This window comes from Mauremys reevesii, linkage group 18 (assembly GCF_016161935.1).
Source record: "Mauremys reevesii isolate NIE-2019 linkage group 18, ASM1616193v1, whole genome shotgun sequence".
Lineage (NCBI taxonomy): Eukaryota > Metazoa > Chordata > Testudines > Geoemydidae > Mauremys > Mauremys reevesii.
Genome location: NC_052640.1, coordinates 28,767,473 through 28,824,941, shown reverse-complemented (window position 1 = coordinate 28,824,941; position 57,469 = coordinate 28,767,473). Strand labels below are relative to the sequence as shown.

Sequence of the window (57,469 nt, the reverse complement as noted above, 5' to 3'; positions counted from 1 at the left end):
GTCAGACTAGATGATCATATTGGTCCCTTCTGACCTTAAAGTCTATGAGTCTATGAATGAAAATCCTCCCCACAGGCCATTTCTTATCCCTATTATTACATGTCACATAATGAAACAAGCCCCTTTACATTCACAAAGAAGGATACATTTTAAAGAATGCTAAAAATATGTTTGGGGTCACACATAAGAAAGTCATTTCATTGAACGATCCACCTGATATATTGCATGTACTACAGAATGGTTTAAACAAGTTGAGAGGTGTGTTTATAAATGAATGTGTTGGCCCTTTTACACAGAGAGAGAGACAGACAGACTAACCAGAATTATTTGAGCTGCCAACATTTCCATTTTCTCACATTATTTTAATTCTCAAGGTTTTTCATTTACTTATTTTCTCAGAACTCGCAATGGGGTGAGAGTTATCTGGAGTCAGTGGAATTACAGCCAGGAGGGAATAGGCTGTTAACACAGCGTTAAGGTTGCCCTGTGGGTATCTCTATATCATTCCAGAACACTGAGTTCAACAAAACTCAAACTCTGGAAAAGGAGGCAATACAGAGGGAAGGTACATGCCCACATAACCTTAACTCTGCCCTCTTGGAGCAGTTCCCTGATAGGATATGCCCACAAAGAAAGGTTTGGGGATAAATTACAGCTACTTCCTGAAAGTTTGTTTCTTTAGTCATTAATTGATCCTGCCCCCACTCCCTTAAGAACAGCTGATTTTATGCATGATTAGCTAGTTGGTACTACAGTAACCCTGCAATTAGTTAGATGCAGACACAACCAACTCTATAGTTGGTAAAGTTATATAGACTGATGGGTCATGAAAAAGAGATGCACGTTACCTTTAAACAGCTGCCCTTTCAATGCATCTGAAAGCTACAAAAATCCAGTGATCTGAGTTAAAGTAAGGCTGCCATTTATTAGAGCCCCAATTTCTAGTGTGCACAAAGAAAGGTTTGAATGGGTAACAAGTAGTTTGATAAAGCATTGTTATTTTATTTTTGTAACAGGCTTCTGCGCACCTCCCGTAAAGTTTTCTGCCACATACTATGACAAATTACTTCCCAAATGTAATACAAACTAGTCCATTTCTCTCCGTATTCAAGCCGTGACCAAAATGTTAGCATGAGGCAGAGTGTTGTGCAGTTATCACAATGGGAATAAATTAAAAATTGAGATTAATCAATATTTAGCTGCAGACCTGGCCTATGGTGCAGCTAAATATGGTGCATTGCCAGGGACCCAGGAGAATTCAAAGAGCTCATGTAGGTGCTATGAACCGCCCTTTCACTGCATCCACTCACCTGGAAGGGGATTCACAAAACACAGCTCTTCCCCTCCCCCTGCCTTGGGGCCCCTCCCCCCACCTTAGTTTCTGCAGGGCTCTTTGTCCTGAGGGACCTGGCGCTGTCTGGGAGGTTCAAGGTGAGTCTTAAAAGATTCTTTGGGGAGGCAGGAGTCTTTCCCAGGAAAATCTTTGCTTCATTCTCAGTGCCACCTTCTTAGCCCTGGCTGCTTCGGCTTTGCATGCTCTGGGGCTGATTTTAGCCTTGATCTCTCCTGTCTTGGTTTTAGGTGGGATCTAGACCATCTTCTGTAGGTTTGCAGCTTTGACCTTTTGGGACCTTCCTCTGCCTTTCAGGTCCCTGAAAGCCACCACTTTCTTAGGGCTGTTCTTGGCCTGGGGCACAGTGGCCTTTCTGAGGCTCCCAGCAGCTCTGTCTGGCTTCTAGGTGGCAAGTTTCTTGCTCAGAGCCACTGGCGTGTTCTTGTCCCATGTCTTGGGGTCCTGTTGCTGCTGCCTGAGTATGAAGGAACCAAAGTGCCAATGACCTTGTCCTGCACCAAGGTTCCTTTGCTCATCAGGGTCCTGAGCCTGAATAAGATGTGGTTCTTGTTCTTCAGCGCAGCACAGGAACAGGGCCCTGCAAATGGGCATCCAGATTTAAAAATGGTATTCAAGCAAATGTTTAAAATATGTATATATATAATACATAGGTTGAGAAAAGAGTGTCTGTACATCTGGGCCTAGTGCTTAGATTATCCACAAATACAAAGTTTGTTTTTAAAGTCATCTGATACATAGTGTACACAATCAGCAACAACCCAAATTAATGTGAATCGATTTAACAATCCAGTCTAGATATTAGTCTCTGAATACTCGGGTACATCACTCATGAAAAGTTGTACAGAGATTTGGTTGTGGAAAGCAAACTATATCAATGAGTGGGGATTGACCTCAGTAATTGAGAATTAGGTAGGTTGTCCATTTAGAAAATACAATCCATGAGGAAAGTATTTGTTACTTTCCTGACTGCGCTTCTCATCGGCACTTCAGCTCATCCCTCCTGGTATTGCAGATGTCCAGTGATGTGTTCTATGTAGATCTCCCTCGACCACCTGATGGCATCCGACACCATGAGTTGCCTCATCAGCCGAGTGTAGTGTTGACCAGTTCCTCATTCTCTCAGCACTTGCTTGTTACTGGGGTTCCATGCGCCCAGGGCTCCCATGCTCAGCGCATGTGTCTGGATCGGGTAACCCTTAGCTCCCTACCTTTCGAGCTCGGGCATTGTGGAAGGCCAGGGTCCTGTTCTTGAATGGCACTGTGATGTCCACCATGATCTAGTCCTCGTTGGTGATGACAATGTGTGGTTGCAGTTGGCTGTCGGTTCCAGGGATGGTGAAGTTTACGGCAACCTTCCCCATGGGTAATGGGATGACTCTGGCCAGGTGATCTTGGATGGCATTGTGCTGTAGCTGCCAAGCTCTCGCATGGGGCTTGTAGCTACACAGGACATGAGGTAGTGTCCCATTGGCATAGCCACACTTCCTGCATTGCTTGTCCCAATTCCCATGGTGGACAGCTCTTTTCAATGGGACGCAGTTGACCTGGGCCCTGTGGATGAACCTCCAGTCAGCAAATCAGGTGAAGGTGCCCCCCGGGGAGGAAGTGGTTGCTGGTGTCCCATTTGCACATCACCTTGAATGCCTTTCACGTGTTGGCAGCAGATGGCATCCTTCAGGGTCCTCTCCAGCATGGTTCTAGCTCTCGGAGTGATTATAATGTGATCTATACATATCTTTGTTTAAGGGACAAAAACATAATCTAGAGACTTGGAGGATTGGAATTGAGTTCAACTGATGGACAGGTGTGCTGGGTTTTTATACATTTACAGAGGAAAATGATGAGTGTTAAAATTCTTTTCAAGCTCCTCCATTCAGTGGAATTTCTGAACATGATGGAACATGGATATGAAAATGTATTTTCATTAGAAAAATCTTCCACGGGGGCATGTGGATTTCAACGTGATGTGCACTCACCTGCTTTCCCCCTGAACTTTTCACCTGCTTTCCCTCCTGTGATAATGATGTTTTGGAGTCTGTGATCTTAAGGACCTTGAAGGACAGACCCTGTTTCAAAGAGCTCCTTTACCATTTCCAGACCATGGGTGGTTTTACAAATGGGGATTGATTGAACTTCATAGACTATCATTTAAATCAGCTTCGGTACCAGATGACTGGAGGATAGCTAATGTGACACCAATTTTTAAAAAGGGCTCCAGAGGTGATCCCGGCAATTACAGGCCGGTAAGCCTGACTTCAGCACCGGCCAAACTGGTTGAAACTATAGTAAAGAACAAAATTGTCAGACACAGAGATGAACGTAATTTGTTGGGGAAGAGTCAACATGGTTTTTGTAAAGTGAAATCATGCCTCACCGATCTACTAGAATTCTTTGAGGGGGTCAATAAGCACATGGACAAAGGGGATCCAGTTGATATGTACTTAGATTTTCAGACAGTCTTTGACAAGGTCCTCACCAAAGGCTCTTAAGCGAAGTAAGCTGTCATGGGATAACAGGGAAGGTTCTCTCATGGATCAGTAACTGGTTAAAAGACAGGAAACAAAGGGTAGGAATAAATGATCAGTTTTCAGAATGGAGAGAGGTAAGTAGTGGTGTCCCCCGGGGGGTCTGTACTGGGCCCAGTCCTATTCAATATATTCATAAATGATCTGGAAAAAGGGGTAAATGGTGATGTGGCAAAATTTGCAGATGATACAAAGTTGCTCAAGATAGTTAAGTCCCAGGCAGACTGCGAAGAGCTACAAAAGGTTCTCTCAAAATTGGGTGACTGGGCAACAAAATGGCAGATGAAATTCCATGTTGATAAATGCAAAGTAATGCACATTGGGAAACATAATCCCAACTATACATATAAAACAATGGGGTCTAAATTGGCTGTTACCACTCAAGAAAGAGATCTTGGAGTCATTGTGGATAGTTCTCTGAAAACATCCACTCAGTGTGCAGTGCAGGGGCGGCTCTAGGCACCAGCAAAACAAGCTGGTGCCTAGGGCGGCCAAATCTAGGGGGCGGCAGGCTGGGCCGGCGGACCTGCCGCAGTCATGCCTGCGGGAGGTCCACTGGAGCCCCGGGACGACCGGACCTACCGCGGGTATGACTGCGGAGGGGGCGCTCGTCCCGCGGCTCGGCTGGACCTCCCGCAGGCATGACTGCGGTAGCTCAAGCGGAGCCGCCGGACCCGCGAGCCGTCCGCAGCCGCGGGAGGTCCAGCCGAGCCACGCGGGACCAGCGGTCCCTCTGCAGTCATGCCCGCGGGAGGTCCGCTCTTCCCGCGGCTCCGGGGTGCCTCCCGCGCATGACTGCTTGGGGCGGCCAAAACGCTAGAGCCGCCCCTGGTGCAGTGGCAGACAAAAAAACGAATAGAATGTTGGAATCATTAAGAAAGGGATAGATACTAGGACAGAAAATATCATGTTGCCTCTATATAAATCCATGGTACGCCCACATCTTGAATACTGCATGCAGACGTGGTTGCCCCTTCTCAAAAGAGATATATTGGAATTGGAAAAGGTTCAGAAAAGGGCAACAAGAATGATTAGGGGTATGGAACAGCTGCCATATGAGGAGAGATTAATAAAACCGGGAGTTTTCAGCTTAGAAAAGAAATGACTATGGTGGGGGAGATGATTGAGGTCTATAAAATCATGACTGGTGTGGAGAAAGTAAATAAGAAAGCGTTATTCACTCCTCATAACACAAGAACTAAGAGTCACCAAATGAAATGAACAGGCAGCAGGTTTAAAACAAACAAAAGGAAGTATTTTTTCACACAACGCACAGTCAACCTGTGGAACTCCTTGCCAGAGGATGTTGTGAAGGCCAAGACTATAACAGGCTTCAAAAAAGAACTAGATAAGTTCATGGAGGATAGATCCATCAATGGCTATTAGCCAGGATGGGCAGGGATGGTGTCCCTAGCCTCTGTTTGCCAGAAGCTGGGAATGGGCAACAGGGGATGGATCACTTGATGATTCCCTGTTCTGTTCATTCCCTCTGGGGCACCTGGCACTGGCCACTGTCAGAAGACAGGACACTGAGCTAGATGGATGTTTGGTCAGACCCAGTATGGTCATTCTTATTTTCTTATGCATGTAAAACCACAACTTGCATTTCCTCACACCTGCTCAGTCTCACCAGAGTACAACTACTTTTCTGGGACCACATCCTGCTCCCCTCCTCTGTGCCCTTTAGCCTCTCCAGCATTGCTCCAACCCTTAAAGAGTGCATGTAAACAGAACCCATTCATCTCTGTATCTTTATTTAATTAATACCCAAATAATTCCATTCTGTGCAGAACCATGGTGCTCCCCTGAGTGGCAGCCCTACCCCTGTGCGCTGCAGCAGAGGCGGGCAGTAGCAGCGAGCAGGGGCCCTAATGCAGCAGTCAGTTATATTTTGAACACATGCAGTTCAGTGGGCGAATTCCTGGCTCCCGTACAGCAGGCCTGCCTACGTGTAGTTTGACTCTTACCTTTGGGGAACCTGGGGCCGCAGGCCTGAGGCTTTTGGGGAGAGCCCTTTTCTGAGACATCAGAGTGTAATAAACTATGCGGTCGCCCCCTAAACCAGGGACCTGTTCCAGCCTGAGCTGAGCGGCCGGGATCCCTCCCGCAGATCAGGCTGCCTCAGATTACAGCCTGAAAATAGGCGTATAAAACTAACTCCTGTGTGCCCTGCATCAGAGCTGGGGGGTGAATCACCCCTCCATTGCCATAGGGAGTGTGGGCATTGTGCCATAGCACTGGGCAGCCATTTGTAGCATCAGCACGTCTACCAGCAGCGCTGGGCCAGGCCCAAACCCCCAAAGGGGCCATGCTGGCCCATTTACATCATTGATTGCAAATGTGCAGCATGGCCAGCTGCAGCAGGGAAAGCAGCCTTGGCGACCAGGCAGCTCAGGGGCTGTTCCATTCTGTGTCCACCCCAGGCCCTGGTGCTGTTTATACCAGCAAAAACTGCATTTGTGGCCAAATAAAATCAGTCCCAAAGGCCCCGTTCATCAGCCCTAGACATTCATCTGAACTCATGTTTGGCTCTTAGAGAAATAAACAAATTTGTCTGCGAACAGAGGAGGGGGGAGTTCAGCCATTTTCATAATCAAGGTGCCCACCAGGAGCCTGTTGCTTTTCATTCCTGATGTGGTGGCGCCATCATGTGACATTTGATTATTATTACTGTTAAAAATGGTGTTTTTCACTGAAACAATATTTTCCTCATGGAGATCCAGGAGTCGATTCATCTACAAAAGGAAGGTGATTCTGAGGCCGTTCTGGAGGGAGAAGGGAACATTTTCAGCATTACTGAATGAATGTGTTGTGCCTCACATGCACAGAGAGAAAATAAACAATTCTTTGAGCTACCCAACACATGTCACAGAATATGTAATGTTTAATCAGCTCCCATTTTTAAAGCCAACGGTGGACTGGGACTGGCAAAGGAGCTCTTTGAAGCAGCATCTGTCCCTATAGCCCCGTGGTAGAGATTTGACTGCACATCAAGTGGTTCAAATCCAGGTGCCCCTGTTGAAGCCTTTTTTTTTTTATTAAAACATATTTTCATATCCATTTCCATTATGTTCAGGAGTTCCACTGAATGGGGATGCTTGAAATGAATTGAAACACTCAACATTTTCCTGTGCAAATGCATAAAAGCCTAGCAAACCCGTCCATCAGCTGAAATTAATTCCAATCCTCTAAGTGTCTGGTTTATATTTTCACTGATTAAACAAAGATATCGTGTGAATGCACATTTGCAGGGCCCTGTTCTTCATGGGCCGTGTTGTGCTGTGCAGAAGAACAAGAATCACACCCTGTTGGGGCTCAGGAGCCTGATGAGCAAAGGCACCTCAGCCCAGGCTAAGGTCACCAGAACCTTGGTCCCTTCACATTCAGCTAGCAGTACCCGGCCGGGCCCCCAGGACAAGGCATGAGACAAAGCCAGTGACTCTGAGCAGGAAACTAGCAACCAAGAAGCTGGCTAGAGCTGCCAGGATCCCCAGAAAAGCCACCATCCCCATGTCTAGGAATGGCCGTAACAAAATGGCATCTGCAGCAGGGACAAAAAAGGCAGAGAAAAGCCCCCAAAAGGTCAAAGCTGCCAAGCCCCAGAAGGTCAAGATCCCACTTGAAATCAAGAGAGGAGAGGACAAGACTAAAGCCAAAGCCCCCCAAGCCAGGGCTAAGAAGGTGGCCTTGAGAAAGACGTGAAGAGATTTCCCTGGGGAAGACTCCAGCCCCCCCAATGGCTCTTTTAAGAATTGTCTTTGACATTCGCTTGCTCCCCTGGAGCGCTCACGGTCCCTCAGGACAGACAGCCCCATGGAGAGCAGAGGGAGGGGGCAGGAGTGTTTCTCTTCCAGAGGGAAAGGGCTGTGTTTTGTGAAACAGCTCCCAGGTGAGTGATGCACTGACAGGGCAGCTGCCCATAGCTCCTACATGAGCTGGTTCTCTTCCACCTGCTTCTACTGTTATTTTAGACCCAGCACTAGAGGAAGCATTGGCCTGCTAAACCCAGGGTTGTGAGTTCAATCCTTGAGGGGGCCATTTAGGGATCTGGGACAAAAATCTGTCTGGGGATTGGTCCTGCTTTGAGCAGAGAGTTGGCCTAGATGACCTCCTGAGGTCCCTTCCAACCCTGATATTCTATGATTCAAAGTGAATCCCTGTGGCCATGGCTACACTTGCAAATTTGCAGCGCTGCAGCAGGGTGTGAAAACACACCCTCTCCAGCGCTGCAAATTGCAGCGCTGCAAAGCGCCAGTGTGGTCAAAGCCCCAGCGCTGGGAGTGCGGCTCCCAGCGCTGTCCGTTATTCCCCACACGGAGGTGGAGTACGGACAGCGCTGGGAGAGCTCTCTCCCAGCGCTGGCGCTTTGACTACACCTAGCGCTTCAAAGCGCTGCCGCAGCAGCGCTTTGAACTGCAAGTGTAGCCATAGCCTGTGATTTCATCAGCTGCTGAATAGGTAGCGTTTGCATTTCAGCTTCAATTAAGCCCAGTTTTTAATTTATTCCAATTGTGACGCCATTTGGCCTTTGTCATCCTGAGCCTGTGAGAAGCCCTGACTAGACCGGGCTGGAGAGAAGGACCCAGGTGACATCAACACATGGCTAAATCCCAATCACCACCTGGGACATGAGACTTTGTCTTCTCCCTCTCCTACCCTCACCCCTATGTGTTTCTCTTTCCTAGCCCTCGCCTTTCTCCTTCCATCTGATACGGGCTTGGCCAGCTAAGCCAGACTCTTATTTTGCAACATAGCTGTGAGCCTGTGACCAGAAATAGGCAGCTAAAAACAATGTCCTAACTAAATAACTGGACACTAGTACATTTCTTTCAAAACTGTGAAATGACCACAATATCACTCACAAACGGTTCATTGGAAAAAGCAGGATCGGGCCCAGACAAGCAGGCAAGCAACAGATAAAGAAACTGAAAATCAGGTTGGAAGCCCTAAGGGCATAGTGTCAGGCGTAAGAAAAGCAGTAAGTGCAGGCATGAACCCCTGGAACAATACTGAAAATAGTTAAATTTGAGTTCATAAAGGTGTCATTTTGGGAAATAAACAAGTGATTTAAGGAAAGAGAGTAAAAAGTTAACTCTACAGAGGCTGGACAAAATTAAGCAGTTAAACTTTGTAAAAATGTTAAAAAGAACCATGTTAAAAAGAAAAAAATCTTGGTTTCTTTGCAGCCATTCTGAAGGGGAAATGGGCCCTTTTCCAAAGGAATGCCTGTAAATAATCCGAATAAAGAGACTATCTGATTGAAATCATTTGACTATGGACAATTTAGTCAAATTCACTAAAAAAACCTGAGGGGGTTCTACTGGAACTTAACTGCCCCAAATGTATAAAGGGAATGTAATCAACCCAAATGTATAAAGAAAATATAATCTATGTGCAGCTATGGAAAAACAGAGCAGTGTAAAAAGAATGTTAAGGAAAAGAAAAAGTGTATGTAGCTATTTGTCTGGGGAAATATGTAAGGTTCTAAGAATTTAAACCAGCACACCTGGTTTGTAAAACTCCTGTTTTGTAGGTTTAAGATAAATTGATTTTGTTTTTGTTTTTAATGCCACTAAAAATTCATTTAATTCTTTAATTCAAAGTTGCAAAACTGACAAGACCTTTTGCCAGAGACAGGAATTCAGTGTTGTTTGGCTTTGGGATTTGGCATTTAACCCTTAAGGGGTAACTTGATTCTTTTACAAAATTTAAAATGTTTTTAAATAAAGACCAAGTCATGGCTGCAGCAGGGCAGTCAAAATCAGAAGAATAGGAAAAGATTCTGGATTCTTTTTGTTTGTTTATTTGTTTGTTTTTGTAATAAAATAGCAGATAAAAGCTACCATTCATATTATACACGCAAATCAGGACATGTTAAGAATTGCCACAGCAGAAAGACATAACAGCTTACCATTGGTATAACATTTTCTGGATGGTCTCCCACAGCTACTGGCATACTAATGTTACTACCCCGAATTGTTTTTGGTTTTAAATTGTGTGTGTTTAATTGAAATGTTTGGAATGTGCTGTTGGATAAAACAAATGTATGCAAAGCTAGAGCCACAGGCCCAAATCACCTCCCAGTATTTTCTATTACGTGGACTAAATAAGAAGTGACACTGGCGATTAATAATCTTAGTGTCAAAAGGGGGATATGTAGGAGCAGGATTTCATAATGTCCCATAAGAATTAATGTATGATTTGATTTCATCCTGCTAGCCACCCTTTTTGAATAGCAGAAAGAAATAACCCTCTGGGACTATAAGATTCTGTTTTCCCATATGCATTACAAATTGGGCCCTCTCTTAACTCTTTGTTTTAAGTTTTAGTTAGTAAGAGACAGGATTCTCTACTGTGTCTATGTTAAGTAAATTAGAGAAACATTGAAGGCCTGGGTCTCAATGTAAATTGTCTTGGTTATTGATTGTAAAACTTAGCAACGTTTAATTTGCAATGACATTTTGCTTGATATAAAATACTACTGTTTGTATTCTCAATCTGTTTGTGTGAATGCGGAATGTCTGCATCAGGAAAAGATAAGGTGTGAAGGCCATTGTTATAGCCAGAGTCAAGGAAGAAGTAGTAAAGAGACTTAAAGGACATCAAAGAATCATCAGGCACTGCTTACTAGCCAGACGGCTGTTAAACTGTCTGGCATCGCAGCGTGGATACATGCTTCACAGTGTAAGAATGCACCACCCCCAGCGAACCAATCATCACCTCAGACCACACAGAGTCAATTTTGACTCCAGAAGAAGACGTAGAGGAACAGCCTGCAATACCTTACAATCTACGCTCTCGTAAGGGTTGCCTGAAGCAGACGACGACCTAAAGCAAGGCCCAAGAAGAAGCAGTAGCGAGCCTAGTGCCTGCTGCCTGGTGGACGTAAAACCGTGACTGCGGTTTCCTCAGTTGAGGTTGTCAGAACCAGAAGGGCCTTGCCTCCAACATGCACCTGTGGTGGCGCCTGTTCCTCGGCTGCTGGTGTCTTAAGGTCTGGGGAGTCCACAATGACAATTCTTTTATCCAGCAGCAAGTGTGGATAGCTCAAACCCTTAATATTTCTAAATGCTGGGTCTGCAGCCACATCCCAGCCCACTCTCAAGCTGGTGTTCCTGTCCTGGTTATTCCACTCAATTCCCCAGACCTCACTGGAGGACCTCGTCCGTTTAATGCAATATGGAACAGCAATGTCACTTGGGGGAGTAATACACCATGCAAAAAGGCTCCTGAGGATATAAGCAGTAGTTAAAATAATGGCAAATAAAACTGGAGAACGTTTAAGAGCCCTGGCCAAAGAAACAGGGGTGATCCGACAGGTGGCCCTCCAAAACCATCAGGCATTGGACATAGTTCTGGCGGCCAAAGGAGGGACCTGTGATCTCATTGGAAAAGAATGTTGTGTGTTTATACCTGACGATACCAATGAGGTAATAGATCGCGCTAGCCACTTAGAACAAATCGCATATCTTCCACATGAAGAGCCGAGTTCTTTATAGAAGTGGCTAAGTAACCTGTTCAATTTCTCTGGCAAAGGAAACTGGTTGTTTCAGGGAGCCCTGACTATCCCATTTGGAATCCTAATGATTTTTGTATGTTTTCAGTTAATCTCCTGTTGTATCCAGAATTATGTAAGGTATGCCACCCAGGTGACCGCCCCAAAACAGAGTGTTAATATGATGATGTTAAATATCACTAATGAACGAAGAGATAAAGAACGATTAATATGTGGAACCCAGTAATTGTTGGTCTTTGCGTAAGCTTGACCAAAAGGAGGGATTGTGAAAGTGAAATGAATTATATTAAAGAAATAAAATTAATTAAAGAATGCTGTATGTGCCTTTAAGTAGAAATGAAAAGACTGCTGCGATCCAGGTGTCAGGAATGCAGACATTAAGGTAGAACAATTGCTTCACTTAAGGGCGATTGGTGAAGTATTAGCCTTAGATGGATAAGAGTTAGTAAGGAAGTAGGAGATGCATGCTGTGCCCCAGGTAAATGTTACAGTTTTGCTCTCTTTGTCCCTTTGTTTAGTTCATGCCCTTTTATCTGTATAAATAAGACTGTTTGGGTCTTGCATGGTGCTCACATTATCTGGGTGTTATTAGCAGAGCGCTGTGCTAATAAACAGAGTGGTCTGACAAACTGTGAGTCCTGAGTCTAACTTTGACAAGACTCTGTATGAAGCCTAATCAGCTCTCTCTAAACAGGAGAGAGGGACAGGTCAAATAGTGCCTCTGATTCTTAGGCAGAGCCCACGCCACCAAGCAAAACACCTGTGCCCGACTCACTCTCTCTTCACTAGGATCTGGCATCCAAACCTCCTGCTTAGTGAGTGCAGTTCAGTTGTGGGTCCCCAGTGCTTAATTTGTAATGAAAGAGGTGCTGGGGCTCAAGCAAGTTTGTTACTTTCATAACTGATGTGACAAGCCCAGAGGCCCCAGGTCTATGAACTGCCGAGCCTAGAGGTGCCGGGGCTCAGCCCTGGCAAGCCCTAGCACAAATGAAGCACTGAGGGAATAAGGAGAACAACATGTCATGACCCCCACATTTAATACTTAAGTGATTTGTAACCCAACACCAGCCAAACTTGTTCACTTGTGCAGCACAGCTCTGTCTGCTGGATACCTAGGCAGAGTAGGTGAGTTCATGTAAATACAGTCTGGTCCTGAAGCCTTTCCACCCACCACTGGCTCAGCACTAGTTGTCAGTTGCTCATTCAGACCTTGCTTATAAATAATAATTTGAAATGATTAGGTAGGCTAATATAGCAGAAACAAATGTGCCGACATTGTCATAAATAAAAGCTGTATGAGGAAGCTAGTCTTTGTTCATACTTTTCAAACCCATTATGCTTTCTCAGGTACAAGTACTTTCTCATATACAAAAAAAGAACAGGAGTACTTGTGGCACCTTAGAGACGAACAAATTTATTTGAGCATAAGCTTTCGTAGGCTACAGCCCACTTCATCAGATGCATGGAGTGGAAAATACAGTAGGAATATATATATATATATATATATATATATATATATAGATATTTGATGTTCTCTGTGTGTGTATATATATATATATATATATATATATACACACACACAGAGAACATGAAACAATGGGTGTTACCATACACACTCTATCGAGAGTGATCAGTTAAGGTGAGCTATTACCAGCAGGAGAGAAAAAAACTTTTTGTAGTGGTAATCAAAATGGTCCATTTGCAGCAGTTGACAAGAAGTTGTGAGGAACAGTGGGGGGGAAATCAACATGGGGAAATAGTTTTACTTTGTGTAATGACCCATCCACTCCCAGTCTTTATTCACGCCTAATTTAATGGTGTCCATTTTGCAAATTAATTCCAATTCAGCAGTCTCTTGTTGGAGTCTGTTTTTGAATTTTTGTTGTTGTAATATTGCGACTTTTAGGTCTGTAATCAAGTGACCAAGGAGATTGAAGTGTTCTCTTACTGGTGTTTGAATGTTATAATTCTTGACATCTGATTTGTGTCCATTTATTCTTTTGTGTAGACTGTCCGGTTTGGCCAATGTACATGGCAGAGGGGCATTGCTGGCACATGATGGCATATATCACATTGGCAGATGTGCAGGTGAACGAGCCTCTGATAGTGTAGCTGATGTGATTTAGTCCTATGATGGTGTCCCCTGAATAGATAATAGACAGAGTTGGCAACAGGCTTTGTTGCAAGGATAGGTGTCTGGGTTAGTGTTTTTGTTGTGTGGTCTCAGAGGTTCTCAAACTGGGGGTCAGGACCCCACAGAGGGTCGTGAGGTTATTACATGGGGGGGGGTCCCAAGATGTCAGCCTCCACCCCAAACCCCACTTTGCCTCCAGCATTTCTAATGGTATTAAATATATTTAAAAGTGTTTTTAACTTGGGGGGGGGGGTTCACACTCAGAGGCTTGCTATATGAAAGGGGTCTGCTCTCTGCATGTATATACTTTTAAAGTGTATATTAATGTTTCGATGTCAATTCAAATTTCCAACCAAGGGCTAAATTTGAGGAAGGGGGGGGGGTCCTAGGGAAATCCCTGCTCCCCCCGGTGAAAGTGAGTGAGGACGGGGGAGAGCGATGGGGGTGGGGGGCGGCGAAGGGGCGGGGCAGGGTGCTGGCACCCTAGGGTGGGGTCAGGGATGATGTAAATGGACTGGGGCCCGCCCCATCCCCCAGGTCTGTGAGTTCGGATCTGGGGCCGGCGGGGGATGTTCAGCTCGTTGGCTGCCCCCAGCCCAGCCCAGGCCGGGCCCGGCGGTGCAGGGTGCGGGCGGCCGCCGGGAGGGGAGGGGCGGGGCTGACGCTGCCCGGGCCCGGCGCGCGATGGCGGCGGCGGCGCGAGGTGAGCCCGGCCGGGGCCGGAACGAGCCGCGCCTCGGGTGCTGCTGGGCGGGGAGCGGCCCGGGCTGGGGCAGGCGGGAGGGTCGCGCCGGGCTCGGGCTGATCGGCGGCGGCTGGACCGGGCCCCCGGGGCTGCGGTGGCGGGAAGGGGGGCCCGGCCCGGTTCGGTTCAGGGTCCCCGCCGGGGTCCGGACTCGCTTCACAAAGGCGCCAAGGGGCGGAGAACTCGAGCCCGAGCCCGCCCGCCGCGGGCACAAAGCGGGTCTCCGGGCCGCGCCTTGGCTCGGGTGGGGGCTTGTGTTACCGTCGGTGCGACTAGCGGGGAGGGGGGGGGCGGTGTCCCTGCTGCTCCCGGGACTCGGGCAGGGCCGCGGCCTCGCCATGGGGCGGGAGTTTAGCGGCGCCTGGGGCGGGGCCGGGGCTGGGTACCTGGGGCGGGTCGGACTCAGCAGCAGGCAGGGAGGGGGTTGGCGCTGTGCAGCGGGGAGCACCAGCGGGTTCAGTTGGGAGGCTGGGGGAGCCCTTGGCCATGCAGTGGTAAGTCTGAGGGCCAGTCTCCACTGCTGCGCGGGGTCCATCTGAGATACACAACTTCAGCTACGGGAACAGCGGAGCCAAAGTCGACGTACTTAGATCCACTCACCGCAGTCTCTTCGCTGCAGTAGGTCGGCAGCTGACGCTCTCCCGTCGACTCTGCTTGCGCTTCCTGTCCTGGTGGAGTACCGGAGTCGACGGGAGAGCGCTCAGCCGTCGATTTATCGCCTCTAGGACCGATTGCTGCCTGCCGATCCGGCGCGTAGCGTAGACAAGCCCTGAGACATGCTCCGGTTTCCCCAGGTGGAGCAATAGGTGTGAGGAAGGGGGTGGGAGCCTGGAGAGGTCCAGGTGACTGGGACGCACCTTGGCTGTGAGTGGTCAACCTCCTCCTCGCTGGAAAAAAAAGCCCCCCCCGCGACCAGAGGAGGGAGGTTGGCGAGACTCTCCTGCGACTGGGGGGGCTTCTTGGTCCCTGTCCCGCTCACGTCTCGGGGCGGCGGAGTTCTGGGGGCGCTCCGCGCTGGCTCCGCCCGCCGAGAGCAGTGGGCGCTGTCCGGGATTCTCTGCTCGGTGTCCCCATCAGGCTCCTCCTTCTGACCCTTTGACCTCACTCCTGCCCCTGTTCTTTTATTAGTTGTCCCCGATAACTAGTACCTTGGCTGTGAGGCTGGAATGAGTAGCTATGATTGGTAGGGAAGGTGGGGGAGGAAAATGGAAAGATACAAAGAGTGGAGGATGGAGGAGTGAATTGGGGGGATGCTTGGGGGAAGGGAACTGGGTCTCTAACGGGGGCCTGAAGCAGAGGGATTGGATTTAGGAGTCACATGGAGGGGAGAACTGGAAGATGCTGTGGACTGGGAATCAGGCTGGAGCCAGGGGGTCTGAGATGCAGGAAACCTGTTCCTTTAAGGAGTATAAGGAAGAGTGCAGTGTCTGCTCCCAGAGCCATACAGCAGCACTGGGGCACTCTACCAGCAACTCCCAGGGTGTGTGGAGGGACAAATTGCCATTGACAGTGCAGATCTGAGCGAATGAATGAATTGGTTTGCAGAACTGCCGAATGACCCTCTCAGGGAGAAGCAAGAATTTTGTTTGAAGTTCCTATTCTTTTGCCGAGATCAAAACTAACTAAGCAAGTCTGTAGTTAAGCTAATATTGTTTTCAGTTGGCAGTGTCCCTGTGTGAAACCTGCCCCAGATGACCCACTGGCTTCTGAACTACAGCTGCGAAACATACGCTGCCTGATTCAAAGGGGAATGGCCAGAGACACTCTGCCCAAGTAGAGCTTTCAACAGTGAAGTTCTTGGACTGTTTTGCTTGTGGACAGACGATAAAGTGATGGATTCTAGTGTAACCTGTGTCTCTCCTGAACTGTGTAACCTGTTTCAAACCAGCTGTATTTAAAACATTGCTTAATGGCAGTGTTATTGTCTAACTCTCCCTGCTGCACCTGGGAGGAGCTTTTCCTGGTGGTTTCCTAGTCTGATCTGAGTGACAATGAAGAACTCTGATTTGTATCTTGCAGATGCTGTTGGTAAGTAAGTATTAGAGCTGGTCAAAACTTGTGTTCTGTGGAAAAAAATTTAAAACAAAGTTTGAGTGTGCAAATGCAAAAATGTGTGTTTCAGTGAAAAAAAAATTATTTTCATTTTGGTGGGGGAAATCCTTCACTTTCTTTTTAAACTCCCCTCCCCCATAATTTTTTTCCAAGTAGGGGAAACAGGTAAGAAATTACACATAAAAGAAAGTGAGGGGAAAACACTTTTTCTCATTGGGGGGAAAAAAAAGTTTACATCTAGAAAGGACCATCAGATCTTTGAGTCTGACCTCCCACTACATCTCACTAACTGTATTAAGCCCAAAGACTTTAGTTGGGCCAAAGTATTTTGGCTCTGAGAAAAAGCGAACAGGTGAGGCCAAGGTCCCTGTGATATCAGGGAATGATTAGATGAGCTGTGCACAGGAAATCCCGGCAGGTGATCCATGCCTCATGCTACAGAGGAAGGCAGAGAAGACCCTAGGGGCTCTCACCATTCTGAGCTGGAGGAAAATTCCTTCTCAACTCCAAATCTGGTGATCAGTGTGACCTTGAACATGTGAGCAAAAGGCACTATCCAGGCTTACTTTTCAAAGGAAAAAGGTTACTTTTGAATGTAAATGTTTTTTTTTTTCCCCTCACACTTCTTTAATGAGAAAAATGGGGGAGGAGGGTGATGGGAGGAAAAAATAAAGAGGGCATTTCCCCATCATTTTTAAACAAATAATTGCAGACATACTGAAAAATAACCTCTCCGTGAACTTATTTGTTTTGAAAGTATCTCTGAAAACTAAAACTTCACCTCCTCCAAAGACATGTTTGATGGGTGGGAGAAAGAGTGGAGTTTTTTTGACAACCCCATTTTTTACCAAAAAAAAATTTTTTTAATGAAAAACTTTAACCAGGTCTATTAAGTATGTGCCAAGTAAGTAGCTGACAGTGCTTGCTGTTGGAAGGATTTATTATGATTAACGTATGTTGCACATTTACTGCTTTGGAGAATGACTCATTTGTGAACTGCTCCTGATGTTTGCTGCATCTTTTGGGCAACTGATTTTCATCCATGGGGTTGTTCTCATCAACGGATCACTGTTCGTTATTTGCATGGTGGCTGATTGCCCAAGTTACATGGCTTTGCTTTTGATCCTTGAGTGGATCACAGACATTTTAAACAGGAGGAGAACTGGGAGTAACCCTGGGTCACTACAAAAAATAGTCACACCTTCTTGTCAACTGCTGGGAATGGGCCACATCCACTGTGATTGAATTGGCCTCGTTAGCACTGACCCCCCACTTGGTAAGGCAACTCCCATCTTTTCATGTACCTGCTTACTGTATTTTCTGCTCCATGGATCTGATGAAGTGGGTTATATCCCATGAAAACTTATGCCCAAATAAATTTGTTAGTCTCTAAGGTGCCACAAGACTCCTTGTTGTTCTTTCCACTTTTTTATGATGGATTTTCAAATGAAGATCATTAGTGCTTAAAAATGTATGGTGATTTTGGGATTTGGAGAGAACTTGATGAATCCCCAGAAAATGCCTGAATCCTTTAGAATAATAAATAACAAGAGGTCGTAAATCAATATGAATGGAATTTGGTCCTTGTATTTGTAAAAATATTCATTAAATATTTTCTTTTAAACTTCAAGCCTTTCTACTAGCTGATCAGTTGGCGGCTGATCAGCACCTCAGACTGTTCATCTCTCATAGCACTAACAAGAACTAAGACTGTTGTAGGCCTCAGATACTGGCTGCACTTACTTCTTAGCTACAGGAAGAACATGGAAGTCAGTATGTAATAACAAGCTTTCTGTGAATTCCCACGTTGGAATCATGTCCTCCCTCATTTCACAGCTCTCCGTGTCAAGGACTGCCTGTGTCTCTCCCCCATCGGCCTGAAGATTACAGCCGGGAGTCTGGATCCAGAGCGTGTTTCATTTCTCATTTCAGACTATGTTTGACATTGCTGTCTAGCTCTCCTGAGGAGGAGTGGCAGGAGCTAGCAGGATGGCAGAAGTTGCTGTAGAAGGACGTGATGAGGGACAACGACAAGACTTTGATCTCACTGGGTAAAAATTATTACGTAACTCCTCACTTAAAGTTGCCCCAGTTAACATTGTTTCATTGTTATGTTGCTGATCAATTAGAGAACATGCTCATTTAAAGTTGTGCAATGCTCCCTTATAACGTTTTTTGCAGCCACCTGCTTTGTCCACTGCTTGCAGAAACGGCAGCTTGTTGGAGCTAGCTGGTGGGGGCTTAGAACTAGGGTGGACTGGCAGCTCCCCTAAATTCCCTGTGTGGCTGCCGCCCAGCAGGCTATCAATTGCCGGGCAGTTCAGCTGTGCTCCCCCCACTGCCATGTGCTGCTCCTGGGAGCCTCCTGCTTGCTGTGCAGAGCTGCGGGGGGAAGAGAGGTGCTAATGTCAGGGTGTCCCCTTGCTCCTGCCTCACCCCCCCTGCTTCTGTACCTTATCTCCACGGAGGGGGGGAGAGACAACAGGGCTCAGGACGGAGGGATCTTGCTGGCAGAAGCTGCTGTCTCAACTTGCTAATCTTCTTAAAAAGGCAATGTACTTAGAGTGGGGTCAGCGTACTTAAAGGGGCAATGCGCATCTCTCTCACACTGTGTGTTTCTCTGTCTCTGCCATGCTGTCTTCCCTCCCTACATTCGTGCTGCCTTGTAGAGTGTGAGGCTACATTAACAACAATGTGTTAACCCTTGAGGGCTCAGCTGAGTGCTAGTTCATCATTTAGCAGTAAGGCATTCCCTGGGAAATATCCCACCCTCTGACTCCACCACCTCAACCAAGCTTCACAATCATCATTGCTGTGTACAGTATTAAATTTTGTTTAAAACTTCTTGTGTGTGTATATAATATATACATACACACAATGTCTTTGGTGAAAAAAATTTCTCTGGAACCTAACACCCCCGCCCCCCTTACGTTAATTCTTATGGGAAAATTGGATCTGCTTAACATCGTTTTGCTTGTTCATTTTTCAGGAACAGAACTACAACGTTAAGTGAGGAGTTACTGTATTCACTAGTTTGCAGAAGTGGCATTAGCTGTAAGGGGCCTGAGTGATCTTCAGATCAGGGTTTTTCTCATGTTTGCACCTGCATTCCTTTGGGTGGGGGGGAATTTGCTCCAGTCAATGGAGACTCAAAATACAGAAGGTAGCTCTAATCCCTCTCTTTGCAGTATTTTCTGGTTTAGGACAATGTCTGTACTTCTCCATCTCTGTCTAGCCCAGAAGCAGAAATGAGTTGCTGGGTCATTGTACGTGATGCATTGGTGCAAATAAGGGATGTTCCATGTGGAAAGAGAGTCAATATTCTAATAGAAGCAATTTCAATTTTCTGCAATTCAGCATCCATACAATCAGCCAGGAAATTGCCTGTCTCTCATCTAAATCATTCGTGGCCAAAGAGTTCTGTACAGTTATGTGGTGTTTGTCTTTTATGAATCTCCTGCAGAAATACATTGAATCTCAATCCCAGTTCCTTGTAACCTCTTAGGAAAGAGATCAAGGTGTCATTGCGGACACATCAATGAAGAAGTTTACTCAGTGTGTAGTGGTTACTGAGTAAGAAATTAAGATATTAGGCTGGACTGTGACAGACAGAAAACATTACAAAGTTATCTGTAGTACAGCTTCACCTTAAATAATGCTGTATTCATTTTTGGGGCCTTTATCTCCTAGACTATAGCCTGTGGTATGCAGGAGGCCAGATTAGATTATCACAGTGGTGTCTTCTGGCCTTTGAATCTGGGAATCATATGACGGAAGAGACCCATTAAAGAGACCGATATTGGTATTTTAGTAAAGCATTTGATAGAGTATTGCAAAACCTTACTCCCAAAATTGGGTGGGATAGGAGAAGAATTTTTTGGCTATAAAACAGTCCAAAGACCACAAACTAGAATTAACAACAAATAGCCATGTTCTGGGTTGGGAGATGGTTACGGCAGCATTTGGTCCAGCATTTAAAATGGTGGTCATTGCGCTGGATGGGGAGGTAAGCAGCATGCCAATGGATTTAGGAGGTGATGCTAAACTGGGAAGAATTGCAGACGCCAATTAGGACAGGAAAACAATAGGGAATGTTGCAAAATAACAAAACTACAAACAATATGGCAGCTAATATATTTGGGGACAGGTTGAAATGCTTCCATTGGAAGGACAATCCTGAGATGCAGTAATGCTGAATGAGACTTTTACAAAATACCAAATACTCAGTGCTTGCCAAGTAACAGAAAACATTGTGTGATTCTTTTTTTTTTTTTGATGACAGGCGTCCTGTCAGCAAACCAGACATTGTGTCCCTGATTGAACGTGAGGAAGAGCCATGTGTCTGGGCTCACCAGGATTTGAGGGAAAGAGACTTTTCTAAAGGGGTTTCCTCTGGTGGGTAATAACTAATGAACTCTTCAGAAACTTTGAGTGAGGTAATGAGCTGAGAAAGAAGCCTGCATTTCATGAGCTTCTATTGAAACAGCTTTTGTCACCTCCAGTCAGCTTAGTAGCCAGCCATTATTACATCTTTTTGGCAGGCGTCTGTCATGGATTCCTACCTATCTTGACTGGCTTTGGATTGTAGCCTCCCCCTTTGGACTTATGAGTGGTCAGGTGGGATGGCAGGACATAGTGGATATCATTGTCTTGCCTCTTTGTAGAGCTTTGAAACATTAGCTAAGCCATCAGGTGGAGAGGGAGCTTCTGAATCATAGAAATGTAAAGCTGGAAGGGACCTTCAGAGGCTCATTTAGTTCATCTGCCTGCACTTAGGCAGGACCCAGTCCTAGGAAACCTAAACCAACCCTGACAAGTGTTTGACCTGTTCTGAAAAACCTGCAATGAGACTGATTCCACAACCTCCTTAGTTAATAGAATCATAGAAGATTAAGGTTGGAAGAGACCTCAGGAGGTCATCTAGTCCTGCTTTGAGCAGAGGGTTGGACTAACACCAACCAAATCATCTCAGTCAGGGCTTTGTCAGTTAACCTGTTCCAGCACTTAACTATCCTTAGAGTTAGAAAGTTTTCCCTAATATCTAACCTAAATCTCCCTTGTTTCAGATTAAGCTTCTTGTCCTTCCTTCTGTGACTATAGAGAACAATTGATCACCATTGTCTTTATAACAGCCCTTCACGTACTTAATGACTGTTATGGGGTCCCCCTTCAGTCTTTTCTCCAGACTAAACGTGCCCAGTTGTTTTTAACTTTTCTGCATAAATTAGGTTTTCTAAGCCTATTATCATTTTTGTTGCTCTCCTCTGGACAGTCTCCAATTTGTCCACATCTTTCTTCAAGTGTGGCACCCAAAACTGGACACTGTACTCCCACTGTACTCAGCAGTGTGGCCTCAGGTGAACAGTTACCTCCTGTATATACAACACTCCTGAAGGGAGATGGAAGGAATATTTTCAGCTTTTCTAATAGAGCATGTAGTCAGAACGCCAACATGATATGCTGTATGTTTATATGCTTTACATTCACGAGTCCAATGTCCTTTGTGTGTTGAAGTAACATCTGGATTCTCCATTTATTCCAGCAGATGATGGAATCAAGTGGAAGACTGAAGAGAATCATCAGCAGGGAAATTCTGAGGGTTTGGCAGAGCACAGGAATTTATCACAAAGAGAGAAAGCAAATAGCTCTGATGAGGGAAATACGTATGAGGGTGAACACAAGCCAGCCGGCCAACACAGGAACGCAGGGGATGAGAGCGTGGAGAAATCCACTCCAAATGAAAGACCTTTCAGCAAATGCCAAAACATTCCTATCCGCACAGGAGAGAGACCCCATAAATGTACTGAGTGTGACAAAAGCTTCACTCGCCGCTCCCATCTTCTTCAGCACCAGAGAATCCACACGGGGGAGAGGCCTTATAAATGTACCGAGTGTGAGAAAAGCTTCAGACAGAGATCAGAGCTGATCGATCATCAGCGAACGCATACTCAAGAGAAACCCTACAAATGTGACAAGTGTGGGAAAAGGTTCATTCGGAGCACACGGCTTATTCAGCATCAAAATGTTCACAATGGAGTGAAACCCCACAAGTGCCCCCAGTGTGAGAAAAGTTTTAGCTGGATCTCATCAGTTATTAAACACCAGAGAGTCCATACAGGTGAGAAACCCTATAAATGCCCCGACTGTGAGAAAACCTTCAGCTGGAGCTCGACCCTTATAAAGCATCGGAGACTCCACACAGGAGAGAGACCCTATAAATGCCCTACCTGCACAAAGTGTTTTGTACAGAGTGCAAATCTTATTAAACATCAGAGAGTCCACACAGAACAGAAACGCTATACATGTGGGGAATGTGAGGAAACCTTTCTGATCAGGTCTCATTTCATTCTGCATCAGAGAATGCACGCAGGAGAGGAACTCTACAAGTGTGATGGCTGTGAGGAGTGGTTTGGTCTTGTCTCGGACCTTCATAAACATCAGAAGAGCCACACAGGAAAGAAGCCCTATAAATGCTCCGAATGCGACAAAAGCTTCAACAAGAGTTCAAATCTTATTAAGCATCAGAGAATCCACACGGGAGAGAGACCCTATAAGTGTCCCGACTGTGACAAAAGCTTCATTCAGAGCTCTCACCTGATGCTCCATCAGAGAGCGCACAGGGGAGAAAAACCCTACAAATGCCTGGACTGTGAGAAAAGTTTCCACCAGAGCTCCCATCTCATTCAGCACCAGAGAGTCCACACGCAAGAAAAGCCCTTTAAATGTCCTGAGTGTGAGAGAAGTTTCAGCCGAAGCTCGGTGCTAAATAAACACAAACTTATCCACGTGGGAGACGAGAGCTATAAATGCAGCCAGTGTGAGGAAACCTTCAATAGCAACTCCCGCCTTCTTCAGCACAAGAGAACCCACCACGTGGAAAGACCTTACACATGCCCTAGCTGTGAGAAGAGTTTCAGTCGCAGTTCGCAGCTTATGCTCCATCAGAAAAACCACGCAGCAGAGAAACCTTACAAGTGTGCTGACTGTGACAAAGGCTTCATTTACAGCTCACATCTAATTCAACATCAGAGAACTCACACTAGAGAGCGACCTTATAAATGTCAAGTGTGTGAGAAAAGCTTCATTCAGAGCTCACATCTCCTTCAGCATCAGAAAATCCACACGGGAGAGAGACCTTTTAGATGCAGTGATTGTGAGAAAACCTTCAATCGGAGCTCCAATCTTATTAAACACCAGAGAACTCACACCAGGGTGAACCTGTAAGAGATGCTTCCATATGAACTCCACGCTCTTGACTATAAGAGTATTCACACACAAGGAAAATCCTATAAATATTCCATGGGTGAGAGAACCTTCAGTCAGAAATGTCATGTTGTTCTTCAGCTTCACTGTACTGAACTGAATTAAGGTCTCTAGGAAACTTGCCTTGACCTTCTTATACTGGCAAGAGTTTTGCTGGTATAAATTATACCCGTTTCCCCAACAATATACTATCCTGGCAAATGGACTCATTTGCTGATTATAACTATGCCTACACTACACACTGCCAGCACAGGTATGTCTATTAAGGGTGTGATGAGGTGTGATTTGTGAGTGAACAATGTGCTGGTAAAAGCCCCTAGTGTACGCACAGTTACATTGTCAAAATTTGCACTTTTACCAGTAGAATTTATTTTGTTTGTGTGGGGATGAGGACGGACACTGTAATAAACTATACCAGCAAAATGCTATTTTGCCAGTATCACCTGAGTCCAAGTTAGCAGCAGTCTGTGGGTATTGTATATTGGTATAATACATTGGTATAGCTATATTGGCAAAGTCTTACAAGTGTCAGACTCCAACGCAGTATGTAACAAAGCGTTGATTGCCCGAAGTGAATAGTTAAGCTCCCCTAAAAATGGGAAAGAGTCCGCAACTTGATACCTGTCCATGTGCAGAGAAAGAATAGACACTCCCCCCCCCCCCCCCCCATCCCCCGGTCACAAGAATTGATCAGAGGTGATTGTGATGAACTAGGAATGTTCTTAATGTTTTCTCTGAATACTGTGTTGGTGCCTCAGTGTCCCTTAGGCAGTTCTTAAGTATCTAGCAGAGCAAAGGGCCAGTGCACCCAAGTGCCTAACCCTCTGTCTCCTAGCAACTAATGGCCTGGGCCCCTTCTCTGCAAAGGTGCCAGCTGAAGATGTTGGAGACAGAGGTCAGGTGACCTCCTGGCCCGGGAAAGGAGCTGAGCAGAGGAGGAGGGGCTGGAGGGGGTTTTCTGTCTGGAGCTGGCTGGGGACAAGGAGTGAAGTGCAGACGTGGGGGTCTGGCTCACTGCCCCCCCCCCCCAATGGACCCGGCCGAGGGGTCCGGTTCGCTGTATCTACAAGCTGTTTTAGACCCTGTTCCTGTCATCGAATAAACCTCTGTTTTACTGGCTGGCTGAGAGTCACGTCTGACTGCAAAGTGGGGGTGCAGGACCCTGTGGCTTCCCCAGGACCCCGCTGGGGCGGGCTCACTGTGGGAAGCGCACGGAGGGGCAGAGGATGCTGAATGCTCCAAGGAGAGACCCAGGAGGTGAAGCCATGTGAGCTTCTTGCCCTGAACAAGTCTGCTCCAAGGGAGAAGAGGCTCCCCAAAGTCCTGACTGGCTTGGTAGGGAGCAGTTCCAGAGCATTGTCCGGTGACTCCATGACAGTGATTATTTAGCTTCTGCTTTTCAGGTCATGTATTCAATCATCTGTCATTGGGACTGTTCCACCTGGAAGAGAGAGTAACTTACATGATCATTAAATATTCAGATGGTGTAAAACTGGTGCAAGCTGCAAATGCCATTGAGGAAAGAGAAATAAGTCAAAGGGGCCTGGGGGGATTAGGCACCCCATATGGGTAGAAGTCAACAGGCTAAGTAGGAAAATGAAAACTGCTGCATGTGGGCAAAAGTGATCTGAAATACAAGTAGTCACTGGCAAAGAAAGCTAGCGTGAGTGGTGCTGAAGATAAAAGACAACAGTATAGAGATGTTTGCTTTCGGGCGTGTCATTGTACAGTCATCTTGCCTGAATCTAGCTCAGACTATCACTAATGAATTAGAGGTTGTGACTGAGAGTCCAACACTGAGTTCTGTTCCCAGCTGTCCCATGGACTCTTGCTTTGTGTCTCTGTAGAAGAGAAAAACAAATGTCATTTTGGGTTGTAATTGCAGAGGCATGAGATACCAAAATAGCTGTAGAACAGTCTCCAATGAGAAGTGATGAGATTCATGTTGCTTGGGCCTTTTAACACTAGACTGGGCACATCCCTGGAAAATATTCAGTGTTGGTTGTCTGATTTGGGGGAAGGGGTAATTTCTGATCTGACAGTACACCAGCAGGCTGTTGTATTTTTTTTGTTCTTAAGGATAAAAAAAATTAGTAAATCTTTGGAATTAAAATGTTGTTTTATCAAACTTGCTGATTGTCTGGAGGAATTAATCATTTAGCTGAGGAAGAAAACAATGAAAATCTTTTTGTAAGTGAAATGAGCTGACGTGGTGCTTCATTCCAAGGGCTACGCTAGTTTTTAACCATCAGTATTTGCATGCGACTCGAGCAGAGGAAGGCTACAGCGGCAGGAGTTCCAGTGGCTCCTTTGGGTATGTTCAACATGGCATAGTCAGCTGAAGCCTGCTGGGCTGAAACCAGCATTGAAATTTGAGCCACTGGCTCTTCTAATTGGCCAGAGGTGTGATGTCATCAGCAAACAGCTCAATGGCCCCACCTCTGTGCAGCGGTTTGTATAAATAAAAAAAAAATTAAACTGAAAACTCTAGTGTGATATAGACTGGTGAGGGAGAAGCCTGCTCCTGGAGTTGGGAAGGGATGCTCCCAGTGTGCAGTGTCTTCAAATGGCTACGTTGGGTAGCCTGTGAATTTATCAAAGAATCATAGAATATCAGGGTTGGAAGGGACCTCAGGAGGTCATCTAGTCCAACCCCCTGCTCAAAGCGGGACCAATCCCCAGATTTTTACCCCAGCTCCCTAAATGGCCCCCTCAAGGATTGAACTCACAACCCCGGGTTTAGCAGGCCAATGCTCAAACCACTGAGCTATCCCTCCCCCCAACTTAGTGCTGCTATGTTCTCTAGCAGGGCTGTCTGTCTTTGTATCACTCTCACTATCTTGTCAATGCGCTCTGTCCACAGCTCACTGTCCTCATCTCTCCTTGATGTCATGGTAAAGGAAACCTTCCCTCCACTCTTCAGTCTTCTTCTGCCTTTACAGATGCCAACACAAATATGCCTTCTCATGTGCATGTGCTCTCTCTCTTCCCCCCTCCTGAAGATTTGCATGGCGTTCAGCCATGGATAATGCTTCCGTCCATGTGGGCAACAATGTGTCAGGACCGGGGGGGAGGGGTAGAAACAGCACAAGTACGGTAGCTGTTGTCTCAATTCTAGTCTCCATGCCAATAATAATAATAGTGTTGCTTTTCTTTTGTTTTGGAATTCCATTCACATGGGACCACCAAAGCTTGGAGATGGTAAGATCTTTTTCCACCTTGCTTCTCTCCTTGTATAGGGCCTCTGTAGAAATGCCAGGTTGGTGGTGGACTGGGAATTGGGGAAGGTGAGGGGGGAGGCAGCTGGGGGCAGGTTAAGCTCACGTGCACAGCTGTAGGCTCTCCGTACGTGGTGAATATGATGCTGAGGGCATCTCTCCAAAGGCAGAGCAAGATCTTGTTCAACAAGGCCATGGGCAAACCGGGAAGATGTTCTGCACCGCTCTTTGCCAGGCTGGTGCCGGAGTGGAAGGGTAGAGCCAAGTGAGCTGCACTGCCTTGCAATGTGCATGGAAAAATAGTCATGTCTTTGCCTTGAGTTCTCTTTTGTGGTACCTGCAGAGCAGCACAACATGCACTGCAAAATCAATGGAATTTTGCAGGAATGGCTCCAAGCCCAAGGGATCAGATAGCCATGATTGCCTTAATATTGCTACACATTTAACATGTCCCTGTAGCCTTCTTTAGGCAACGTACCTCCTCAAATCTCAAGGCAGCTAAAAGTTGAGGTAAGCCCAAGTACTTTCTGTCTCTGGCGCTACACTGAGCATGCCTGCTGTGCAGCCCATGTATTTGACTTATATTTTTTTTTTAGACTAGTGTGGTGCCCCTGTCTTGGGTGGGTGGGAAGGAGCAGGAAGCAGCATAGGAAGGGGGTGAGTAACGTGTTTCACTGATGGTTGTAGGATTTGATATTTTAGAGAAATTGCTTTGGAGCACTCCCCTAATGCACAACCACCCAACACGGTGCCCTGAGGGTACCTGGAATAAAGCTGGTTAAAGGTTGTATTTTGATACAGCTATGGGGAAAGGTCCCCTTTCCAGCAGTGTCAGGATGGGTCTTTGGCTGGCAATCCGGCATCTCCTGGGTCTGCAGCACTGCCTGTGTGAACTGGTGATATCCTGACTGGCTGGGCAATCTCCTGCTCAGGGCCCTGGTTGGCATCAGTGAAGGGTTCCTTGCTGCAGTCCAGAACAGGCTGGGGTTCAGTGGGGGACTGAAAAGCCACTCCAGCTACTCTCAAGAGATGCAGGGCTTGCCAAGTCGTCTTGTTGTCCCTGGAATTTTTGTAACCTCTGTGCTGCTGCATGGCATCCCCCTGACCACGGCACCTGGGTGGCCCACCTCTAAGGCTGGCTCTGGGCTGGCGTGTTGGGAGGTTAGAATCCGATGCTGTGAGTAGGGGAGGGGAGAGAGGTGCCTGCTGCAGGTAGAACTTGGACTGGCTTGTGGGAGCAAAATGGAGAGAAACAAAGAGTAAAGTCTGGGAGGTGATGGAGTGAATTGGGGGAATGCATGGGGGAGGGGAATTGGGTCTCTAACAGGGGCCCAAAGCAGTGGGATTGGATGTAGGGCTTGCCTGGACGGGAGAATTGGGAGATGCGGTGGGGGTGGGAATCAAGCTGGAGCCCGGGAGTTTGAGGAATAGGAATGTCTTGAATGCTGTTCCTTACAGAGTAAAAGAAGCATGCAGTGTCGCTCCCAGAGCCGTACAGGAGAACCGGGGCATGAAACCAGTAACTCCCAGGAAGTGCAGCAGGACAGATTGCTGCTGACAGCACAGGTCTGAGCGATGGAATGAATCAGCTTGTAGAGCTGCAGAATGACCCTTTCACGGTGGCAGATTAGTAGGGTGACCATATTTACCAGGACACCTGGTAAAGTTACTCGTATTCAAGCGAGTCATTGGCAATCAGTCAGAACTGTGCAGTACACACGTCTGTATTTTTGTACAGCAAGCACTTGATTTCTCCAGGATTAACCTTACAAATCTTGATTTGTACAAATGGCTGCACATGGGCAGGTAGCTTTTTGCCCGGTATGTGTAACTTCCGCAGGTCCCTTTGAATTATTTCTCTTTCTTCACAGCTCCTACCAATTTCATACCATCTCCATGAAGAGAGTTTGAAATTCAATAATCTCCATATTTAATACCACTGTTAGTCATTTCTTCTTTCAGACTAAACCACTAAACTCAGGACAGATGAGTGAACATGACCTGAAAAGCATAAGTTAAATAATCACCTCAACTCATTTCTTGTGATTGGGGAGTCTAGTGTTTCTCTGCACAGGGACAGGTATCAAGTTTCAGAGTCTGTCCCATTTTTAGGGGATCTTGACTCTTCAGGCAGACAAGGTTTGGTACTTATCGATTGTGTGGGGGTAAATTTATACTCAGGCCAGGTCTACACTTGGAAGACTTTGGCAGTAGAGCTTTGCCAATATACTGTCCCAGCAAAGAACTGCAAGCGTGGACACAGATGAGCAAAATGGCTGTGCCAGTTCTGTCTATTCCAGCCCCTCTCCTAAGCAAAATAAACTAGACTGGTAAGAGTGTGGTTTTCCCTGTATAATCACACCTGCACTCATGGCTTTTGCCAGCAGATTGGGCACAAATCCTACCTTCTCACTCGCTAACAGGCACAGCTGTGCTGGCAAAAACACAAGCATAGACATTTATACTGCATAAGACTCCATTTGCTGGTGTAGCTTATTTTCTTTGAGGAGATGGTCTAATCTATCATTTTTAACCCTTCAAAGGTAATTTTGTACTATTCATTCACGTTCTAGGTTGCCTTTACTGCTGGTTGTTACCATCTGGTAAGCTTTGCTGGGCCGGAGATGGGAGCAACTAGCTTCTCTGTTCCGTTGGATTGGTTGGAATATATTGATGTAATTCTTTAGTGCCTAGTACATTAGCAACAACTTTGCCACGTTCGGTTACTGGACAGTGAGCTTAGAAGCATTTGCTTTAATCCATGGCCTGACTTCGGTTCACAGACTCTAGCTCAGGCCTTAGCTCTTGTACCAGGCCCAGTGCTCCAGGCTTCTCTCCCTACTACAAGGGGTATCGACCACATGGCCTCTTAGGGCCTTTCCTTCTCCATGCTCCATCAATCCCTCATTTCATTGTAAGTACTTAAACCTCTAATCAGCAGTTCATACTTTATACCAGTGTCGAAGAAAAACTCAGTTTTGTTTTTTTTTTTTTGGCAAAAAAAAATCAAACTTTATTATTTTTTTCCAATTATTAGGGAGAGAGAGAGAGTAGGACACACAGGGTCCCAGACAGGTCTCTCTAAAAATCAAACAAACACAGCCCTTTATACTTTTTACAGACAATTTTCTAGCAATAATAATAAAACAAAAAAAACAACAACATTTTTTTTTTTGTTTTTCCTCCTCTCCCTATCTCAGAAAAAAACAAAGACTGCAAGACTGCATGCAAGGTCGTAATAACTCACACAACACAATTCTTCATTTTTTCTCTTGCTTCCTCACGTCACCAGGGTCACAGTTAATCTAACTCATGCTAACTAACATTCATTAAGATCTCTTCAAAACCTTGTTAATTATTTACTGGCTTCCACACCAGGGATCCCCAACGCGGTGCCCACGGGCACCATGGCACCCGCTGGGGCATCTAAGTGCGCCCGCGTACTGGCTGGCAGATGAGCATCCACCGAAATGCCGCTGACAAGCAGCGTCATCCAGAGGCGTTGCCGCTGAAATGCCGCCGCTGGATGACGCCACTTGTCAGCAGTATTTTGGCGGCGACGCCTATTGACGTTGCTGCTTGTCGGTGGCATTTCAGTGGATGCTCATCCACCGCTCCAGTCCTCCATGGCTTGTCATCTGGCGAGCGCCAGACGACAAAGGTTGGGGACCACTGCTTTATACTGTTGCATTTGAAGTTTTGTTCAGTGCTGATAAGGATTGTAATTTATTTTGGGGCTATTTTGTACTGACTTGATCTGCTATACGTTTCTGTTTCTAGCAGTAGGTTGTGGAAGAAGGTTATAGTAGTTCGCTAGAATCAGGAAGCAGAGTGTCTCATTAGAGCACATGGGATTTTGGTTTTTTGTAGGTGTTGATGAAATAGCCTTTTTTTTTCTTGTCATGGAGGCTTTTTCATCTGTGATTGGTGGTGCTGGAACTGATCATTTGTCCCTGGAGATCTCAACTACTGTAACTACGCAGGCCCAGGGAATCTACAACGCTGAGAAATGGGTCTGAGGAAAGCTTCCTTTGTTCGTTCAGCAGGAAAGTTGGAGAACCAACAAGATAGGAGCACCTGGGGTAAGCTGATCAAACAGTGCAGGAGAAAGGTCCATGTGCAGTCAGCCAGGTCCTCCTCTCTAGGATCCGTCTGGAGTTCATCTCTTGTATGACCCTTGGGTGTGGAGCCCAGCCTTCCCAAATGCATTCCCCCCGCCCCCCCCGCTTTCTGTCTCCCAGGAAGCCAGTCTTACAGCCCCTCCTCTGAACACCTGGGCAGCAGGACGGGGAAGCTGAGGAGACGTTAACCATTATTTACTTGGGAGCAGGTAAGGCCCCTGCACCTCGTCACACCCTGTAAGTAGGCTCAGTGCTGAGTCGGACCAGAAATCCCAAATCAGTGGAGGCTGGTTTGGAAACCTCTCAGACTGTTTTGGGGTTTGCAGAGTTCACAAAGCTAATTTTCCCTAGAAATTGAAGCCTCGTTGCCTGTAGAAAAAGCCAGTCTGAGCCTGTGTATCCTGTCCATTCTGTATATTGGGATTGGCTTCTTACTGGGCATTCTCTGTAACCCCCTTTTTTTAGTCTTCCTCTATGAGAGGGGCATTGAACCCTATAACATTGTTGGCCCTGTTTAACCCCAGCAGCTAGTGAAAGTTTGGGGCCTTGGGGATGTTCCAGCTGGGAATAGAAACTGATGGAATCTGGTATTTTCTTTGATGCCATCTTGTTTATTTACAAGGAATGTGTACGAAGTCCTGCTTCTCCAAATGCAGGAGGAACTAAAAGAGGAGGTGGCTTCTTTGCTTATAGCCCAAAGCCTCTTTAGTCAGCACCAGCCCCAAAAGCTTGCGCTGTCTAGCTTCTTCCTGGGTCACGTCATGCTTACAGGCTTCTGCTTGGTCTTCTCTAGTCTCTCCCTCTCTTATGTCCTTCTATTTCAGACTATTCCTTTTCCTTTCTTGTGCTATGCTAGATTGAGAGAAAAATGGCAAACCTTTCCCTTACTTACCCCTTAGCATGAGTTATGCCTGCTCAGTGCCGTACACCCTGTCACCCATCACTTCTGAACTTTGTCTTCTTAGTCTATAAGGGCCTGTTTTCATTGCAAAGTTAGCCTAGGTGCTTACTCAGATGTTGCCCCAGCTCCCCACTCATCCACACCAAACCCTTTCAACTGAGTTTGGTGGCACTCTAAACGCAGGGCATCTGGCACTGCCGGGTTGTGGGCTAAAGCCAAGATGCTGCTTTACACTCAGGCTGGAGCTCCTTTACTTTGCTGTGTGGACACGGGCTAACCCACTCGAGTGCTGATGGCTAAGGCTATGATTTTGGCGTGGAAATTTTTAGTAGATTTCACAGCAGAGGTTCAGGAAAAACATCCAAAGTCCTAGAAAGATAACCAAACAATGTAGTTTTTGCTGCATCAATGTACACAAGAGCTTTTAAGTAGTAAAAGTGTCTGATATTAACACACTGATCAATAATATATGTACAATTAAAATCAATAATTTACTCCTGGGGGAATTCTGCAACAGAAAGTTAATTCTACACACAATATTTTAAAATTCTGCATCTTTTATTTGTCAAAACACCACACTATAATCACAACAGTTTCAATTATTTTTGGTCATTTATTTCAAAATACCTGTCAGCAAGTAGGTCTATACCCAACCAAAAAAATTCAGGAACTGGATTTTGACAAATAGCTTCCTTACTAGGCATATTAATACAGACCTGAGTACTAACTCCTTTAAAGCCTGGCTCACAGCTGTTAGGAGAATGTGAAGTAAATAGGGTAAAAATTAAACAATAATAATCTTGCTTCTGGCCTTGCTTTTAATTTAAACAGGCTGAATAAGCAAGCAAGAGAATGTAAGTGAAAGCAGAAGGCTGCACACACCCACACCCCGTGAAGCTGCTAGCCTTGCCTTTCAGTAACAAGAGAAAATAAGGGGACCTCATCAAGCAAGGGGTTGCTATGGTAATGAAGCAGCTGGAGTGGAGGGGAAGGTGTAAGGAAGAGACATGGAGTCAGCAAGAAAGTGACCATGGCCAAAAGTAACCCATCTCCTTACACCTCCCATTGGGTACAAAAGAGGTGGTCTTCCTGACCCAAGACCCCCCAGAATGGAACATGACCATATATTGGAAGGGGTGGCACCAGGGAAGGGGCACTACATTCAGCCTCTGCCTCAGTCTCTCCTCCTCGACTAGCCCTTATGATCCCCTGTCTGACCCTTCCCCCCCGCCCCCATATACTGTTTCCCTATAGCCCCTGTTTCCTGACCTGGTCTGGTAGGTGCTATGAAGAAGGCAGGCTCTTTCTCTTCCCTAGCTGGCCAGGAGCTGCTGCTGTGGCCTATGGCCAAAGCGCTCTCTGGTGGGCAAAAGGCAGAACTGCACCAACATTTCAGCAGAAGCTTTTTTCTGTGCTAAAAACATGCATGGCTCATTAATTATGTGCATGCACAGTAGCAAAGAATTTCCCCAGGAGTAAATAATATAAAGACTACTGCCAAGTTTAACTGTTACTTCAGAGTACATCATGGTGGTTGTACTTAGTTTTCCACAACTGTGAAATAGAATGTTGTACACTGTGAGATTGGCATCCTTGATTCCACATTTGCCATCTTGCAAGACAAGAAGAGAACAAAAGTAAAGGACTCTCTACCTTTCACCACCATATACATTTCGACCGGTTTCCAGGCCTCGTTCCAGCTCTCATTTTTGAACATTTAAGCTTTGGGCATCGTGGCCATTTGGGATTTTTTTTCATTTTTTGGGGGCACATTACGGCTGCCTGTGTGTTTTTCACATTTACAGCCCTTTAAAAAAAATTAGGGTTAGAAATAACATTTTTCAGAAGAAAGCAGGCTTTTAAAACATTTAGGGCCTTTTAAATAAAGTTTAGTAAACAGAGAAATAAAATGTTAAGACAAATACATTAACAGGCTTTAATGAAATGAAATGAAATGAAAAATACATTTTTATGCATTTTTTTTAAATAAAGACATGAAGTATTAGTAACCGAACACATGCTTTTAGAGAAAATAAAGAAGGGAGTGGTTGTTTCTCTGTTCCACAGCTTTGAGTGTGAGAACACAGAAGAGGTTTCTAAGAGAATATGCTGCTCCGAGATGATCTCCTATGGACCTGTGCCATCCACAGGAGCTGGCAGGAATGCTGAGGACAAAGCCAGCAGAGAGCCAGCTATGCTAGCCAGGTGGATTCTTGCTGTCTGCATCTCCTGGATGATGATACCCAATTCTTTCTCCAGCCTGTTTGCAGAGGCAGGTTTCTGCTCAGTTACAGGATGCTCAGTTCTCTGTGCTCTGAACATAAGTGTATTATTCTCAGATCCTCGATTTGTGTGAGAAGCAGATTCAAATGTCTGGACTTGCCCAGGTACATAGCTCTGCTCAGAATGTGGATGTAGGCCAGGCAAGGCTGGAGGTGAGCAAAACACCCTGTCCAGTGCCTTCTCCTCACTCTCCACTTGACCATGGGCTGCCCCACTGAGTGCATATGGAGGCCTACTGCTGGGCCTCTCTATGCATTCGGCAATACCCATGCTGTTCTCTTCCTGGTCTGTGCGCCCTAAGTGTGCCTCCCAAATCCACAGGCTGGTGGCATGCACAGGGGATGGAGAGAGGTCCACTTTGTGGGAGGAGGGATCAGACGGTGGGGGTGGAGGAGAGAGCCCAGGTGGTGAGGATGTGAAGGCCATATTCAGAGCTGTGTCAGCAGATGATGGATCTGTGTAGGCACAAAACCATGTTAAACTTAGCAGATATTGTTGGAGCATTTCCAACAGTAACTCCAAGTGCACATCTGAAAATCTAGCTGCTGAGGCCAGAATTTCAAAAGAACTTAGGTTCCATTCCAGCGCCTCAAGAGGGTCAGAGATTCCAAAGTACTCAGCACCCAGCAGCTCCCAGTGTGATACTTGTGGCCAGGGGCAGCTCCAGGCCCCAGCAAGCCAAACTGGGGGGTGCTCTGCCGGTCGCTGGGAGGGCAGCAGGCGGCTCCGGTGGACCTCCCGCAGGCGTGCCTGCGGAGGCTCCGCTGGTCCCGCGGCTCCCCTGGTCCACCAAAGCCACGGGACCTGCGGACCCTCCGCAGGCACGCCTGCAGGAGGTCCACCAGAGCCGGTGATTGGCAGAGCGCCCCCCACGGCATGCCGCCCTGCTTGGGGCAGTGAAATGTCTAGGAGCCGCCCCTGCTTATGGCCAGATTTTCAAAACACCCCAGCACCAATCATGCTGGGACTTCTGAAAATCTGACCTGTTGTTTCCCAAGGAACAGAGCAAGAGCTTGAAAAATCACCCGTAACTTTATGTGAACAACTAGGAACTGCAGGAGGTCAAGGCCAAAGTCTGAAACATCAGTGTGTCTGGGGAAGAGCAGGCGGAGCTCAGAAATCCTGCCCCTTAGGGCAATTAATTCAGAATAAGTCTTGATCTTCTTGGGGAAGTGGAAACTGCTGTATTCTGAGACCTTCACTTGGGGCGGATGAGTCGTAAAAAATACCCCAGGAGACATTTCTACTTTCTAGGTCAGTCATTTGCAAACTGTGGTCTGTAGAATGTTGTACTTTGAGAACCAAACAGGGGAGAGCTGGGGGATTGGGAGGTTAAATGGGTCCCTGAAAGACACTCTTACAAAGTGGTCCATGCAGGATAGAAAAGTAGTGATTCACCCTTGTGAATCAAGCCACCTCCAGGGAAGTTCTCTCTCTCAGGCAAAGTATTTGTGAGCCCTCCAGAGAAGAGAGATGAAGATACCAATTCAACTGCAACATCCGAACACTCACAACATAGCTGGACAAAAAGCAGAGGGTCAGAGAGACTGGAAAGAGATGATTGATGTCTGCCAAGAAAATGGGACATCTGCTAGATACCAACCTCCTGCATGGAGCTGTAGGTGCACATTGGGGCGGGGTGGGGGTTCATTCTGGATACATTATACTATCTATTGATTGATTTGTATGCAGGAGCCCTAGTCATGGGCTATGGGGCAAGGAGCTGTACAAACACATAACAAAGATGGTCCCTTCCTGTGATGGGGTGAAACCTCATCATGGGCTAGAATGGGTTAAAAGCCAGTTAGTCGCAGCTGCTGCACCTGTGTCATAATTAAATGGTTGCTTCTCAGCCAGAGGGGGGTGGACTAAGAGGTGTCAGGTGATAACGTAATGCACACCTGAGAGTGTTCAGCCGGGCTGGGGACAGGAGTGAGGGGGACCCAAAATAGACTCCTGTGAAGGGGCCTGAGCCAGAGACTGCTGGAGAACAGACCCCTCAGGAAGGCTCAGTACTGGAGCTGGGCAAAGACTCCGGATTGGCCCCAGAAAGGGGACTGAAGACAGAGCCCAGAGGATGGGCTGATTTGCTGAGGCACCTGGGTTGTTAGATGGACTGTCTGTCCCAGGAAGGGCTCTGAATTAGATGTTCCTGACTGCACAAAGGCAGCTGGCCTACGGAAGCCTCTAGCGGTGAAGACCCCTGTAATGAGGCCCTGCTACTAGGGGCGCTATGCTGGTGAATATGACAATTCCCACTGCCCCGGAGAGCTGCCGACTCACTTGCGGAGGTGTGTCTGTCCCTGGAGTCCTGGTGAGCACTGACACATGGCTCTTCCCCTCGCTCCAGCTGGGATATAATGTCCGGTTTGGCAGCAGCACAGCCTGCGTGGGGAGAACGATGATTACACACTGACTGTGATATCCAGGGAACACGTCCTGGAGTACTGATGTGCTAGATCTCTGTGTTCCCAACACGGGACGGAGCTTCCCGTCAGCGCTGCCCTGCCAGTGCTCCATGAAACACACCGTCGTGCTGGTACTGTGCTCCTGGCCAGGAGCATTGTGGGAAAATCTGATGCCTTGGCCTGTGTTGCTATTGTTTTCAGTTCCGTAAGACATCTCTGTCTGGACATGTTAGGGGGCCCAGACTTTATCCCCAGGATCTCGAGAAGGAAAGTTTCTCAAATAACTAAGTGAAGGTGGGGGTCAGGGCACCTTCCCTGTAAAAACTGAGGGAGCTAAAGACTAAGCGCTATAGTATTATCATCTCCTGTGTACCTGCTCAGTTCCACAGCTGACCTCCTGGCTACTACGCTGAGGAAAGGCAGAAGGTGGCTATAATTCTACTAGAATCTCTCTTAATGAAGTAGGTTTTGCATCAATGCCGCTCCTCTACAGTAGTCTGCAGCATCTGAGGATCAGTGCAGATCATTCCTCTGCAACCACTCTACGGGGGGTGAGAACAAACCAATGTGGTGTTTACCTTCAGTGGTTTTGCTTGAGTGCACAATATAGGGTTTGGCCCACAGAACACAGACCTAGAATGATTAAAACAACCACAGTATTTTGTAATTCTTCTAAGGGTACTCCATGCTACCTGCCAGATCGGCGGGCCGCGATCGATCTATCGGGGATCGATCTATCACGTCTCGTCTAGACGCAATAAATCAATCCCTGAATGCGCTGCCGTCGACTCCGGAACTCCACCAGGGCGAGAGGCGGAAGTGGAGTCGACGGGGGAGCCGCGGCCGTCGATCCCGCGCCGTGAGGACGGGAGATAAGTCGATCTAAGATACGTCGATTTCAGCTATGGTATTCTCCCCTCCCCCGCCAGTGTAGACCAGGCCTAAGCATTTTAAAGGGGGATGTACCTAAGCGCATGAGAGCAAATCTGAGCCGAAGCTAACTCAGGCCCTTCAAAGTTCATGCAGCTTCTCGAATAGGTGAATGCTCATTGTTACCCAGGGAGATCACAGCCTCGTAGTTGTCCCTCATCACGTCCTTGTACAGCTCCTTCTGCCACTCCGCTAGCTCCGCCCACTCCTCCGTGGAGAAATAGACAGCGACGTCGTCAAATGTGACTGGAGCCTGAAACAGCGAATAAACCGTGATCAGCAACATCTGCTTCAGTCACACCCTGAGAGCAGCAGCCCTGGGGCCCGGCAGGGCAGGGAGAGCATTTCCTGACCAAGTAACTTGCATGAGTAACACACACAGCACAGGTGGTCCATCTGGAGTGTGATTCCCGCCCTGTCAGCTCACACCTGCCACTCCAGGGCTCCCATGGAAGGAAATCGGTTTCCAAGTGGATGCTGAGTAGTAGCCCAGCCATTGTCACAGTGGAGACTCCCCATCAAGGCGGCACCAGTCCCTTCCCCCCACCCCACCTATTTGCAGTGATATCTAACTGGGGGTTGTGTTGTCCAGTGAAACACACAGCTAGAGAGGACACGAAGGCAAACCCTATAGTGAGCATGCCTGCATTTCAGAGCCTGGAATGCACTGCCCCCCTCAGCTGTATCCTGCTGCTTTGACTTGAGATAGAAAAGGCATCTATTCAAAATTGTCCCCTGAGGGAGCTCATTTCTCCCTGGCTTCCGAGCCAGCTCCTCCCCTGCCCATTTGCCCTGCCCTGTGTGTTCCCCACTCCTGGGACCAGTTCTTCCCTTTTTTGTTAGGAGCTTTCTCTGGAGCATGGGGCTTTCACTGAGCCAGGTAAAGCTCTGGGGGAGGGGCCATGAAACCACATGTCCTGACCCCCCCCCCCCGAGATCCCCCAACTCTGATTGAACTGGAACTGGACTGGTTTGCACAGCTGCACTGCGGGGTGCAGCAATGGTTCTAAAATCACATGGGCTGAGGAAACAGGGAACAGTCATAGAATAGAATCGGAGTATCAGGGTTGGAAGGGACCTCAGGAGGTATCTAGTCCAACCCCCTGCTCAAAGCAGGACCAATCCCCAGACAGATTTTTGCCCCTGTTCCCCAAATGGCCCCCTCAAGGATTGAGCTCACAACTCTGGGTTTATCAGGCCAATGCTCAAACCACTGAGTTACGCCCCCTCCCCGCTAATGCAGCTCCTTCTCCAGAGTCCTTACAGTTCACGGGAAAAAGTCGAGTTCAGGGACAAAGTCCTACCTGAGCAGAGTCCCCACCAGCCATTCCCCATCCCACAGGATGCGGATGTTTGCTCCCAGGTTCAGCAGCCGGTGGGGAATCCAGGCCGCCCGCTGGGACTGCCACAGGCTTCATGCTGCCCTGGCCCTTCCTTCCCAGAGCAGCTGCTGCTCTAGTGGAGACAGACGCCAAGGAGATGGGGCGTGAGTAGCGCAGGCGTATCCCATGCCAGGCCAGAGGGAGGCTTAGCGTCAGGAGGAAGATTTGCACATTCAGACTGAAGAGTTACATTCCATGCAGGGTTGTACATCAGTATGGGGCCAATCTGGATTTGGTAGTTAAACTGCTGGGAAAAATAACAGAGAGAATGGCTGCGGGTGGGGGGCAGGGTAACAATCCTGTGTCCAGATCTCAATAGTGTGGCCAGAGAGGCCTCTGCTCAACTCCCGGAGCATCAAGAAATTAAACACAATTCCCCAGCCTAGATGGGAGGGCTTTGCTTTCTTCCCTTCCCATCTTTCTCTCTCCTTTTTCTGTTCCTGAGCCGGTCTGTTTCCCCCTTGTGAGTCCATCTGCTCCTGCTGCTGGCCTTTCTCTCAGCCTCCGCAAGGCAGCATCTCTTCTCATCCTTCGTCTCGCCCGTATCCCTCTCCCTGCTTTCTGGTACATCCTGCCGCTTCTTTTCTCCACAGTCATCCCTTCCCCTTAGCTCTCCCGCTGGGCTCTGGTCCCCCAGGCTCCTCCACCCTCCCTTGCTTTGCGCCTTTCCTCACCCGCCTTTCTCAAGCCTCCTTTCTCTGCAGTGGTTAAAACAGATGGAAACAACCCACTGCCCCGGGTGGAGGGGGAGAAATCTCTGTGCTGACTGCACCAGCTAAGGGGAGCGGGGCACTGTCCACATATTTGGGGCTTTGTCTTAGGCGCCTATTACTCCCCACCCCCGGTCCTGATTGTTCATACTTGCTATGTGGCCACCCTAACTGCACAGGCCAAGGAGCGCACCTGATGCTCACTGCGGTCTACGTGCACTGTGCTGCCCGAGAGCATAGAGACTGCTCCTCCCCTAAGCTTCCCCCCTTGTGGACAAAATCTACACTTGCAACTTCACAAATAACCAGCTGCAGCAGGACAGCAGCTAGCAGGGGGACCGGCTTAGTCGGGGCCCTCCCCCCGAGAAAGTCAGGCCTTGCAGACAGAGCCATTGCTGGCATAGACGGAGGAGCCTGGGGGCGTAGGATGTTTTTTGCTCTAGGAATTACTTTGGGGCAGTTCTCTGGCTATACGGGGGTCAGACTTAGATGATCGCAATGGTCCCTTCTGGCCTTGGACTCTATGGGCCCATACCCTGCCCTGTACACCATAGTTAGTTTCTTTAGGGCTGCTCATAACCAGGGGTGGCTCTAGGTATTTTGCCGCCCCAAGCACGGCAGGCAGGCTGCCTTTGGCGGCTTGCCTGCGGGAGGTCCCCGGTCCCGCGGATTTGGCGGCACGCCTGCGGGAGGTCCACCGAAGCCACGGGACCAGCGGACCCTCCACAGGCATGCCACCGAAGGCAACCTGCCTGCCCCCTCGCGGCAACCGGCAGAGCCCCCCCCCGTGGCTTGCCGCCCCTGGCACACGTTTTGTGTGCTGGTGCCTGGAGCCGCCCCGCTCATAACTACAGTGTGTGACGGCTGCTGTGCTGATTGAACTTTTTAGCCCACCTGCAATTAAAACCCCGTTCGCTCTCTCTGCAGGGCCTGGCCTCATCAGGAACAAAGCAGCTACAGGGACGCTTCTTTTCCTCAACTCCATTTGTCTCGCTTTCCATTTCACTGGCAATCCTCCCCGGAGATCAGAGGGGGAAGAGCAGGGGCAGAAGCCAACCTCCCCGTGGGGATCGTGGACAGGAAAATGAGCTAAATATGAAAAGCTTCTCTGGGGGGAAATAAAATGGAGGCGCCCTGCTCTGCGTAGCTGCACAATGCTGCATGCTAACGCTCTGCCCCTGGAGCAGGGCCTCTCAGCGCAACCAGATATTTCCTCCGTTTGCACAGCCCGGATGTAGAGGCCCCTGCACCCTCCCAAAACCAAATCTGTACAACTGCCAGGCAAGCTGTTTGCAGCCCCCCCACCCCACCCCCGAGGCTAAGGCTGAAAGAGGAGAAAAACCCACAGCCTCCTTACCTGCAGCCTGTCTCTGTTTCACTGATGGCAGTCCCCAGCGCAAAGCTAAACGCCATGGAAAGCAGTCTATAACCCTTTCGTGCCCAAATAACCCTTTCGTGCCCAAATCAAAGCGTGCCCCAATACAGGCGTGCATGTGTGTTTCAGGATTTCTGTCACATGCCAGACACTGCCCCTCCACCACAAAAGCAGCCTGTGGTGAGCAGACATTTTTAAATGGCCACAGTGGAGGGGTGGGGGGCAGCTTTGGAAAGGGGAAGAAAATTTCCAAGAAATCCCATAGTTCCTTGGAGCTAATTTCTGTGCATTATTGCTGGGGCTTGGGAGTTGTACCTTTCCTCCATTGTTACATTTTAAAGAATGTTTAAAACTTTTCATTTTATAGTCCATCATCCGGGCTGCCCTGGAAAGGGACATTGTGTGCAGGGGCTAGATGAGGTGACCTCTCAAGGGCCCCCAGTCCTGAGATTCTCTGATTCTACAAAATCTGCTGTCAGTGTTTCCAGGTTCATCCCAAGAGTGGCCACCTACAGTTAGGGTCCTACCAAATTTGTGGTCCATTTTGGTCAATTTCATGGTCATGGGAATTTAAAATAGTAAATTTCATGATTTCAGCTATTTAAATCTGAAATTTCACAGTGTTGTAATTTTAGGGGGCCTGACCCATAAAGAGTTGTGTGTCACAAGCTTATTGCAGGGAGGGGGTTGTGGTACCTCTACCCTTACTTCTGTGCTGCTGCTGGTGGCAGTGCTGCCTTCAGAGCTGGGCATCTGGGGAGTGGCGGCTGCTAGCTGGGAGCCCAGCTCTGAAGGCAGTGCTGCCACCAGCAGCAGTGCAGAAGTAAGGATGGCCTGGTATGGGTTTTTTTTTTTTTTTTTATAATTGGAGTTTACCAATCTCCTAGAACTGGAAGGGACCTTGAAAGGTCATTGAGTCCAGCCCCCTGCCTTCACTAGCAGGACCAATTTTTGCCCCAGATCCCTAAGTGGCCCCCTCAAGGATTGAACTCACAATGCTGGGTTTAGCAGGCCAATGTTCAAACCACTGAGTTATCCCTCCCCCACCATCCTTACTTCTGCGCTGCTGCTGGCAGGGTGCTGCCGCTGGCAGGGTGCTGCCTTCAGAGGCTGGCACCTGTCCAACAGCCACCACTCTCCAGATGCCCAGATCCAAAGGCAGTGCAGAAGTAGGAGTGGCAATACCACAACCCCCCTCCCCCGCCCCAATAACTTTGTGCAATAACCCCTGCAACTCCCTTTTGGGTCAGAATCCCCAATTTGAGAAACACTGGTTTCCCCTGTGAAATCTGTATAGTATAGGGTAAAAGCTCACAAAAGACCAGATTTCAGGGAGCGAGACAAGATTTCACGGTCTGTGATGCATTTTTCATGGCCGCGAATTTGGTAGAGCCCTACCTATAGTCTCAGCCCTACGCTTAATTCTCCACAGTTGAGGCCAGTGTATCTCAGCAGCAGCTGGCACTGAAGTCAGTTATATTACACTGACATAAAACTGGGGTGACCAGATGGCCCGATATTAGGGGCAATTATACCCCCCCAAAAAAGCGTCCTGATTTTTCACACTTGCTGGCTGGTCACCAGCGCAAATCAGAGCGGACTCAGGCCCTTTCTCTGGGGGTTACACTAGATGACCCTGGCGGTCCCATCTAAACTCTGACAGCCCCTCTGAGGGAATTGCTTCTGACAGCGAAGAGTTAACAGGTTATAATCTGATTTCACCATTTCACAAACCTATCTAGTGGTGGCGGCTACAGATCAGACGTGTGGGCAGGGGGCAATTTACACTGACTTACCAGCTTTATTTTATATTTATTCCACCTTAACTATGCAACCCACAACCAGGGCTTCTCTAATGTATTTGTTCACACCGTGCCTTGTGCTGGTACAGCGTCCCGGATAGACGCGACCTAAACTTGAAAATGTTTGGGTACCTGGTGTGCAGTGTCCTCTGGCTCTCATGCTGCTCAGTATTGTCTCACTGGTTCCTTGTGCCCCACATCTGTCGTGTTGTATATCCTGGAAGCTGTGTGGGGCAGGGACAGTGGGTTTGTAGTGCCTGGCGTAGTGAGGTCCTGGTCCATGATGGGGGCTCTGGGCACTACCACAATACAAATAAACAATAACGTTTTGATTGATCATTAGGCACAAACAGGTGCTTGCCTGGAAATTCCAGCTGCCTCTGACTCGTGTTAACAAAACCACCTGATCAAACCCAACAGCCTCCAGTAAAACACCCAACCCTCAGCATCCCTGCTTAGCTAAAGCACCCCACTCTCGGGTCCCAGTTCAGCATCGCCTGCAACTTGCACCATTATTTGCAGTGAGAGCTCCAGGAGGAATCCTCACTCACTCATTTATTGCTGTAGAAATACTCTCCTCCGTAAAACTCTCTTTGCATTTGGGGTGCTCCAGAGTATGACTGACTTGAGATCAGTGTAAGGGAACCGGACACCTCAGTTTGGGGGTCTGCTCTCTTTCAGCCAATGCCTACATGGAGACGTGTTCTGGAGCCCATTCTGTAACTGGCTAATCGTCCGACTTTACCCATCCTCCAGCACAGCCTCTGTGCTGAGCTCCAGTGTGAACTGGTGCCAGCTGGGCTGCTCCAGGAACCGGAATTTGGAATCCACAGTATGCTGATGACCGCATTGGGCAGCCCTGTGCTCAGCATGATCTTGCACCACTGCAGTGAGTGGAGTGTGTTATTGACGTTACCAGGAGCAGCATCTGTGCCTGACATGGGCAGCGGCAGAGGTGGGAGGCTGGGAGTGGGAATACAGAGGCCATTGCCACCCTGATGATGTGACCCTGTTGAGGCGGTTTGGGTCTCTGGGTTTGATTCCCACTATACAATGACTTGATGTTTTAAATAATTAAAAAAAAAAAGGCTGGCAAGATCTACATGAAATAAAAAAACAGAGCAAGCCGCTGTGCCCAGAGATATTCAGTCGCGTGCCCCTGCCTGGAACCTCCAATGCCTGGGCTCAGTCCTGCACTAGCCTGGTCAATGGGTGCTTCCTGCAAAGCTCAGAGCTGAATCGCACCTTTCGTAGAGTCTGAATCTGTTCCCAGCTGGGGGATTGGTTGAAGAATCTCTCTGGGGCCTCGCTATGGCCAAACACTTTAGCGTGTGCTTACTTTCAAGCACAGGAGTAGGCCAATTGACTGCAGTATTGCCAATCCCAAATGTTCAAAAATCATGAGATTGGCTTTAAAATCTCAAGATTATGTAAATTACTAGATTTGGGGTTCTTTTTATTTGCCTTCTGCTTTTTGGGCCTTTAGGGTGCACTGGGGTCACATTTGGAAACTTTCTCCACAGTCATGAGGGCTAGAAACTTACTTTTTCTTTAAGAATGAAGGCTGAAATCATCACATATCCACCTGACTCCAGGAGCTGGGGCTTTAAGGAAAACAATAATTATCCTGAGACTTATGACAAAAATCATGGGAGTTGGCAACACTGACTGGACCAGAGCTACTCCCAACATGCTTCAAATCAATAATATTTCACTTTTACAGAGCGATCACTTTTCACTAAGCAGAGGCTGAAGTGCTTTGCTGGATGGGGAGGTGTCTCAGTTTGGAACGTTCTAACGGGCACAATTTGTTCTGGGAATGAAGGGATTGCAGCAGACATTTTGTTGGGTTTTTGGGTTCTCCCCAGCAGACATTTTGTTGGGTTTTTGCCTCTGAATTGCTGTCAGTTTAACAGGCTTCCTGGGTTTGTTTTTCCTTCTGTGCTTTCAGATCCAGCTGCTCTCTGAGGCTGGAACCAGACCGTTAAATGCATCAAGCTGTGAAATAATCTTTGCTCTACTAAAGTGGGTGCATGGTATAACTGCATCTGCTTTGTTTGAAAGGGATACGCTACAGCTTCTTTGCTGAACAGACAAATGCTGCACCACGAACTGTTAAAATGCAAAATTTGGCTGCGACCTTGCAACTGGACCTGCGTGGGTGAACCCCAGTGGGGCTCTGCAGGGGCACAGGGGTCCTGCTGCATGATTGGGGGTCTCTGATTAGTTAGGTTTTGCTGCTAGCTGAGACGTATGCATTTAAGATAATGTATATTCTGCCCTCACCTGGGGTTGAATGGAACTTGTCATTGATGCTTGTAGAATTCACATAATTTTATAGTAAATGAAACATATGATTAAAATATTGATTTAGGACAGTGACATTTTCAGCTTGTCAATGAAACTTTCATCAAAGCCTGAGCGTTTTGGGGGACATCAACCTGAGCTGGGTTTAAAAGACTGAATGTGTTATACTTAGAAAATGAAAACCAGCAGGATCTTATTCAGGAGATAAGGCAATAGGCCGTGTTTACTGTGAATACAGAAAGAATCAGGGTAAGTAATCAGTTATAGCTACAACATTCCATTCACTCACACACTGATTCCATCCACACACACGAGTTCTGCAAGGTTGTTATTATAGTTACCAGCCTAGAAGTTGCTCGTGCCAAGTCACTTGCCAGGTGGCCTGGACTCGAGGATGGAGCCGGGCCTTGTCAGATGCGCATCCAATGCTCCTGAAAGTTGCTTGAAGAACCAGCCCCAAAGTCCTCAGTCTTTAGGGGCTGTCTTTATAGGGATCCATCCTCCTACAAGTCTATGGGGTTTGCCTCGTCAATCGTCATGCTGTTCTCACGTTTGAAGTGATAATCAATCATGCAGATAGCACAGCAATGACAGTTTGTTGTTATCTTGCTCTTCGGTTCTTTGGTCCCCTTCGGGCGGTTCAGGGTGGAGTCCATCAGGGCCGGCTCCAGGCACCAGCATTCCAAGCAGGTGCTTGGGGTGGCACTCAGCAAGGGGCGGCAGTCCGTGCGTTTTTGCCCCCAAGCAGCGCGCCGAATTGCCGCTGCGGACGGCGGGGGCAGTCCGTGTGCCGTTAGGGCGGCACATGCGTTTCGGCGGCGGCGGCGGCAATTCGGCGGCAGCTTCTATGTTCAGCTGTCCGTGGCGGCGCAGCTTCTGTCTTCCGGCTGAAGACGGAAGCTGCTGCCGAATTGCCGCCGTCGCAGAAATGGGCGTGCCGCCCTAACGGCACACGGACTGCCCCCGCCGTCTGCAGCGGCAATTCGGTGCGCTGCTTGCGGCGGCAAAAACAGTAGAGCCAGCCCTGAGTCCGGTGTGCCCTCAGGGTTATCGGATTATCTCGCCCAGTGCATTCTTCGGCCAAACAGTCCTGTCGGAGCATCGTTGCTTTTCTTCCTCCAGATGTGGTGTCGTTTATTATGATTCTAAGGCTGGCACCTCAACCTTTTACTACCCATCCAAACATACAACCGCAATCACACTCTATTTTACTTAACATATTTTTATTACATTTACATTTTATTACCTATTCATTCCTTACTATAACCATTTTAAAATCATTGGGGCATGACAGACTCCAACAGACCTATTCATGCCACTTGTTACATATGAAAAGGAAACAAGCAAGATAAGAATGCAAGAGTGGGGGTTAACAAATCTTAGTCCTGAGTTCAGGAAAACAGTTGTAACAGCAGCTGTCCTGAACAGTAACCTTATCACTTTTTTTGTGTCAGGATGTGCTTCTATAGACCTTGTAAACTGACAGGCATATTTCAATTAGCACAGACTCAGACGGCTAAGAGGCATATTTCTGTCTAATGGTCAGGCCAAATCCGGGGTCTGTTCTAGGCCGTTCTTTCTCACACTTTCCCATAACAGAAACATATTCATTATTACTTATATCCAACCAATGCTGGGTTAGCATGGTATGTGAGCTTGGGTTGATCTTGTGTTTTAACTCCCTCAGTGCCTGGGTCTGGTGCACAGCTCAGGTCTCCTGTACAAACTCTGAAGACTGGAGGGCACTGGTGTCAGTGCTGTGGGAAATCTACACTGCTCAGAGGCCAGGCTGCTACGATGACTCCCAAGTCCATGTGGTGGAGCCCTGCAGTCACAGGTGTGAGCTGAGGGGTGGGAGTCAGACCTCAGTGTGAGCTCCACTCAACACACAGATCTGTTTGTGAGCAGCCCATAGGTAAGAACTGGTTGTCCAAATGATTCTGTGTAAGAATAATGAAAAGACTCGTAGGGAATTGTGGCAGGTTGGGGGACGACTTTGCAGACAGAGCTAAATTCACAACAAAGAACGTTCTCAGCAAATAATTCCACCAGGAGTTTACAGGCCGGGAAGAGAGACCCCACCCTGTGACACATGGGGCAGGACTCACAATAATGACAGGCCACGTTCTCTGCTGGCGTTAACTCCATTGGTTTCAACCGCAGCCCTAGAGCTATAACTGTGCCTCCAAAGGGTGCGACATTTAAGACATGGTATGAAACTCATGTCAGTCCTTAGAAATGAAAAGAACTTGTTGTGACTGATATTGCCATGCTTGGAAGAGACTCCCTATAATCAGCCTTGCAAACTACACTGCATGGGTGAGGAGCCTTTGACAGCTGAGATGGAGATATGATGTTTGCACAATAGGAAAAAATCCAGCTGCAAAAACCCAGCACTGCAAACCTCAATTGGCCTTTCATTTGATAAAGGCACATTGACTGCTGGTTTATACAGAATGTTCCGGGCTGCTATATGCAGATAATGTTTTGTAATTTTATCTTGTAAAGTAACTGTGGAGTGCACAGCCTGCAGCCTTATGGATGCCCCAGTCCAGCAAAGCACTTAAGCGCATGCTTAACTTTACGCACAAGTCGTTCGATGGGACTGCTCCAATGTGTAAAAGTTAGGCGTGTCCTTAAGTGCTGCACTGGATTGGGGTCTGAGACAAAGAGTCTACTAATTAGCAGAGCCCTGCAAATCTGTGGATATTTCTGCCTTATATCCACAGACCATGTTTCGGCTCGGATGGGCTCTCTGAATAAGGAGTATTTATTTGGGCAGGGGCTGAGAGATTGCACTACTCAAACAGTGAGTTGGTCTTGAAGAATAAAGACAAAAGCGGAGGGTGGAAGATATGTTTGACTGGAAACATGCCACGACGCCAGCCCCCGAGTATCTGCAATAGCTGCCATAGAATAAGAGTCAATGGGCGCGCTAGTAACAGTGACAGCTGCGTGGATAATGGTGGAAGATTTTCACAGACAGCCTCCCATCTACAGAGAGAGACATTTATCCTGAAAAAAACAGCATCAACTTTTGGAATTTTCAAAAAAGCGTCGGCCAGTTGTAATAATGAGAATGTCTCGCACTTGTGCTTTTCTGGTCCAAAGTGCCTTGTGTGTATGAAATAATTCACCTCCTTCCCATGGAAGGTTTTTTGTTCTCCGTTTGTTTTTATTTTGGAATTTAGAAATGCAGGTCTCCCCTACCCTGCCACTCGATGATGGCTGGAGTACGAACGAAATTACAAGAGGCAAGAGAGTGAAGGTGAGCGGTTAAGAGGGGGAAGGGGGTCTTTAGTCAGACTGTTTCAAATTGTCAACATCTATTTAATCCTGACTCTAGTGACCCTCTAGGAGAAAGACAGTCTCTGTTCAGCTTTCAACAGCACACCTTTACTGAAGGAGTGGGGGCCACAGTCAACCTCCAAAAGGGTCTTCTGGCAAAAACAGGAGAAACCAGCTTTGTACAGTGCCTTGTAGAATAGAGTCTTGGTCTAAGACGGGGGCTCCTACATGTTACGCCAAATAATAAGCAACATTATAATCATAATTGTCACAGGGTGGCTGGCCCCTTTAAGTGAAGCGGCATCAGCCCCCTGTACCAGCACAAGTCATTAAGAGGGGAGGGCGACATCTGGGACTAATAAATGAGAGGAAGACTATGGTGATCAGGGAGGTCTCTGGAGGAAGTTCCCGGGAAAAGGGGTAGGAGACCAGCCAAAGGATTAGCTTGCTGGTCTTTCCCATGCAGAGGCTTGGGAACCAGGAAGAAACCTGGGAAGGACTCCAGCCAGGAGGGCTAGGGTGCCTGTTTCATAGAACAGGTGGTCTCCAAAGGAAAGCCGACATGTTTCATTTGGCTGCGTTTCAGGACTTTTATGGACTATATGCCCTGTGTGTGAGATAAATGGTCTGTGTCTTGGGCCTTTTGAGGATTGTTTGCACTGTCGGGATAATAAACCAGCCCTGGGTAGGGGTAATATCAAACCCAGGAGAGGTTGTGGCGAGTCCTTAAGGGGCCTGAGAGGGGAAACTGAGGGAGCAATCCTTGTGTTACTGCGCCCAATCACAAGGGGGTGCTTGGGTCGAGAGGAATAATGACCATCAGCCTGCCGCTTCAAAACAGAAAAGAAGTAAAGAAAAAACACCTCGGGTTATTTGCATGCCTTTTTGCCCTCCCCCACTGTGGCCCCAAGACCGGAGCCGCTCTTCCCCCTCCCCCGCCCCAGCCCTGGGGCCGCAGCAGAGAGTGAGAGCCCCTCCAGTCCCAGGGCCGCAACGGGGGGTCCAGGTGCTGGGGTTTCCCCTGCCACCCCCAGCACTTCTGTGGGGGACCAGCGTCAGGGAGCTAGGGCTTACCCTGACCCGCCTGCCCAGCACTTCTCCTGGAAAGTGGGGTCGGGCACGGGGGCTTCCCCTGCAGCCCCGCGGCTTCTGCCAGGGATGGGGTCGGGGCGCTGGGGCTTCCTCCGTTCTGTGGCTTCTGCCAGGGATGGGGTCAGGGCACTGGGGCTTCCCCTGTCCTGTGGCTTCTGCCAGGGATGGAGTTGGAGGGTGCTGGGGCTTCCCCTGTCCTGCCCTGCCCACCCAGCGCTGCTATGTGGGAGCAGGGTTGGGGTGTGTGGGCTTCCCCCACCCCACCCGTCAGTAGATTTTTTCCAGAGGCTCCCAGTTGGCCGGGGCCCCTGGATTCCATCCGCCACTGTGCACAGCACTGGAGATCCCAGCCCCTGGTTCCTGCCTCACTCTGGCTCCACTGAGATCATGGCAACACTCCCCCGTGGGGCCCGGATTTCACCCTGTGCCTGACCAGGACTGGGGGAGACCAGCTCAGACCGTCTTGTTTGGATGGTGGCCCAGGGCTGCCCTGCTGCATCAAACCCGGCTCCTCTCCCTCGCCAGCATCGCTAGGCCATGGGCTGCCCTCCCCGACCTGTGCTAGGCCAGCTGAGCGGCGCTGCCCGGGCAGTGCCCCATGGCTCACTAGCCAGAGCGCGGGAAAGAGTGAGGCAGGGCCCGGGGGCTCCGAGCTCAGCAGCAACCCCTGGGCGTCAGAAGGGCAGGAAGCCCCCGTGCTCACAGCGCTATGTGAAGGGGGGGGGCCTCTCACTCGGTGCGGGGAGGCGTTGCTGGGCGGGTGTGGGCAGTTCAGAATTTGGGGGTTTGTTTATTGCCAGGTCCGCACCGCCCGCCCCCCGCCCCCCGCTTTAGGCCCCGGGGCAGAGCTGTGCTAGTGGAGCGAGCAGCCCCCCAGCAGCAGGTCCCCCGCCCTGCCCAGCCGCCGAGCTCCCCTAGACAGGTGCCCCCCCCCGCCCTTTTCTCAGCTCCCCGCCCCCGGGGTCCCGCTCTGCGGCTCCCGCGCGCCCCTGGACCGGCGGTGACTCGCCCCCAGCGGCAGCTGCCCCGGCCCCGCTTCCCGCCGTGGCTGGGCCCGCGGAGCCGGAGGGCGGCGCACCCCAGCGGGGGACGGGGGCTCGGGCTGGGCCGGGCAGCGGCTGGGCGCGGAGAGCGGCGCCGCGACGCGGCGTTTGCGGGGCTGGGGCTGGGCTCGGCCGCGGGCGGGGTCCCGGGAAGACGCGCGGCCCGCGGAGGGGCTGAACTGCTGCCTCGGGAGCCTCCGGCGCGGCGGCTGCAAACGCGCCTCGGCCGCCCCGAGCCCGGGGCAGCTGCGGCCTTTGTGCGTCTGCAGCGGGCTCGGCTCGGCTCGGCTGGGCTCGCCCCTCCCGCGCGGCGGCCGGGCCGGGCCGGGCCGGGCTCCGTGGCGTGGAGCCCGGCAGCGGGGAGGCTGCAGCCGAGAGACCGAACCTGCCGCTGCCCGATGAGAGGCGCCCCCGGCCGGCCGGGGCATGGCTGGGCCGCGCTGCGCTCAGGTAGGGCTTTGCCGCGGGGCCCACCGCGGGGCCGGGGCTGCGCGCACCGCGCTGGCTCTGGGGGCCATTTCCTGCCCTGCCACGGACTTCCCGGGTCCCGGGGCCGAGCCCCTGCCTCGCTGGGCCTCAATTGTTATCTGTGCAATGGGCTCATCCACCGCCCCGCCCCACCGGCGGGCTCAGGGGGGCGGGGCTGGCTGTCAGGATAATACACTAACCCAGGGAGTCTCAACACTCCTTTCACATAGCGAGCCAGTGAGTCCACCCCCTTATACAGTAAAAACACTTTTAACTATATTTAACACCGTCGTAAATGCTGGATGCAAAGCGGGGTCTGGGGTGGCGGCTGACAGCTCATGACCCCCCCATGTAATAACCTCACGGCCCCCTGAGGGGTCCTGACCCCCAGTTTGAGAACCCCTGCACTAACAGTTGTGAAGCGCTTGGAGATCTCCTTTTGAAAAGTGCTGTACAGGAGGGAGGTGTTATTAGTTATTATTAACGTGTCATCTCCTTATGTTCCCCATGCAGCATAGGCTCCTCTGCCAACGTTCCTTCTGTAAGTGCCCTCTGAGCCCCACGCCAGTCTTCCCCATCCCACCCCAGCTCATTCAAGGCATTATTCAGTGCTGGCTAAAATGCTCCCCCCTTCCTCTCTCCCCACAAAAAATACTGGAGGATAGTTTGCACCTGAGTAGATGTTTGTACACCAGTGCGAGGAGCCTAGGTAACAAAATGGAGGCACTAGAACTACTGATGCAGGAAGTGAAACCGGATATTATAGGGATAACAAAAACATGGTGGAATAGTAGTCATGACTGGAGTACAGGTATTGAAGGCTATGTGCTGTTTAGGAAAGACAAAAATAAAGGCAAAGGTGGTGGAGTAGCATTGTATATCAATGATGAGGTTAACTGTAAAGAAATAAGAAGTGATGGAATGGATAAGACAGAGTCTTGGGCAAAAATCACATTGGGAGAGAAAGCTGCTAGAGCCTCCCCTGAGATAGTGCTTGGGGTGTGCTACAAACCGCCGGGATCTGATCTGGATATGGATAGAGACCTCTTTAATGTTTTTAATGAAGTAAACACTAATGGGAATTGTGTGATCATGGGAGACTTTAACTTCCCAGATATATACTGGAGGACAAGTGCTAGTAAAAATAATAGGGCTCAGATTTTCCTGGATGCGATAGCTGATGGATTTCTTCACCAAGTAGTTGAAGACCCAACAAGAGGGGATGCCATTTTAGATTTGGTTTTGGTGAGTAGTGAGGACCTCATAGAAGAAATGGTTGTAGGGGACAACCTTGGTTCGAGTGATCATGAGCTAATTCAGTTCAAACTAGATGGAAGGATAAACAATAATAGATCTGGGACTAGGGTTTTTTACTTCAAAAGGGCTAACTTTAAAGAATTAAGGAAATTAGTTAGGGAAGTGGATTGGACTGAAGAACTCGTGGATCTAAAGGCGGAGGAGGCCTGGAATTACTTCAAGTCAAAGCTGCAGAAACTATCAGAAGCCTGCATCCCAAGAAAGCGGAAAAAATTCATAGGCAGGAGTTGTAGACCAAGCTGGATGAGCAAGCATCTCAGAGAGGTGATTAAGAAAAAGCAGAAAGCCTACAAGGAGTGGACGATGAGAGGGATTAGCAAGGAAAGCCACCTTATTGAGATCAGAACATGTAAGGATAAAGTGAGAAAGGCCAAAAGCCATGTAGAGTTGGACCTTGCAAAGGGAATTAAAACCAGTAGTAAAAGGTTCTATAGCCATATAAATAAGAAGAAAACAAAGAAAGAAGAAGTGGGACCGCTAAACCCTGAGGATGGAATGGAGGTTAAGGATAATCTAGGCATGGCCCAATATCTAAACAAATACTTTGCCTCAGTCTTTAATGAGGCTAATGAGGAACTTAGGGATAATGGTAGGATGACAAATGGGAATGAGGATATGGAGGTAGATATTACCACATCCGAGGTAGAAGCCAAACTCGAACAGCTTAATGGGACTCAATCGGGGGCCCAGATAATCTTCATCCAAGAATATTAAAGGAACTGGCACATGAAATTGCAAGCCCATTAGCAAGATTTTTTAATGAATCTGTAAACCCAGGGGTTGTACCATATGACTGGAGAATTTCTAACATAATTCCTATTTTTAAGAAAGGAAAAAAAAGTGATCCAGGTAACTACTGGCCTGTTAGTTTGACATCTGTAGTATGCAAGGTCTTGAAAAAAATTTTGAAGGAGAAAGTGGTTACATTGAGGTCAATGGTAATTGGGACAAAATACAACATGGTTTTACAAAAGGTAGATCATGCCAAACCAACCTGATCTCCTTCTTTGAGAAAGTAAAAGAATTTTTAGACAAAGGAAACACAGTGGATCTCGATTTCAGTAAGGCATTTGATATGGTTCCACATGGGGAATTATTAGTTAAGTTGGAAAAGATGGGGATCAATATGAAAACTGAAAGGTGGATAAGGAACTAGTTAAAGGGGAGACCACAGTGGGTCATACTGAAAGGTGAATTGTCAGGCTGGAGGGAGGTTATTAGTGGAGTTCCTCAGGAATCAGTTTTGGGACCAATCTTATTTAATCTTTTTATTACTGACCTTGGCACAAAAAGCGAGAAAGTGCTAATAATGTTTGTGGATGACACAAAGCTGGGAAGTATTGCTAACACAGAGAAGGACCGGGATATCATACAGGAAGATCTGGATGACCTTGTAAACTGGAGTAATAGTAATAGGATGAAATTTAATAGTGAAAAGTGCAAGGTCATGCATTTAGGGATTAATAACAAGAATTTTTGTTATAAATTGGGGACTCATCAGTTAGAAGTAACAGATGAGGAGAAGGACCTTGGAGTATTGGTTGATCACAGGATGACTATGAGCCGCCAATGTGATATGGCCGTGGAAAAAGCTAATGCAGTCTTGGGATGCATCAGGCGAGGTATTTCCAGTAGAGAGAAGGAGGTGTTAGTACCGTTACACAAGGCACTGGTGAGACCTCATCTGGAATACTGTGTGTAGTTCTGGTCTCCCATGTTTAAGAAGGATGAATTCAAACTGGAACAGGCTACTAGGATGATCTGAGGAATGGAAAACCTATCTTATGAAAGGAAACTCAAAGAGTTTGGCCTGTTTAGCCTAACCAAAAGAAGTCTGGGGAGAGATATGATTGCTCTCTACAAATGTATCAGAGGGATAAATACCAGGGAGGGAGAGGAACTATTTAAGCTCTGTACCAATGTGGACACAAGAACAAATGGATATAAACTGGCCATCAGGAAATTTAGACTTGAAATTAGATGAAGGTTTCTAACCATCAGAAGAGGGAAGTTCTGGAACAGCCTTCCAAGAGGAGCAGTGGGGGCAAAAGACATATCTGGCTTCAAGACTAAGCTTGATAAGTTTATGGAGGGGATGGTATGATGGGATAGAATTTTGGCAATTAATTGATCTTTGACTACTAGCGGTAAATATGCTCACTGGCCTGTGATGGGATGTTAGATGGGATGGGATCTGAGTTACTACAGAGAATTCTTTCCTGCGTGCTGGCTGGTGAGTCTTGCCCACATGCTCAGGGTTTAACTGATCGCCATATTTGGGGTTGGGAAGGAATTTTCCTCCAGGGCAGATTGGCAGAGGCCCTGGGGGTTTTTCGCCTTCCTCTGCAGCATGGGACATGGGTCACTTGCTGGAAGATTCTCTGCACTTTGAAGTCTTTAAACCACAATTTGAGGACTTCAATAGCTCAGACACAGGTTAGGGGTTTGATACAGGAGTGGGTGGGTGAGATTCTGTGGCCTGCATTGTGCAGGAGGTCAGACTAGATGATCATATTGGTCCCTTCTGACCTTAAAGTCTATTTATCTATGACATGACAGAAAATGCGCTGAAGACTGAATTATAATGCAGCCTGCATGTATCATGAATGCCCTACACCTGCGTTAATGAACCACAGCATCTTTCATGTGAACAGCTCCCTGCCTGGTGGCCGTGAGGAGCTGTTGATGGGTGTTTCCTAGCCAGACCTCATCCCATGAGTCACAGTGAAATGTTCCATCTTGGCCCTGACAAACGATGGGCCAGACCCAGCCGTATGCAACTTGCATTTGCCAGGCGAGTCTCTGGGACAAGCTCGGGAGTGACGTAAATGCTGGTGTGAGTTACAGGTTGGATTTGCTAGTCAGTGGAGCCTAACAAACAGCTGACGTCTCTAATCCAAACACATGGCTGCTGCAGCTAGGCGGGGAGGCACTGGGTGCTGCTTCAGCAGGAAATCGCCACCGAGACAAAGGCCAAGCTGCTGCTCCCCGTCCCTGCATCCACTGCACACTGTTCCCATCAGAGCCCTGCGGTGACAGGTGTGAGCTGTCCCGGGGGATTCACATCCTGCAGGCACCAGCAGCAACGTGTGTTGTCAGCGTGTGTTACACACGCAGGAAATGCTCTTCTTGCCCTGCCGGGCCCCAGGGCTGCTGCTGTCAGGGTGTGACTGAAACAGACGTTGCTGATCACGGTTTATTTGCTGTTTCAGGCTCCAGTCACATTTGACGACGTCGCTGTCTATTTCTCTGCGGAGGAGTGGGCGGAGCTAGCAGAGTGGCAGAAGGAGCTGTACAAGGACGTGATGAGGGACAACTACGAGGCTTTGATCTCCCTGGGTAATGATTAGTGGTCACTCATTCATTAGAACAGGGGTCCCCAACGCGGCGCCTGCGGGGGCATCCTAACGTGCCCATGTCCTGGCCCCCGGGAGAGCACCCGCCGAAATGCCACCAAATTTCAGCGGCATTTCGGCGGGGACGCCTCTCGATGACAACCTTGTCGCCAACAAGTGATGTCATCGAGAGGCGTCGGCCCCGAAATTCGGGAGCGATGCCTCTCGATGATGCCGCTTTCCATCGACAGATGACGTCATCGAGAGGCATCGCCCCCGAATTTCGGATACAACGCTTCTCGATGACGCCACTTTCCGTCGACAGATGACGTCATCGAGAGGCATCGCTCCCGAATTTCGGCGACAACGCCTCTTGATTACGTCACATGTCGACGGTAAGCGGCGTCATCGAGAGGCGTCGCCACCGAAATTCGGCTGCATTTTGGCGGGGGCTCCACCACTGCAGTGGTCCTTCCTCTGGCGCCTGCCAGAAGAAAAGATTGGGGACCACTGCATTAGAAGCTGCAGCCCCCAAATAAGAGACCTTCAAGTCGTGCTCTGTAGTGTGATTACATGAAACAAAGAGCCCTGCCTTAAGCACCAACCAGAGAACTCCCTGACCGGGAAGTCCTTCCATTTATTAAACTCCCCCTGCAACACATCCTGGTCCTCGCTGGTGACTGAAGGATCAGGGAGCCTATAACCACTGCACACGCTGTGCAAGCTCTGCCCAAGGCAGGGCTCCATAGAGAGCACTCCCTGCGTGCTGTGTGGTACCATTGTGGGAGCAGAACGGAGACGTTTCCTGTGTCTAGGGAGAAGTTCGGATGTAAGTGGGCTCATGGCTGAGGCCATGGGGCACATCGTGTATCGTTCATGCCTCTACAGAAAGTGCAGGTACCTGAGTCTCGCAGGAGTTGTTCAGCTCATCTCAATCCATAAGGCTTTTTTGCCTGTGGATCTTCACTCCCTTCCCGGGTAGTTCATACACTGGGCTGGGGTTAAATCAGGAGTGTCATTTTAAAACGCTGACAGGACAGTGAGTAATTGCTGAGCTACGCATTAGGTGGGATGGATGGTCCAGTGGTCAGAGCGCTCGTTAGAACGTGAGAGTCTTGAGTTCAGTTCCCTGCTCCACCACAGACTGTCTGGGGGACCTTGGGCAAGTCACAGGGTTCTCTGGGCCTCAGTTCCCCACCTGTAAAATGGGGATAACTACCTTGCCCAGCTGCACAGCGGTTGTGAGGATAAACACATTAACGATTGTGAGGGGCCAGCTAAGTACCTAGGATCCATAGGTCATTCTCTTCTCCCATCACCAGGACATGCTGCCGCTAAACCTGACATTATCTGGCTGATTGAACGTGGGGAAGAGCCGTGTGTCAAGGGTCACAAGGACTCGGGGAATGGAAAAGCTTTTAACTTCATCTGTGAGTAACAATTTCCAAAGCATTCAGAAACAATGAGTGTGTGGAACCCAGCCGCCCCTTCCTGCGGGCTGGCAGTTACCTCTTTGCTCCCAGTAACAAACGCAGTAACTGTTGTTACTGGCGCATCATTTTGGCCAGTGTCAGCCATGCATCCCCACCGCTATATTTCCACTCCCATTGGAAATAGCAATGGGGGTCTTCATTTTCCCTTGCTAGTGGGTGACCGGCTCTGGGGAGCGAAGTGGAGCAAAGCAGAGGCTGCTAAAGTGGAATTTGAAGTGGAGTGGAGAGGGCATTCTCTTGCTGGGAGCAAAAGAAGGTCACAGAGAACAGCCACCCCTTTCCCAAGCTGATCTAGAATTGACCGAATCGCCAAATTGGTACAGTTTGAGAGCTCCTCTCCTTCCTAGCGGAGGACAGAGGCTCTCAATCAGTGCCCTGTCTGACTGCTATTTATTCGCTTCAAGCAA

The 57,469-nt window shown here is 48.4% G+C and overlaps 3 protein-coding genes across 17 annotated transcripts in view; 2 read left to right on the top strand and 1 right to left on the bottom strand.

Annotated features, from left to right (window-relative positions):
- Positions 1–14,191: 14,191 nt before the first annotated feature.
- LOC120385931 (zinc finger protein 271-like) lies at positions 14,192–34,032 on the top strand. 10 transcript variants are annotated; one of them, XR_005589426.1, is made up of 7 exons: positions 14,194–14,232; positions 15,934–16,302; positions 18,259–18,377; positions 20,609–20,721; positions 21,869–23,629; positions 30,716–30,889; positions 33,897–34,032. XR_005589426.1 is itself a non-coding variant. In XM_039504539.1 (5 exons), exons 3-5 carry the CDS (start codon positions 18,316–18,318, stop codon positions 23,548–23,550), a joined length of 1,854 nt encoding a protein of 617 aa, XP_039360473.1. In that variant the 5' UTR covers positions 14,194–14,232; positions 15,934–16,302; positions 18,259–18,315; the 3' UTR covers positions 23,551–23,637. The 10 variants fall into 10 exon arrangements, 6 of the variants coding, with proteins under 6 accessions (XP_039360472.1, XP_039360473.1, XP_039360470.1 ...); XR_005589428.1 differs by lacking the exon at positions 30,716–30,889 and having other exon boundaries at positions 33,897–33,948; XR_005589425.1 differs by lacking the exon at positions 33,897–34,032 and having other exon boundaries at positions 30,716–33,733.
- On the bottom strand, positions 33,782–44,416 carry LOC120385932 (zinc finger protein 34-like). Of its 6 annotated transcripts, none has more exons than XM_039504545.1 (6): positions 44,264–44,416; positions 42,852–43,018; positions 38,755–39,079; positions 37,577–37,703; positions 36,396–36,497; positions 33,782–34,567 (listed from the first exon to the last, which is right to left on the bottom strand). In XM_039504545.1, exons 3-6 carry the CDS (start codon positions 38,866–38,868, stop codon positions 33,957–33,959), a joined length of 954 nt encoding a protein of 317 aa, XP_039360479.1. In that variant the 5' UTR covers positions 38,869–39,079; positions 42,852–43,018; positions 44,264–44,416; the 3' UTR covers positions 33,782–33,956. The 6 variants fall into 6 exon arrangements, with proteins under 6 accessions (XP_039360479.1, XP_039360478.1, XP_039360476.1 ...); XM_039504544.1 differs by having other exon boundaries at positions 38,755–39,076; XM_039504542.1 differs by lacking the exons at positions 42,852–43,018; positions 44,264–44,416 and adding an exon at positions 40,900–41,099.
- Positions 44,417–50,816: 6,400 nt separating this feature from the next.
- Positions 50,817–57,469, top strand: part of LOC120386291 (zinc finger protein 850-like) — a 13,369-nt gene continuing 6,716 nt past the window's right edge. Inside the window, exons 1-3 of the mRNA XM_039505445.1 lie at positions 50,817–50,899; positions 55,447–55,573; positions 56,892–56,999. Of these exons, the coding sequence (XP_039361379.1) occupies positions 50,876–50,899; positions 55,447–55,573; positions 56,892–56,999 (259 nt within the window). The 5' untranslated portion in view covers positions 50,817–50,875. The remainder of the gene's footprint in view (positions 50,900–55,446; positions 55,574–56,891; positions 57,000–57,469) is intronic.

Coding starts and splice junctions, on each gene's coding strand:
- LOC120385931 (XM_039504538.1), top strand. CDS start 18,316: ATGGCAGAAGTTGCTGTAGAAGGACGTGATGAGGGACAACGACAAGAC. Junction 18,378..20,608: donor CAAGACTTTGATCTCACTGG/GTAAAAATTATT, acceptor TTTTGATGACAG/GCGTCCTGTCAGCAAACCAG. Junction 20,722..21,868: donor TTCTAAAGGGGTTTCCTCTG/GTGGGTAATAAC, acceptor CATTTATTCCAG/CAGATGATGGAATCAAGTGG.
- LOC120385932 (XM_039504545.1), bottom strand. CDS start 38,868: ATGAAGCCTGTGGCAGTCCCAGCGGGCGGCCTGGATTCCCCACCGGCT. Junction 37,704..38,754: donor CTGGTGGGGACTCTGCTCAG/GTAGGACTTTGT, acceptor TCGCTGTTTCAG/GCTCCAGTCACATTTGACGA. Junction 34,568..36,395: donor GGACAGACACACCTCCGCAA/GTGAGTCGGCAG, acceptor GTGCCTACACAG/ATCCATCATCTGCTGACACA.